General features: G+C 40.3%; 3 protein-coding genes and 1 pseudogene across 7 annotated transcripts in view; 2 read left to right on the top strand and 2 right to left on the bottom strand.

Annotated features, from left to right (window-relative positions):
- Nucleotides 1-3,869: 3,869 nt before the first annotated feature.
- Clec4e (C-type lectin domain family 4 member E) lies at nucleotides 3,870-10,835 on the top strand. 2 transcript variants are annotated; one of them, XM_087904260.1, is made up of 6 exons: nucleotides 3,870-4,080; nucleotides 4,954-5,049; nucleotides 6,785-6,874; nucleotides 7,766-7,917; nucleotides 8,557-8,672; nucleotides 9,958-10,835. In XM_087904260.1, the coding sequence occupies exons 1-6, from the start codon at nucleotides 4,044-4,046 to the stop codon at nucleotides 10,112-10,114; spliced, it is 648 nt and encodes a 215-aa protein (XP_087760386.1). In that variant the 5' UTR covers nucleotides 3,870-4,043; the 3' UTR covers nucleotides 10,115-10,835. The 2 variants fall into 2 exon arrangements, with proteins under 2 accessions (XP_087760386.1, XP_087760387.1); XM_087904261.1 differs by lacking the exon at nucleotides 6,785-6,874.
- A 15,314-nt stretch (nucleotides 10,836-26,149) lies between these two features.
- On the bottom strand, nucleotides 26,150-41,671 carry Clec4d (C-type lectin domain family 4 member D). Its single transcript, XM_048444256.3, has 6 exons — nucleotides 41,477-41,671; nucleotides 39,188-39,280; nucleotides 37,248-37,358; nucleotides 36,211-36,362; nucleotides 31,040-31,155; nucleotides 26,150-26,735 (listed from the first exon to the last, which is right to left on the bottom strand). Exons 1-6 carry the CDS (start codon nucleotides 41,502-41,504, stop codon nucleotides 26,564-26,566), a joined length of 672 nt encoding a protein of 223 aa, XP_048300213.3. The 5' UTR covers nucleotides 41,505-41,671; the 3' UTR covers nucleotides 26,150-26,563.
- Nucleotides 41,672-49,783: 8,112 nt separating this feature from the next.
- Nucleotides 49,784-50,748, top strand: LOC148122621 (ADP-ribosylation factor 5 pseudogene; annotated as a pseudogene).
- An 11,310-nt stretch (nucleotides 50,749-62,058) lies between these two features.
- Clec6a (C-type lectin domain containing 6A) overlaps nucleotides 62,059-72,089 on the bottom strand; it is a 13,119-nt gene continuing 3,088 nt past the window's right edge. For all 4 annotated transcript variants that reach the window (XM_048444260.3, XM_048444258.3, XM_048444259.3 and 1 more), the window contains 3 exons: nucleotides 68,783-68,934; nucleotides 64,703-64,818; nucleotides 62,059-62,673 (listed from right to left, as the gene is read on the bottom strand). In XM_048444260.3, coding sequence (XP_048300217.2) covers nucleotides 62,529-62,673; nucleotides 64,703-64,818; nucleotides 68,783-68,934 — 413 coding nt within the window. In that variant the 3' untranslated portion in view covers nucleotides 62,059-62,528. The remainder of the gene's footprint in view (nucleotides 62,674-64,702; nucleotides 64,819-68,782; nucleotides 68,935-72,089) is intronic.

The following is a 72,089-nucleotide window of genomic DNA, read 5'->3' on the forward strand; positions in this document are numbered from 1 at the left end:
CTTTCATCAAGTGGTAGGCACACAAGAATTGGGAGTCTTTCTACTTATCAAGGACAAATACTGATAATGAAATCATGGTGTCGTGCCAGCACAACAACTGTCCTTCTTCTGAGCGAGGGACGTCAGGATTAACATGCAACACAACTTCAGGTTCTGCAGACAAGCCTTTATTCCACATTCTCACACAGTATATATAGCCCTCAGCAGGGGAGGCTAAGACAGCAAAAGCAGGAAGCTCATCACTATAACTCAATGACTTCGGGGTGAACATCCTTAGAAACATTGCTGAAAACAACAGGTTGTTCCTGTTTTTGTTCCTGTTTTCAACCAAGTGCAAGAGTGCAAAACAGATCAAGTGGGGGTGCGAAGGCCTGTCCTCTAGGGATCCAACACATGGAAATAATCACATTCCAATAAACACACAAAGAGAGTAAGAGTCAGAGATAGAGAGAAAAAACAACCCCACAAAACCTGGAAATAAACCTAAGGAAACAAGTAAAAAAAAAAAAAACCTTTATAATGCAAACTTTTAGATTCTGAAGACAAAAATGAGGAAAAAAACCACTAGAGAATAGGAAAATCTGCCAAGTTTATAGATTGCAAAAATTCGTCTAGTCGAAGCAGTCATGTGGTGCAGGAGAATTGTCTGTATTCTGTCAATCATGTTTTAAATAAACGCTGATTGGCCAGGCAGGAGGTGTAGGCGGGGAAACCAGACAGGAAGTAGAAATGATGCAAAGAGAGCAGGAGAATTCTGGGGAGAAGGAAGTTGATTCTTCCCACTCCTGCCCAGATCACTGAAGCAGCAGGATGTGAGCTACCCCAGCTGAAAAAGGTACTGAGCCACATGGCTAACATAGATCAGAAAAATGGGTTAATCAAGATGTGAGAGTTAGCCAATAAGAAGCCTGACCTAACAGGCCAATCAGCATTATAACTTACAGAGATCTCTTGTGTGATTTTACTTTGGGACTAAACAGCTGGGGGAACAGGGCAGAACAAAAACCCAAACAAGCAAGGCCCCTCATTCTACAGTCATGCTACTAAAAACAATCTGGTGGCACAAAAGACCAGCGATAGCAGAAGCAACCCTGTACAAGAAGTCCTTGGTATCATCCTAACTGAATCTAAATGATACTACATCCCATAGTAATGAAACGACATGGTGCTGACACAAAGACACGCAGACCAGGGGAAGAGAATAATGACCCAGACACAAGTCCACACAGCCTAGGCTGAGTTTTTCACAAAGATGCCAAAGCTACACATTGGAGAAAAGATAGCCTCTTCAGCAAATGGTGCTGGGAAACTTGAATACGCACGTGTAGAAGATTGCAGCTAGATCTCTACCTCTCACCTTGCACAAAGCCCAACTTCAAATGGACTTAAAATCTCCACCTAAGCCCTGATGTTTTAAAACTATTGGGATGAAAAATTAAGGAGGATGCGTTGATGTCTAGGCACTGGTGAAGGCTCACTGCATAGGACTCCTGCAGCACAGCAGACAACAGACTCCACTGCACAGCAAAGGGATACACCAGGTGAGTGAAGAGGCAATCCACAAAATGGGAACAAACTTTTACTACCTATGCTTTTGACAAAGGACTGGTATCTAGACTAATCAAAGAATCAAAAATATAAACACCAAGGAAACAAAGAACTCAATTTTAAAATGAGCTAGATAATGGAATAGAGAGTTCCCAAATGATAACTATACCTATAAATCAGAGACACTCCCGTTTACAGTGGGCAGTGGTAACTGCAGAAACTCACTGCTGATCAAAACAATGAGAATAAGAGACTGCCGAATACTCAGCCACAGTAGGGCATAGCACACACACACACACACACACACACACACACACACACATGCACACACACACACACTCACACATACACACACACACACACTCCACAAGGCTCAGGGAACAATGTAGAAGAGGGGAGAAAAAACTGTGTAAGAGAATGGAAGGAGTGGAATTAAGTGATCATTGTCTTCAGAGCAGGGCATGACTTTTGCACTCTTATCTCACAGCAGTTATGTTTATCAGCACACAAACTATACAAGCTCAGGCCTGTCAATATCAAGCTGGTGGGAGGGTCCTGTTAAGCCACACCTCTCCCTGAGGACTTAAAGACAGATAAGACCATGGGTTCCACCCCTCTCTGTATCTAGTAGTGGTTTCTGGGGCAGGGAGAGCCTTTTCTTAGGAGGAGTACACATTTATAAATAATCTCTCACCCAGCACCCTGCAAGAAAGCCTAGTAAAATGCAGTGGGTTACAGGAAGAAAATTATAAATGTAAGAAGACCAGCTCATAAGAGGACCAGCATCAGTGAGAAAGAGAAAACAAGAGAGGGTAGCAGGGAGACTCTGATAACAGTGCATTATACACATGCAAGAAAATGTCATAATGAAGTTCATTGTAGTACAAAACCAAAGGTGCAAAAGAAAAAATGTAATAATATAAATGTATATTCTGGTTAGTAGAATACTTATTAATATCTAGTCAGTTGCATATTTATAATCAATAATATAACATTAACATAACTATCTATCAATATGGGTCATTACTGATGCATCAAGATTAATAAAAAAGTTAACATAATTTCAATTCTTAATTTAACAGCTTTTACTAACAATATGTATATTGATCGTATGTATGGTGTATACTGTGCATGAACGCTATGTGCCTTCCCGTCACTACAATGAAATGCCTGACATGGGTCATTTGTGAGGGAAACAGAGTTTTCCTTTGCCACGCTTGTTTGGAGCATCAGGTCAAAGATTGGACAGCCCATGATTTGGGTCTTCATAAAGGTGGTACACCATAACAGAAGCCAAAGAACCATAGAAGACAGAAATACGTCACACTCCTTCAGAAGTGTGGAAGCTAAGGCCCTTCCACAAGGGCTCAGCTCTTAAAGCCCACAAAACTTTCTCCCTTGGGACAATAATTTTACAGATGGAATTTTAGTGACAATGCAGCTAAATCATATCAATTAAAAATATGATTTAAAATACTTGAAAAAAATCTGGGTGTCTGAAAATGAAAATTACTGAGGAAAATTTCCAATCTATTGAAATAATAGAAAGTTTCCATGAGACCAAAAATAATGTGCAGCATATAGGAAGCCCGGCTCATCAAGCACGGGGATTGCTAAGTCATGTGTTTAGCAATTCTGCCTCCTGACAGAATTCTGCCTTAGACAACGGATACTGTGTGACTCATGGTGTCTTTCAGAAAGATTCCAGAGAAGCATTGCATTCTACCATCTAGCCGAAATTGCTACTTCTGACACTCAAATCTGTTCCTCCCCTAAAATTTCCAAATAATTAAACACAGAATTAAAGCATCCAGTGAGTCTGCAGAGGTTGTGTGTCAGCGAAAGAAACTGAACTGGCTGGCAAAATAGCATGCGGCTCGTCTAGGAAACAATCCAGCAGTTAACATCATGATAAAGGGGATCAGAGTCCACACAGTGAGTGTTCCAACGCTGGTAAGGAAAGAGGAACAAAAAAGATGAAAAGAGACTCTCGCTGCTAACCTATAAATATGCACACAGTGTGCCCAGCTGTGTGCTGTGTGCAGGGAGAATTCAGAGTCTCAGCCTCCTGTGAACAAATATGTCCTTGGTACAGTTAGAAAAAAAAACCAACAAAACAGAATTTAGGATGTAGGGCTGGGTCCCATAGTGCCAGAGTTAGACTCTGAAGAAAGTAAAGCGTTTACCCACCAAAATAAAACAAGGTTTTTTTCAGGCCCCTCAGCCATTTCCCTTGGTGTTTGCCACCTACCCCATCATTTCCTCTTCTGTGGTCTGGAGAGAGAAGTGACATGTTGTCCAATGAATTCCCTGTCCTTGTGCAAGAAGGGAAACTCTGACTTCACTGTACAAAGCACATGAACACACTGTTATATCAAATCTGTCAGGGTTGTACTGTTCAAAACAGGGGAAGAATTCACCTGTCAAGACTCACTTTCCACGGGCTCTTATTAAACTGAGAAGAGAAAGGAAGGGAAGAAAGAGAAGAAAGAGAAATGTATTCACCAAAATCGTCTGCCTCCCACCACACAGGTACCGTCTGCCAGTCTTCCTTGGCTTGCACAGCTCTCTTCTTAGAACAGGCAAGGAGTTTGCTAAGGGCTCTGGCAAGGGAAAAGTACAGAGTGAGGTGGAAAGAAAAAGAAAGAGAAAAAAGATCAGAATTAGCAGAAAGCTGGCTGAGGTGTCCAGGAAAGGCTGCCAGATCGCTGTTCCTACCTTCTGCGATACTCTATCTTTGAACAAGTCTTTTGCTTCTGTGGAATTCACTTTACCTGCTCGTAAAGTGCATATTGGGGGAAAAGAAGTACCCACTGCAAGACTGTTATGTTTTATTTAATTTACAATGATCTTGAATATGAGATGCTGAGGAGATGACACTAGGAGAGAGACTAGAAAAGCTAAGGGGGGGAATTAAGTAAAAAGAGAAGAAAAGAAGGGAACGAAATAGAAAAGGAAGGTCCTAGAGTACAGAAGCATTTTAAATGGGGCGGTTAGAAATAAAAGCTCATACATATAAGTCTGAGCCTTAAAATCAGCAATGGATTACAGCAGGAGTTCTTAAGGTGTGGTTTCCAGGACAGCAGTTCCTGGAAGTAGATTGTTGTCACACAACTCTCCTGAGTTAACTCTGGGGTGGGATGGGCAAGGCTCAGCAATCTCCATACATACAACCCAGATACATGGGCAGACATCTCCATACAACACAGATACATGGGCAGACATCTCCATACAACACAGATACATGGGCAGACATCTCCATACAACACGGATGCATGGACGAGCCTGGGCATTACTAGATACAGGCAATTGTGAATAGGACGTAGTAAGGAGAGAATTGACTCAACTCTCTTTTGAGTATTGCTTTGGGAAGATTTACAGTGCATTATGTCTTTCTTCCTATAGAAAGAGGATACTTCAGAAATTCCCAAGTGCTCCCGTGGACCGTGGCTGGGGCCTCCATCCTGTTTCTCAGTGTCTGTTTCATCACCAGATGTGTTGGTGGGTTCTCAAAGTCAAATTCACTCTATTTCTCCACAGCTAATATAGCAGTAGATTCTTGCTTGGTGCACCACTTGTCCTATAAAGAGTCTTTTTTACAAAGTTTTATATATGCTGTACTTTATGATTTTGGGCTGGTTTTGGTTTTTAATAGTTTCTTGCTTGTGTATAATGTATTCTGATTGCTCCTTCTCACACAGCCTCTCATGACCCTCTCCTCACTGTCAGTCCCCACGTAGTCCCTTTCCTAGCTTCATGACTTTTGGTTTGGTTTGGTGACCCGTTTAGTTTAACATGGGCCATCTATGTGATCATTAGATGGGGTCACATTGGGGATGTTGGGAGACATCTGTGGGTACACAGTTGAAGAGAACAATCTCCCTTCTCCCTGAATCTAACAATAGGAAAGAGCCCAACAGAGAACAGGGTTTTCTGAGGTCCCCCTCCGACAAATGTCTGGGTGTAACATGAGGGGGCCTGCTTGTTGGGGTTCCTGTCCCGCCCAGTACCCCACAGCCTGCAAGCCCCAAAGAAAATCTTATAGAGATTAGCCTAGGCTTTATATTAGCTCTTATAACTTATATTACCCCATTATCCTTACCTACATTAGCCACAAGGTTTGGTACCTTTCTCAGCGGGGCAGCTTATATCTTGCCTCTCCGGTGGTCTGGACAGAACTGGGAGGAATCAGCTTCCTCCTTCCCAGAATTTTCCTGTTCTCATTGTATCATTTTTACTTTTTGTCTGGTTTTCCCGCCTATGCTTCCTGCCTGGCCAATCAGCATTTATTTAAAACATGATTGACAGAGTACAGACAATTCTCCCACACCACCTGGGAGCGAATGGGCCCCCTCTATGGCAAACCCAGTGCAGTCACCTGCAGCCGCTGCTGGCTATGACTGTCAGAGCTGTGTCGGGTCCCGAAGATGACATTTCGCAGCTCTTCGCCTTATCTTCTGGCTCTTTCATCCTTTCCCTCTTCTGCAATGTTCCCTGGGCCATCAAGTGGGCGACACTTGTCTCGTTTAGAGCCAAGCACTCATCCGTCACTCTCTCTCAGCACGGTGTGTGGCCGTGCGTTTCTGCATTCTCTGCCGTTCATCAGAAGGAGAGGCTACTCTGACGAAGAGCTAAACACGGATGCATAGACAGCAGTATTCATAGGCTCAGTTAGGCCTATGATGTCCCCTGCAACGGGTTTCTGACTAGACTGATAGGGCCGTTTTCTTTCACTTTCCTTCCTATTCACCCTCAAGCTCCAGGCTATTTCCTAAGCCAGAAACTCAACTAGCCTAAAACCGAGGCAGAATCTCAGTCAGTTCTACATGTTTTTGTGAGATATAGTTTCCACCCCCTTCGTACCCTTGGCGTTTTCCTCTCAGACCCCTATCATTCGGCCAGTCTTCTCTATGAAATGCTAACCTGCAGCGCAGGGGACTGGTCAAGGTCAAAGGCACAAAACTTTGCTTTGTGGACGGAAGCTCTAAATGGTCGCACTCGGCGCTGCAGGGACTGCAAACGTATTTTTGAGCTGAAGTAGTTTATTCTTTATAAGTAAGGAAAGCCATGAACTGTGAATTACTCGTTCTCTGAGGAAGGGCGTGGAGGGGGAAAAAGGTGGTGTGGAAACTTCCCGATCACTCTTGGCCGTTTTGTGACGAGCAGAGAACTGAGGACAAGGGGTTCATTACTGAAAAGGATTCGATGCATTGACCGGGGCCCTTTCCTCTTGCAGTAACGTATCGCAGCAGTCAAATTGACGATCAGAAAAAGCTGCTGTCCCATAAAACTGTCAAGGAGCTCTCCTGTTACCGTGTCACGTCAGGTACAAGCGTCTGCAAAGCTGAACACTAAAGCATATATGACGACTCGCTTTTAGGCTCTAGACTGTCTTTAGAATAAGGAAGCTCTACCGGGATTATTTTCTGTTTTTCCAAACAAGAGGCTAAATCCTGCCTGCGCAGAAGTGGGGGAAGGATGCTGAGAACAGAGGGACAAACCACTGGAAATGCAGGTGTCCTTGGGTCAGAGATCTCAGGGACATTACAGTAAACCCTGGGAATAAATTTCAAGTATACCTCTAAATGCGAACTCAGAAAAGGTTTAATGCCAGGAACGGAAGTTTTTCTTTATTAACTCGCTTCCAAAATGAAGTGGAGGAGAAAAACATGTACAGAGAATTTTAAAATACCTAAGGAAAAATACTCAAATATTCTCATGTATCAGGGTAGTCCAAAACATAACAAAATGCTCCTGGACGCTGCCCAAGGAAGTTACTTCCTTGAACCACAATTTTCTTGTCATTAAATTAAGAGAGATTTAGTTCAATAAAATTCAATGACTGAAATTCTGTAGTTCGAAAACATTTATCCGGAGAATTGCTTGGCTGCCAAGGGGGTTTGTCCGGGAGCCAGCCACAGAAAATTCAGGAGTGACCTTGCTAGCCCAAGTGCAGACACTTGAGTTCTGTGGTGACTGCACGGCCCAGGGAAACTGCACATATCGCTGTCCTTACTGGTCCTGCCAGCTAGAAAATAGAGATTATGCTCCAAAGACAAAATTGCTGCTTGGTTTATTGACACTGGAATTACCTAAGAGTCCTAAAGAGCAAGGTGCAGGGTTCAAGGGAGATTCTAAGCTCAGGGCTCAGGGTGTTGGACTCCACCAGATCCCAAGCAGAATTCCCAGGCACTCCCTGAAACTTCTCTCTTTCCAGGGTCTGTCAGGAACTGCTGTCCTTTGAACTGGAAACATTTTCAGTCCAGTTGTTACTTTTTCTCTAAGACCACCCTGACCTGGCCCTCAAGTTTAAAGAATTGCTCAGAAATGGGCGCTCACCTGGTGGTTATCAACACGTGGGAAGAGCAGGTAATTGGCAAACAGGCTCCTCTGTGTCGATGGGATGTCTTGCCGATATTTCTTCCCCCACCTGTGCACAAGGGTTGAGCCACAGGTGTCTGCCAAAGGAGTGGGATGAGATGGGTGCTGCTGCCACTGTTTTGCCACGTGGTGTACTTTAGGCTCCGCATTATGAGAACCTTTAAAAGGCTGATTTACAAGAAGAGATTTGATATTAACCACAATGGGGCGAGAAGGAGCTGACTTTAAAATAATATTTTGTTGATGAATGCCTTGTGTGAATGAGGGCAAACAACTACTACCCATTGTCTCCCGGCTATGATTAATTTCTCATGATAAATAGATACCTCGGATGTGACCGCCGTTAGCTATAGACCACCTTTGAACGAATTTCTTAGAAACTCCTTTTAGAGGTTAGAGGGGTTTTTATCTTCTGAATTATGTTATTTGAAGTTTCTCACAATAAAAAATTAGTAGATAGCCTTCAGTAAACTTACAGTGTTAAGAATGCTTCTTTAGTGTGTGATCTCAATTCTGCTTCTTCTCTTCTGAAAACTGATTACTTTCAGTGTCTCTTCAGAACCAAGATACCTGACCATGTCTTTTAGCGTTGTTGCTGTTACTGCCATTGTTATGTCTCTTCCTTAGGAATTCCTTTTTCAGACAAAGCCCAAGGGGAAAGAATTTTATATTGGACTGACAGACCAAGTGGTTGAGGGGCAGTGGCAATGGGTGGATGACACGCCTTTCACAGAGTCCCTGAGGCAAGTATGTCTTGTGGGGAAACTGTCACAGGTAATCATAGTGAGACCACGCTGAGGAAATTCTCAGACTGGCGTTTGTTATGACGACACAGGTTCAGGTCCATCCCTGGTGATATTAGATGCAGGAAGAGGAGAATTGGAGGTACAGGCTTCTAAGCCTTTTATTCCCTAGGAATGCCAAAAGGATGGAAAAGAAATAATAGATGAAAATGATAGGAAAATTAGAACTGAAGATCACTGACTGCACTGTAGATTTTAAAAAGAATAAGATTTAATCTTATGCCCTAAAATAGAAATAAGTGAAATATAGTAACTTAGAAAGGACAGAATATTCCTATGATCTTATTGCCTTTCCCCTTAATAATGACCTTATGTCATTATTACATCGCATTTTAGAGTTTGCAGTTTGTTTTTATGATTTCTCTTTATTGAAATTACACATTTCTGAGACATGTCAACATCATTCATCTTTACCAAGCATTTGAGGAAACTAGGCATCAAAGGGACTAAGTGACTGACTCAGCTAACAAGCAGCAGTTATGAATCCAGGGCTTGGCTGCCCTGAATCCAGAGAAGACATGCTTCACTGCACAGTGAAGGATGCCCTCGGAGAACAAAGAGAGCAAGAGTAGCAGGAGGTAGGAGGGCAGAGCGGTGCAGCTGCTGGTCCAGGTCACCAGTCCGTATCACGACATCTCTTTCTGGGTCCAAATCTACGGCACTGCAGGACAGTATAGAAATCCAGGAAGATCCCACCAGCTTAGGACATAGGCAAGTGGGTTTTTCTTCATTGATAAAATGAAGATTATAATTTTATAATTGATAGTTAAATAATGTGTTGTCTTGCTGTGAAACAATGGTTTTACTCTGTAAATATTTGTTACTTGTACTTGTTTAATAAAATGCTGATTGGCCAGTAGTCAGGCAGGAAGTATAGGTGGGGTGACTAGGCAGGAAGTAGAGGCAGGGCAATGAGAACAGGAGAATTCTGGGAAGAGGAAAGATTCAGTCTGCAGTCATCACCAAGATGCAGAGGAAGGAAGATGAGAATGTCTCACTGAAAAAGGTACCAAGCCACGTGGCTAACACAGACAAAAATTATGGGCTAACATAGGTTATAAGAGTTAATAAGAAGCCTGAGCTAATATCAACCAGTTTATGATTAATGTAGACCTCTGTGTGTTTATTTGAGACTAAACAGCTATGAGACCTGGTGGGACAGAAACCTCTGCCAACATTGTCTCCTTTTACTGAGATTTAAAATCTCCTATGTTTCCATTCACAGCTTCTGGGATGCTGGGGAGCCTAACAATATAGTTTACGTGGAGGACTGTGTCACCATAAGGGACTCTGGAAATCCCAGGAAGAATTGGAATGATATACCGTGTTTTTACAGTATGCGTTGGATTTGTGAAATGCCAGAAATAAATCCTTTGGACTAAATGCAAATGAACACAGAAGACATGATTTGAATGCATAAGGAGGAACAGGAGTGTAGCAACACCCAAAATCCAAAATCCAGCATGAGAAAACATCTATTACAGATTATAAGGACCATATATGTATGTGTAACTCTAATATAAGTAAAAGTGAGGCTTTTTTGTTCCCATTGTTAAAATCCGTGGTACTGACTGATGTTTTCAACATAACCTGCAAATAGAGTTTTCAGAATATGCGGAGTAATCCACTAATAAATGCAGCAAAAGGAAATGGACGTTCCTGTTGACATCTGTTTTATTTTTGAGAATTGAAATGAAATACAGGCACAGAGAGAGTGCACAGTCCAGTGAATAAGAGGCTTATAGAATGAGACTTTGGATGACCACCAGATCGTCCTCTTCTTTCTACTCCCTAGGATCTAGTTTATCTCCTATGCTGTTTAATGCACAGATCACATCCATGTTCTCCAACAAGAAAGACACATCTTTAAGTCTTGAAACTTAACATGTACTGCTGCTCAGGAGAATACCACGGCTGTCAGCACATCTCTGGACAGAGAGGCCCAACCAGTTCCAAACAGACTGTGGTCTAGTCTACTCCTCCCCAGACCCCCTCTGTGTTCTCTTCTATCAACTGGATCTCTCCTGTATTTGTATCTACTGCCCAAGTAGAACCAGAGTTTAAAGTGAAACTGTCCTTCAAAAATTTACTTTCACACCTTCATGTCTCCAGACTTTCATTTATTGCATTATTTTCTGTCAATATGGACCATGTTTCTTCCAGACAGAGTCACAAAGGGACCTTCAGCAGCATTCCCACATTGGGATAATGTGTACCCTTGAGTAGGGAAATTAGATTAAACAAATCAACTTGATATACTAGCATTCTTTTAAATTAAAATTAAAATTAAAATTCTTTACCAGCGTTTCTATTAGGCATTTTAAGAATCTGATTTTGAAATTGATACCCTTCATTTAAAGACTAAGTCATATAAATGTGGTGTGGGAAGTCCTTCTGTATATGTGTTGACTTTGTTGGTTAATAAAGAAGCTTCTTTGGCCTGCGGAAGGGCAGAATAGAGCTAGGTAGGCAATCTAAACTGAATGCTGGGAGAAAGAAGATGGAGTCAGTTAGATGCCATGTAGCCACAGCCAAAGGAGACAGATGCCCGAGAACCTTACCAGTAAACCAAGAGCCTCAGGGTAAAATATAAAATAATAGAAATGGGTTAATTTAAGATAAAAGAACTAGCTAGAAATACACTTAAGCTATTGGCCAAACAGTATTGCAATTAATATAGTTTCTGAGTGATTATTTCAGGTCTGAACGGCCGGGAAACAAACAAGCAGTCTCTGACTACATAAATGGAAAGAAAGCTTACAACCATACATTTGACTTTCTAATTCATTTTTTGAAATGAATTTATTTTTGTTTCAAGATTTGATTCATGAGTAGAATTCACATTTAACAAACCCACCCTTATTCATTCCACTACAACCTGCCCTTTATCCACCTCACTTCTTTTCCCTCCAAGTTTTATGTCTGTTTTTCTTTTTAAGCCTACTGTGTCTGCTCAGTATGTACTTGGGCGTAAGACCTATGGAGCATGGGTAGCCTCACAAGAACCACACTCCACACTCCACCTCCCCCAGCAGCCAACCCTGCCAATAGCTCCTGCTCTGGGGTTGAAACTTCATGAACTCCATGCCATTCATGCTGGGATTTTGGATGGTTTATATTGTCTTTATTGTGTTGAGATATGTCCCTTGTGTCCTTAAAATCTCCAGGAGCTTTATCATGAAGAGATTCTGGATTTTGTCAAAGTGGTAATGCTGTAGGATATTTTGATTGTGTTCTGACACTCCCAAGACTGTCAGATGGCTGGAGAGATGGCTCAGTGGTTAAGAGCACTGGCTGCTCTTCCAGAGGTCCTGAGTTCAATTCCCAGCAACCACATGGTGGCTCACAACCATCTGCAATGAGATCTGGTGCCCTCTTCTGGTGTGTAGGAACACGTGCAGGCAAACACTGCATGCATAATAAATAAATAAATAAATAAATAAATCTTTTAAAAAAAGACTGACAATACATAAAGTTTACCTTGAATCAGCCTGAACTATCTATTAGCTGACAAATTAGCCATAGAGGTTTTGGAGGGCCCTGGACATATAGAGAGACTTAGGAAGTAGTACGGAGGGTCTTAGAGAGATGCTTGGCCCTTTAGAATCGAGAAAGGAGAGGGAGAGGAGATCACTTTTTGCTTCTCCACTGCTGCTTCTCTGATCAGTCAGGTTTTACCCTGCTATCTGACTTACAAGTTTTTGATAAAAGAATAACTAGATATATGCTTCATCTTGTGTCCAAATTAGGACATGAGATCATGAGGTAGCCACTTGCCCCCAGTTTTGCAGCTCTGGAGTCACTGTCATGGCTGGTTTTCCTTTCCTTCCCTCTGGCCCTCCGTGTGAGTCTGGGGTTTTCCCATTGAAGTCTTTCTACACAAGCTTCCAGATGCTGCCCTTCCCCAGCCCCAAAAGCTACAGGTAGTTGGGTCCCAAAAGCTAACAAAAGTAGCTGCTCACTGTCGGCCAGTGCCGTCATTCAGGATTATGTCTATGTTATCCTGTGTCTACTTTTCAAGCAGCTCACTTCCTAACCCTGAGGGTTGAGGACTTTCCCTGGACCCCGTTCTGGCTGCTGCCATGCCAGGTTGGCCACCTCGACTCCTGCTCAGGCTTTTACCACTACTGCCACCACCATACACTCTCAAGCCCCAGCTCCCTGAGAACAGCTGCAGCTGTCTGTCCTCAGCCAGTCTGTGAACTGCCCACACTCTCTGCCCAGCCACACAGTGCAGCAACATCCAGCCTCACACTTCGCTGCCTTTGTTATCAGATCTGGTCAGATACCTGGGAATTCTTAAATGGAGCAATTAGCTTTTAAAAAAGAATTTTTCGGTGCTGAGGAGTTCCATCCAGACGGAACCTTCATCTGGCGATGGATGGAGATAGAGACAGAGACCCATATTGGAGCACTGGACTGAGCTCCCAAGGCCCAGATGAAGAGCAGAAAGAGGGAGAACATGAGCAAGGAAGTCAGAACTGTGAGGGGTGCGTCCACCCACAGAGACGGTGGGACTGATCTAATGGGCGCTCACCAAGGCCAGCTGGACTGGGACTGAATGAGCATGTGATCAAACCGGACTCTCTGAATGTGGCTGACAATGAGGGTGGACTGAGAGGCCAATGATAATGACACCGGGTTTTGATTCTACTGCATGTACAGGCGTTTTGGGAGCCTGGTCTGTTTGGATGCACACCTTCCTAGACCTGGATGGAGGAGGGAGGGCCTTGGACTTCCCACAGGGCAGGGAACCCTGACTTCTCTAAGTACAGGAGAGGGAGGAGGAGTGGGGGCAGTGGGAAGGAGTTGGGGGATGGGACGAGGCACTAATTTTTAATTAAAAAATAAATTAAAAAAATTTTAAAAAAGATTTTTTTTTCACATTAAAAGTGGGAACCAATATTACAATGCAGGGAGTTAGGTCCCTTTATGGTTCCACAATGGATGGTTTGAAAATTGAAAATATAAGTTAAGGGATAATCAAACTGAAGCAGACCAGCCAAAGGTTATTAGAAAACCAACCTTAATATATCCAATGACCATTCAAGAACAACCACCAGATGATAGGCATCCCCGAGGCTATGCAGTTAACTGAGATCCTGTGGAATTGTTATATTTGAAGAGATTTAGGAAGCAGTAGCTTCATATGGTATACACTCACCATTTGTGAAGCAGATGTTAAATTTATGGGCAACTCGGAACAGAATTTTTCAACAAGACTGGAAATATTTAATAACAACAATATTGAAAGCTGACCCTCAGTTGCAATGGAAAATATGGTGACAAAAGCAAGCTAAGGTCATAAAACAATAAGGTAGGGTTAGAGGTATGGAAATTTCCCAAGACATAGTTCCTCAGTGAGGGTCAGCATGCTGCTTTGCAAAGACAGTTTAGATTTGATGATCATGCCTTGGTTCTGCACCATATAGCACCTTTGAATGCTTTGAACAGGGTTGAAGAATCAGAAAAGAGGACTGAAGCATTTACTAAAATTATACAAGGCCCAAAAGAAGTCTTCACTAATTTTTTTTACAAAAATTGACTTCAGTTGTAAGTAGAATAATATCAGATTCAGAAGTTAGACAAATATCATTTGAATTTTTTTGCTTTAAAAATGCTGATTAAGAATGCAAAAAGGTTACTGAGCTTCAAAAGGCAAAATCAACACCCTTAGATGAATGTATTAAAAACACAGCAGATACTGGATCTCACACTTATGATGATACTCAGGAGAAGTGGTTTTTAAAATTTTTAAGGAATTCCAAAAGGTTAGATGTTTTAATTGTGGTAAACCAGGTCTTCTTAAAAGGGATTAAAGGCAAGGCATTCTTTTAAAAAAAATTTTAAAATTTAAATTTTAAAATTTTAAAAATTTAAAAAAAAGAGACTTTTTTTTTTAAAAAAAGAGATAATCCAAGCAGAAGGTTCTAGACTTCTGGAGTATGTAGAAGATGTGTCAAAGGCCAGCATTGATTAATGAATACAGATCAGCAAAGGACAGACAAGGTAACCTTTGCCATTGGAAAATGTCTTAGGGGACCTCTTTCAGGTCCCAATGTCAAATTTGATTCAATCATCCCCTGTCATCATTAGAGAAACCCCTCCACAGAGAAATTAAGAGATTTAATGCCTATTGTTACAAACAACACTTCCCTGATGACAGAACAGCTTCAGTAGATAAAACATGATTTTCAGAAGAGAACATAAAACAAGTATTTTGGCAAACTGCTATGAACGATCAGAGACCATAGCTAAAAATACAAATAAATGGCATTGAAATTGAAGATCTGGTAGATACTGTATCTTTACAAGACCACAATAAAGAAAAATTTGCTTTCACAGTACCTACTTACGATAACTCTTAGCATGTCGAAAAATGTCAGCGGGAAGTTCTTCTACAAGGGCTTTTAAGCAGCCTCAATTTGTATCAATATATTATATAATAGCCATTTAAAATAATAAATAAACTGTTTCCTCAATCTATAATTTACCATTATATGAATGATATCTTACTAGCTGATTCAGATGCAGATGCCTTAGAAAAATATTTGAAGAGGTAAAGAAGATTTTGCCTTGTTGGGGTTTACAAATTGCTCCTGAAAAAATACAAAAAGGAGATGATAGATTTACAAAAAATTCAACCACAGAAAGTACAAATCAGGAAAGATTAGTGAACAACTATTAATGGTTTTCAAAAGTTTCTGGGAGATATTGACTGGCTATGGAACACACATGGATTGACAACTCAACAACTGCATAATTTATTTGAAACTTTACAAGATAAGGATGTAAATAGTCCAAGAAAATTATCAGTTGAGGCTGAGAGAGTATTGATTTTGGAAGAAAGGAAATTACAGAAAGCATATGTAGATCATTTGGATTCAGAGCTTAATTTTATTCTGCTTATTTTACCTTATATACATCCTCCCATGGAAATTTTTATACAGATGGTGCGGGAGAATTGTCTATATTCTGTCAATCTGCCACGTGGATAATTGCATCCACATCCACAGAAAGCCTGAGAAAGCTTGGAAAAGAATAGAATAAAGCATGTTCTCTTGGTAGCAGCAATTTCTCAGGTCTGCTCTGCTTGTTAGAGGCAAGTAAGCGCTCTCATCTAAGAGAGGCTTCCTGACTCAGCTTTAGCTGCAAAACCCTGCAGCTCTTTTAAGAGGTCCTGCCACTAAACACTTAAACTGTGTTGAGGAAAAGCTGAACGCATGCTTTTTGGTTTTCAGCCGTAGCAGGAAAATAGCTGCGCTGTTTTAAAATGCCGGCCGTCCTGCCAGGGCAAACTCTGACTCTTTCAGGCAGGCAGTTCGACTGAATGTGGTCTGTGAGCAGAATGCTGCAACTTGCTTGCTGGCAAGGACCTTGAAACACCATAGAGTTGTGGCAAGAAAAATGACTGCAGCCGATACCTAGCCACGAGGCTGGAAAGCTAAGGAATGGGCTGGATCTAGCTGTCAAAGTCACGGCTTTAGTCCTACCGATATTGCTTAGTAAATTAAAGGCTCATGTGATCAGAAAAAGAGAGATATACAGTAAAGAAAGATTCAAAGAGGAAGAAAACCTCTAAATGGTTTACAGTGTGTTAAAAATATATGCGGGATAAAAGTTAAAGTTCTTAAAGTAAAAAGAAAGAAAGAAAGTAGTTGGGTGTGGTGGTACACACCTTTAATCCCAACACTTGGGAGGCAGAGGTACATTGACCTCTGTGACTTCAAGGGGCAGAGGTAGATTGACCTCTGTGAGTTCAAGGTGTGTTAGCACACACCTTTAATCCTAGCACTGGGGAGGCAGAGGCAGCCGACTCTGTGAGTTCAAGGACAGTCTGGTCTACCGAGTGATTCCAGGACAAAGATATACAGAGAACCTGTCTTGAAAAGTAAAAGTAAAAATAAAAGAAATAGAGGTTAAAAGAAAGCCACACAAAGATGGAAGGAAAATACACAGAGAATCTTCATACTGTATGCTATTATGCTGTCTTTAAATTGTTTGAATGTTGAGGAAGGAACAACAGCTGCTAAAAGATATTTGCTTATAAATGCTGTTGAACTAATCCAAGATAGGTATTTTGAAAATACCTTGGCTTCAAAACTGAAGTCAAAAGGTATGTTACTTTGGAGAAGAGATTTTGCTTTTGTTTCCACAGAAAATGAGAGACTGTGGATTCATTTTGAGTTAAGAAAAATCCAGTTTGACAAATGACGACCACCCAAGAAATCCCCGGTAGGAACAGATGGCCTGGATGCCTGAGTTCTATATCCAGAACTGATTCAAGACTGCTGCCTGAGATGATTGAGACTCACGGGATACTCCAGTAAGGACTTGATTATAACTCTAAATTTTCTTTAGGTCCCCATAAGATTATCAGTGCCCCCAATAAGCAGAAAGTAGCCTGGAATACTACTCCCACATTCCCCAAAAAATGGACTATGATTATTTTCTTTTTTTTTTTTTTAAAAAAGAGGGAAATGGTGCAGGAGAATTGTCTATATTCTGTCAATCATGTATTTTAATAAAACGCTGATTGGCCAGGCAGGAAGTATAGGTGGGTCAACCAGACAGGAAGTAGAGGCGGGGCGATGAGAACAGGAATATTCTGGGGAGCAGGAAGCTCCCTCTGACATTCCTGCCCAGACCACCAAAAAAGCAACATGTGAGCTGACAGATGAAAAAGGTACCAAGCCATATGGCTAACATAGATCAGAATAATGGGTTAATATAAGTCATAATAGCTAATAAGAAGCCTGAGCTAATGGGCCAATCAGTTTATAATCTTATGGAGTCTTGTGATTGATTTTCTTTGGGGTTTGCCGACTTGTTGAGTTGCTGGGCAGGACAGAAATCCCAACAAGCCAGCCCCTCATGTTACATACAGACAGAAGGTAATATTTTAGAATGGATATTTTTGCCAGACAAACAGAGTAAAAAAAATTAAAGCCCTATGTATAAAAGTTTTCTGAATTGATTCTGAAAGAAAAATTAAGATATTAGCAATTAGCAGGAATAGTCCCAGCAGAAATTGTGGTGCTCTTTACTAATGCTGAAATTATCTCATTATAGATAGAAAATGAATACTGGCAAAGAGCTTGCAGCAATTTTTTGGGAGAGATTAGCAACAAATGTCCTCAAAGCAAGAGACTTCAGTTTATAAGGAGAACTAATTGGACTCTTCCTCACATTGTATGGGAAAAACCAATTTCTGGAACCCCTACATTCTATACTGATGTAAATAAATCAGGAAAGGTAGGTTATAAGTCAAAAAAAATTAGTGGCTCACAGCCATTATGATTCTGTTCAAAAGTCAGAATTATATGCTATTCTTGGGATATTGTTAGATTTTCTAGAACCTCTTAATGTAGTTACTGACTTTCAATATGCATATTGAAACCACTGAACTTATTCCAAATGATCCAGAATTAACTTTGTTATTTACTCAATTAAAAGAAATAATAAGAAATAGAAATCATCCCTTGTATATAACACATATCAGATTTCATCCAGCTCTACCAGGTTCTTTAACACAAGGTAATGATGAAATTGATCCGCTATTGGTAGAAAATGTTCTCAAAGCCTCAGAATTTCATAAGAAACATAATATTAATAACAAAGGTTTAAAGAAAGAGTTTTCTCTATCACTTGGCAACAAGCCAAGAAAATTAGAAGAAACTTTCCTATTTATTCTTTGTGTAACCAAGCCTGTAGGAAGTAACCCTAAAGGTGCTCAAATTTAGTTTTGCAAATAGTTGTGTTTTATTTTGCTGAGTTTGGAAAATTAAAGTATCTATATTATACCATAGATACATATGCAGGATTTCAGTGGACAACTGCTTTGTGTACTTAAAAGGCTGATTCTTTAACTACACATTTATTGGGAGTTATGACCATTGTGGAAATACCTGTACAAATCAAGACTGATAATGCTTTAGCATGTCTCTAGTAAAATGCAAAACTGTAAAACACAGTAGTTTTTGTACATTACAACAGGTATACCACACAATCATATAGGACGAGCAGTTATAAAAAGATCTAATCGTACTTCCAAAGATATGCTTAACAAACAGAAAGGTGTAATAAAGGCCCCCAAAGATATTTTACACAGTGCTTTAGTAACTTTAAATTTTTAAATGATAATCAAAAAAGAATAATAGTTGTGGAGAAACACTGAATATTTTAAAGATGTGTTGATTTCAAAATGGAAACAAGAATATGTGTTACATTGGGGAAGAAGTTTTGCTTTTGTTTCCACAAGGGAAGAAAAGCTATGGATACCACAAAGTTTGATAAGATTAATTCAAACAGGAGAGACCTCATGATTAGCAGAGGCAATAGTTCCTCAAACAGCTTGATTACTCAATCTAAACTAATTCATAAGACTAATAAATGGTTTTTATTTTATCAGTATTAAAAATATTTTTTGTTGTTAAAAGAAAAAACTTTTCTGTTTCCAAAAGCCATTTTGTCATAGCAAAGACATAACCTGCCAAAAAAGGAAGTATGCAAAGGTAGTTGTAAAGCAGGGCTTAGTTTTTTTCTTTCCAGGAGAATCAAACCATCTAACTGAGGAATCTGGAGACCACTGAACAAATGAGATATCTGAAGAAGAAGAATCAATCACCCAGAAAAAATGTCCCAAGGAAAAGGGTAAATTAACCTAATGGTTTAACATATTTCCAACAGGATAAAATTTCATAAATCTTCTTAAATGTTTATTTCTGCTCCTCTTTATGCACATATATGGCAAATGGTCTTTTTGCAGACCCAATTCAGTTAAAATTTAAAGCTTGCTTTGGAGTTGGAGCATGGTTCTCTAAACCCAAGCATGATTGGTCAAGGAAAATCCAAAATCTTTGTCTTATGTTAGAACAGCCTCCTGGTATGGGACAGAAGAAAAACAAAAATTAAGAAACTATTCTATTGTATAATCTTGTTGTCCTTTGGTTCTTTTTTGACTCTTTAAAACTTTTCTTAATGTACTAATATTATTATCTCAAAATTTGTAAGATTTATATATACAAATATGAACATTTAACTTCTCTGTTGTGATATTAATGGTCATATAGAGTATTAAGTCTAGAAATAGGCTTCATCTAGCTTCCTGTACATTATTTCAGACTTGAATCTGAAGCAGGTAACTAAATTAAACTTGTGTACCCTGGATATATTTAATAGACTGTGGTCCTTTAACTTCTTTGAGATCTGCTGCATATGACCTTTAAAATGCTTAAGTTTTCTTTAATGACCTGTGACTATTTCTAGCAGTGACCTTTGAAGTCTCCAAGAAGATGATGTGGGCCCATAGTGATGAATCCACATGAATTGTGGTAATGTTACTAATCTGAAAATCACCACCTAAAGGTCAGCTTTGGACTATACATTTCTCAAGACATTGTGGAGGGTTAGCTGAGATGGTTCAGCCTTACACACTACTTCAGACTGGACCTCAGATAATCTCTACACTTTCCAATCACATAGGGAGTAAGCAAAAATAATACAGCTATCTTTTCTAAAACTTGACCATTATCTCAATGTTCTTAGAGTCCCTTAAAGATGCTGTCACCTCAGACAAAAGGAAATAGTCTAGAAAGCATGATATCCACATTCTCAAGAGGTGGGGTGGGTGATTTTTGGTCATTCAGTAGATTATAGATTCATGTCATTGTTTGGGGGGTTGGCTCCAAGGTGTTAATGGTCAAAGTCAGGGAAATAACTAAGCAAAAAAGGTTAGATTAAGGGATCTCTCTCTGAAAAGAAAATAGGGGGATAAAGGAATGATAGGATAAAAAAGATAGATTATTGATCTACTTTTATACTAAAAAGCAACGACTAGACGTAGGTAATTTACATAGGTATGGCTTTTGTGTATTGATACAAATTTAAGGTTATTTTGTTAAGAGCATACTGCATATTGTTTGTACTCTTGTTTAAGGTATTTTTGTATATTGATAAAATTTAAGGTTATTTTCGCTATACTGTATATATGCTTCTACTATTTCTTAAGGTAGTGTATCTATGCAGCTCATTTAACAAATTAATATAAATTTCTAGTTCTTGAAAGTTATTATTACAAACTATTTAGAATAATTAAGAAATAGGAGTAGGCCAGAGCAGGCCTGAGGCAGTGAATTCAATAGGGGCAAGACTGAACCAGCGACCTAGACCAGAGCACGTCTCAGACAGCAATTTTCAAAACAGCAGGACTGAGCCAGCAATCTGGGCTGGAGCAGGCATCAGAAAGTGAACTCCATGAGAGCAGGAGCAGATCCAGACCAGGGTCATTTGTAGAAGCAGGACTGGGCCAGGGACCTAGGCCAGAGCAGGCCTTAGGTAGTGAGCTCCATGTGAGTGCATGCTCCACGGAAGTGAGAGCAGCGCCAGACCAGGGATATCTGCAGACGCAGAACTGAGCCAGCAACCTGGACCAGAACAGACCTGAGACAGAAAAATCCACAGGAGCAGGTACAGGGGAGCAACCGCTGAATGAGAAACCAGAAAACATCACTCTTAACAACAGCCACAATAATATAAAATCTCTTGAGGTAACACGAATCAAAGAAGTGAAAGACCTGTTCAAAAAGAACTTAAAGTCTTATAGAAAAAAACTGAAGTAGATACCAGAAAATGGGAAAAATCTCCCATATTCTTGAATAGGTAGGATCAACATAATAAAAATGGCAATCCTACAAAAAGAAATCTATAGATTCAATGCAAATCCCAAAAAAATCCCAACACAATTCTTCACAGACCTCAAAAGAACAATACTCAACTTCATATGAAAAGAATAAGAAAGCCAGGATAGTCAAAATAATCCTGTACAATAAAGGAACTTCCAGAGGCATCACCATCCCTGACATCAAGCTCTATTATAGAGCTGCAGTAATAAAAATGACTTGGTATTGGTTTAAAAACAGAGAGGTTGACCAATGGAATCAAATTGAAAACCCGAATATTAATCCACACACATATGAACACCTGATTTTTGACAAAGAAGCCAAAATTGTACAGTGGAATAAAGAAAGCACCTTCAAAAGAAATGTTACATGCCAGCACAGCCTGGACTTGCTGAGACTGGGGGTGGGGGTGATGGTGGTGGTGCTGGGATTGAGACGGAGGCTACTTTTCAGATGGAAGAGCAGCAACCTTTATTTTGTCCCAACCGAAAGCCTTTTATACCTCTACTACTTCTGTGGAAACCACGGGCCAGAAAGAACACAAACATCCTTGTCAATTACAGACCACAAGGAAGTTCAACTGTCAGTCAGAGGGAGTGAGGGCAGCTAGATCACAACAACTCCCCCTGTTTTATTTTATAATGCCTTGCCTGCCGTGGGGAATAGCCCTCTAATATTCCCTGTCTTAGGCGGCATTCTGCCCCAAAGTATTGCCCTCTGTGGCTACCCAGACACACAGCCCTAAACCAAGTATCCCGAGGACTGACAGCACCAACAAGCCAGACCAACACTGCAACCATCTAGCATGTACTAACTGGGTGGTAAAATTAACAAAAGCAGTATTTCAAACTCCTCTCATATGACAGCTGAGTTCCATAACAGTACCAGAAGCATGCAATACAATGTCATGAGTAAGATACATAACATGATACTCTGACTTGGCTTGTTAACATTTAAACCCCCTCCCATAATAAACCAGGGGCTAACTTGAGTTATTGTTTGTACAAAATCTCCAGCTGTCTTCCTTGTTACTTCCATACCTTGTTGCTTTAAGAGTTTCAGTTACTTTTTGAGGCCTTCAATTCACCCTCCTGCCTCTTCTTTATACTTGCTAGTCTTTTGGAGGATGTCCCTCAGAGTATGTATGGGGATTAAAAAAAAAAACATACATTACCTTCCCCAATATGCTCCTCGATTTAGCCCACAGATGCAGCGACCCCATTCACGAATTCCCACTTTCCAAATCTTGGTGGAACCTCCACTTGCCATGCCAGCACAGTCTGGATCCTGAGACTGATGGGGGGTTCCGGGATTGAGACTCAGAGGCTTCTTTTCATGTGGAAGAACAGCAACCTTTATTTTGCCCCAACCCGAAGTGTTTTATACCTCTAGTGCTTCTGTGGAATCAATTACAGATCACAAGGAAGTTCAGCTGTCGGTCAGGGTAAGTGAGGGCAGCTAGATCACAACAGAAATGGTGTTGGCATAACTGGATATCAACATGTATAAGAATGAAAATAGATCCATATCTATCCCCATGCATAAAACAAAGTCCATATGTATTAAAGACCTCAATATAAATCTAACCACACTGAACCTGATAGAAGAGAAAGTGGGAAGTGGCTTTTAATGCATGAACACAAGAGACTACTTCCTAAATATAATACCAGTAGCACAGACACTGAGATCAACAATAAATAAATGGACCTCCTGAAACTGAGAAGCTTCTGTAAAGCAAAGAACACAGTCTATAAGACAAAATGATAGCCTACTAAATGGGAAAAGATCTTAACCAACCCCACATCAGACAGAGGTCTAATCTACAAAATATATAAAGAACAAGAAATTAGGCATCAAAATTGGAAATAAACCAATTTTAAAATGGGGTACAGAACTAAACAGAGAATTCTCAACAGAAGAATCTCAAATGGCCAAAGAAACTTAAAGAAATATTTAACATCCTTAGCCATCAGGGAAATACAAATCAAAACAACCCTCAGATACCATCTTATACCAGTCAGAATGGCTAAGATAAAAAACACCAATGATAGCGTATGCTGGAGAGGATGTGGAGTAAGGGGGACACTCCCCCATTGCTAGTAGGAATGTAAACTTTTATAACTGCTCTGGAAATCAGTATGGCAGTTTCTTAGAAAACTGGGGAAAAAAACCTACATCAGGACCCAGCAATACCCCTCTTGGGCATATACCCAAATGTCATCTGGTGGTGCTTCTGAGCTCAGCCTAGATATGGGGGTAGGGCCTTGGTCTTACCTCAAGTGGTGTGACAGATATTGTTGACTCGCCACGGGAGGTCTTACCCTCTCTAAGGAGTGGATAAGAGGTGGAGAGGGAAGGTGGGGAAAGTGGGATTGGTGCGTAAAATAAAAAAAGATTGTTTTAAAAAAAGAAAAGAAAAATCAGGCAATGGTGGCGCATGCCTTTAATCCCAGCACTTGGGAGGTAGAAGCAGGTGGATCTCTGTGATTTTGAGGCCAGCTTGGTCTACAGAGCTGGACAAGACCAGGACAAGCTCCAAAGCTACACAGAGAAACCCTGTCTCGAAAAACCAAAATAAATAAATAAATATTGGGATGATTGGTCCTTTCTTTGTAACTGCAAAATGCAGTCTGCCAGTAAAAGAACTGCTGAGAAAAACAGCTTGCTTGCTTACACTCTGTTAATCTATAGCGAGTTGTTTGGGTATGAGTGTACGTGGATTCCTGGGGATTTGTTTTTCACCTATAATACGTAAAAGGTTAAATCATGTAATAGAAATGAAAAACATGTTTTTTTTTTAAAACTTGTATTCATTGTAATCACTCACTCGAAAAGTAGAATGTAATCACATTATAATTTCTATATTGCTAAAATATTTTGTTGGTAGTATAAGCTGTAGAGGAAAAATAAAGAGAGGGAATAAAGAAGAATAATGATAGAGTTAGAAGGAGAACATCAAGAATGACAGAAGAAAATCACTAAGAAAATAAAGAATAGAGAACACAGAAGAAGAATAAGAAAACTATCAAGAGAGCGTATGAGTGTCACAGATGGTTCACATTTTATTGACAACTGGATTTCTACATAGACAGGCTTCTGGTTTGTACATTAAAATGGATAAAATTAAGTATACAAATCCCTTTAATATATAAAATTATTTTGACTCATTTTGTGCTATATGATTTAATTAATATTCCCGACACATGTAAAGTTACTCAGTCCCACGTCATTCAGAAGCAGCAACATTAACATGGACACACATAAAACACATGCTCTCCACTGCCACACTTAACCAAACGTCAATATTTGACACTTAACCTAGAAAATCATTAACAAACTTGCAAATTAGCTGCTGCCTTTAAGAATGGTAGAGAAGCCGGGTAGTAGTGGTGCAGGCCTTTAATCCCCAGCACTCAGGAGGCAGAGGCAGGCGAATCTCTGTGAGTTCAAGGCCAGCCTGCTCTACAAGAGCTAGTTTCTAGGACTGGTTCCAAAGCTATGGAGAAATCCTGTCTTGAAAAAGCAAACAAACAAAATAAACAAAAACAAAATAAACAAACAGTATGATGGAGGAGAAGACATGCTAAAAAATTGTTGGCTGAAAATCTCAGCTCAGATGCAGGAAAATTATCAAATCAAATCTCAAACAGGACTAAAACAGTATTCTTCTTTTTAAAAATGTGTGTGTGAGTTGTGTTGTGGATGTAGAAGGAAGAAAAGGTTGCCCTGGAGTTGGTGTGGATACGGGGAATCAGTCTGTGGTCCTCTGGAAGAGGAACAAGCAATCTTAACCCCTGATCCACCTCCCCAACCCCCAGAAGGCTTTGCTCTGGTCAGTTGTCTGAACCACAGCAGTACAAACAGTAATTGGAGCTTGTCAACTCAGTGAGTTTTCTTGCCAATAGCACAGCTCTTAAATGAGACAATTTATACAAACAAATTAAAAGGTGATATTCATATGATTCAAAATGGAAACACCAATGGAGGGAACTTCAAATAATTGAGAAAATTGGGTCCATAGCCAAGTGAAAAGGTCAGCGTATCTCTATTAACATGACTGAAAGCACAAAAGAGACGCGGTTCATCTCCAGAAACAGGCGGATGTGAGTCACAGCCCACATGGCTGTGAACAAACCATGAGAATGGGAGCTCTTCAGCGGTCCCAGATCTTGTTTCCTCATCTACAAGGGAGTTGGAAGAGCCCATTAAAATAAAGTTAGGTCAGCAAGAGAGTGCTTGTTTTGGCCTGATAGCTAGAATGAAGAAAGTGTTAAAAGGTTTATGGCCCTCCTTTCTACATGGGCAATAAATCACTGAAACCTGTTTTACACTCTTTTCCTGGGAGATTTTTAGTAACTATTTAAATGTAGAAGTAAAATATCAAACGGTAAAAATGTTAAAATTTCAGACTGATATTTGGGTTTAAATGGAACCCTTTCCTCCCACTGGATAGCATTGTCTGGCTTAATATGAGGGCTTGTGCCCAGTCGTATTGCATCTTGTTAGACCGTGTTCATTTGATATCCCTGGGAGACCTGCTCTTTTCTGAAGGAAAATGGAGGCTCAGTAGATCTGGGGGAGATGGGGAGTAAGGGTGCACTTGGAGGAGTGGAGGGTGGAGAAAATGTAGTCAGGACGTAATGTATGAGAAAAGAATTAAAAACAAAAAAAAATTATCACTATCAGTTTGTCTACTTTAAGTTTGAATTTTAAGAGGTAATAATTTGAGTAACAGAAAAATGGCAAAGAAGATTTTATTATTCAATACTTCTATAAATACATAACTAATACATACCGACTGAAAAGTGAATATCTTAAAATACTGTCTAGGAAGCAAAGATAAAAACTGATTTCCATGTAGCGATGATCATTCAACCAAAACACCACACAAAACCTATCTTAAACATATGTAGACATACACACACACACACACACACACACACACAGAGAGAGAGAGAGAGAGAGAGAGAGAGAGAGAGAGAGAGAGAGAGAGCGCACAAACCACACTATATATGTTGAGTTAAATTGAAGCACAAATAATGACGAACATCCTCATGTTGGCAGTGCCCTATGACAGTGCAGAGTGCTCTCTATTTCTGTGATGCATAGACACTTTCCCGTGGTCTGATAGGTTCATCTTTGCCATCTCCATCATAAGGACCGCTTTGTGGGCTTCCAGCTGAGTGTTGCTCCGGGTAACTTACAAATGCTATTTGCCTGGAAGTGACAGGGGAAGTCATTCCAGGCCCATTTATCTTGGACATAAATGAGGACAACACAGTCTTCTTCCTTAAAGTCATTGGGTTCACCCTTATGCCAGAATCTGAAAGAGAAGAACAGTGAAATAGAGAGATAGAGGTTATACCACAGGACAATCTAGAGAGAGAGAGAGAGAGAGAACAATAGAGCAAGTGATGAAACAGAGCTGAACCTGCGTGACAAGAGGCACTGGCCAGATGTAGCTATTGAACATTTGAAATGTTTTTTTCACCCCCAGCAGTGGTGGCACATGTCTTTAATCCCAACACTCCAGAGGCAGAGGCAGGTAGTAGATCTCTGAGTTTGAGGCCAGCATGGTCTGCAGAGTGAGTTCCAGGACAGCCAGGGATACACAGGAATGACACTGGTGTTAAAACAGACTCACAGACCAATGGAATGGAACTGAGGAGCCATAAGTAAGTCCGCATTCCTTCATCTACCTGACTTTTCACAGTGAAGCTGACAATGGAGATGGGAGAAAAGAGCGTCTTCAACAAACGGTGCTGGCAGAACTGGATAGCTAACTGTAAAACAACGAAATTGGATCCTTTCCTCTCACCTCACAAAACTCAATTCTAGATGAATCAAGGCTCTCAGATAAAACCTTATTCCCTGAATCTGATAAAGGTAAAAGTAGGGATGCTCTTGAAGTCATGGACACGGGATTTGCTGAACAGGACCCCAGTGGGAAATGGATTAAGACCAATACTAATAAATGGGACTTGATAGTTCTGTAAACCAAAGGACACCACAGTTCAAGTAGAGAGGCAGCCTAAGAAGGGGAGAGGATATTTATCAGCTACACATCTGACAGAGAGTTAGTATCTAGAATATAAAAAGAACTGAAAGGGAAATAGGTAAACACCAGGAAAACAAACGAGGTTTGAAACTAAATGGAGCGCTCTCAAAAGATAAAATACAAATGGCAGAGAAATATCTTTAAAATGCCCAACATTCTTTGCCATTGGGTCAATGCATATTAAACTGCTTTGAGATTTTTATCTTGCTCCAGTCAGAATTCCTAAGATCCAAATAAACAAATAAAGGCAAATGCTGGCATACATGTGGAGAAAGGCAATTACTCATTCATTGTTGGTGGGGTGCAAACTGGTGGAGCCACTAGGGAAATCCATGTGAAGCTTCCTCAAAAAGCTAGAAATCTATCTAATATATGACCCAGCTATGCCATTCTTGGGCATATAGCCAAATGACTCTATATCCTGTAAATGTAGATATGTGCTCATACATTTTCATTAATGTTCTTTTCACAATAGTCAGGAAATGGAAACAGTCTAAAAATCCATCAGTTGAGAGATAGATAATGAAAATATGGTATATTTATGTAACATGAGGGCTGGCTTGTTGGGGTATCTGTTCCCTCCCAGTAACCCACAGCCGGCAAGTCCCAGAGAAAATCAATCACACAGAGATCTCTATAAGTTATAAAGCTGATTGGCCCATTAGCTAAGGCTTCTTGTTAACTCTTATAGCTTATATTAACCCATTATTCTCATCTATGTTAGCCATATGGCTTGGTATCTTTTTCAGCTGGGCAAGTTACATGCTGCCTCTTCGGTGGTCTGCGCAGGAGTGCGGAGGGAGCTTCCTGCTTTCCAGAATATTCCTGTTCTCATCACCCCCCGCCTCTACTTCCTGTCTGGTTGACCCACCTATACTTCCTGCCTGGCCAATCAGCATTTTATTAAAATACATGATTGACAGGATACAGACAATTCTCCCACACCATATTTACACCATGAAATATTTATCTGTTAACAAAAATTAAGAAATGTATAGGATGCAGCTGGAAACAATCATCCTGAGTGACAGACAGATAGACAGCCTCAGGCTGACAAATTAAAGCCTAGCGCTAGGAATGGTTTACCTCCTTTGGACTTGTTAGCAAGTGAGGTCCAATAGACCCCTAAATATTACAGCTTATTACCAGTGTTAGTGGTCACCCTCCAGAAATTGACAGTGTGACCCCACTGCTAAAGATAACACAGACTTGAGTCAGAGAAAGGACGCTGATGCTACCTGGAAGCTTCATCGCTGTGGACTAGCTTTCACAGGGCTGACCATGCTGGGAATGTTACCAGGAGGAAAAGGGACTCATCATTCTTGACCCAGCTGTGCACTCGGCAAGCGGAAATGACTGGCAAGACACAACCACTGTTGTCATAGTGACGCAAACATTACAGGGGTAACCAACATTTTCATTGGATTTAAGTCCAGCACCACAGGATGGAGCCCATATCTGGCACCACTGTCAGCCCAAGAACTTGTGGTATAGGTCTTAGGGGAGAGCCTGCACCTTTAGTCTGTTAAAGGAGATAGTACTAGACTAAGTCCTAATGACTTACTATACCCATAGATTAGTGTATCTCTCTGTCTTCATCAGAGATGCTTCTGTTTATCGTAGATGAAGATTAACAGAGACCCACAGCTGGCCAAGGCTCTAAATACTCAGCTCTAACTGGGACATGTTACCACACCTGCTCCTCCTAAGGTTCAGAGATCTTGGTGGATAAAGTGATAGAGTTGGAGGAGATGGGTGACTGCAAGGAAATAGTGTCCTCCAGACACAGCGTGACTGCTGCTGCACATATGAGCTCACAGGGATTATGGCAGCAAGCTCAAGGTGTCTCAGACCCCAGCATGGAGAATGGAGATGGGCACAAAGTCCCCTTGCCACTCTTGGGAACTGATATCGGCTGGGAGAGGGAGAGTCAATTTGAAGAGAGTCTCAAATAAAAAAGAAAACTAATTTTAAAAGAGAAAGAAAGGAATGGGGCTTCTCCATACTGAGATGTCCTTTAAGTGTTAAGTGTATGTGGCTGAACTATGTTAAATACATTATTAATAGCTGATAATATATTACTAAACTAGGAGGTAGTGGCACATGCCTTTAATCCCAGCACTAGGGAGGCAGAAGCAGGCAGATCTCTGAGTTTCAAGTCAATCTTGTCTACAAAGTGAGTTCCAGGACAGTCAGAGTTGTTACACAGAGAAACCCTGTCTTGAAAAGCCTATCTATCTATCTATCTATCTATCTATCTATCTATCTATCTATCTCTCTATCTATCATCTATCTATCTATCTGTCTAACTATCTATAGATATTATTACCATAAATTTTACCAATTTTTCATTTTTTGATGTGTGTGTTGATTTGTTGTTTTTCTATTTGAATCATGATCTTGCTATGTAGCTATGGGTTCCCTAGAACTTTCTCTCTCTCTCTCTCTCTCTCTCTCTCTCTCTCTCTCTCGATTTGTCTTGTTGTTTTTCCTGTTTGAAACATGGTCTCACTGTGCAGCTCCAGCCTCCCTAGAACTCCCCATGTAGCCCAGGGTTGCCTCAAACTATCAGCCCTTCTATTCCATCTCATGACTAGGAGAATTATTTGTGTGTGTGTCACTATTTCTAACATCTTCTTACTTTCTTAGCAGTACTGCTAGGGAAGCTTAAGTTATACTTTTGGTTTTCTATTATATTTATACTATACAATACTGATTTCAAGAAGGAAAATAACCAGGTTAAAATTCTTTCAAAAGTAATTTTAGCTCCTATAGTATTGTTTACCAAAACGATAATCTTCAACCCATCTTCACATTGCTCTCATGGTATCTGTTCTTTCAACACTGAACAATCAGTGTACAAACACTGTACTGCAGATTTTGCTGAAGTCAGGGCTACTGTGAGGTGGGAACAGAGCATGCAGGGACTGCTCAACTGCTGATGCTCTACTGAGAAAGTACTTACATAGGTGTTGCCTATGTGGCACAGATTCTAATTGGTCTTAATAATAAAAACGCAGAGTCAGCTATCAAAGGGTGAAAACTGAAGGATCAGAGAAGCAGAGCTGCAGTCACTAGGGTTCTTATCTCTACCAATGCTCAGACCAAAGGGACGATTCTGTCCCTATGAATCCTCAGACTACATGTTCAGATTGCATCTCCAGACTGCTGTGAGCTCCTGTCTCCTCCTCTCTCCACCCAGCCATATCGCTCCTGTCTCCACCTCCCTAATGCTGGGATTAAAGGTGTGGGATCCGAAGTACTGGGATCACCTTTGTGTGAGCTCTGTTTCTCTTTTAGACAGATTCAATTTTGTGTAGCCCAGGGAGGCCTTGAACTCACAGAGATCCATCTACTTCTGTCTCCCCAGTGCTGGGATTAAAGGTGTGTGCCATCACTGCCTCTATGACTAACTAGTGACTTAGCTCTGCACTCTGATCTTCAGGCAAGCTTTATTTGTTATAGCATAAACAAAGTATCACCACAACCCTGCTTTAAAATGAGTTCTCCTTGACAACTCTTCTCACCTTTGCCTATAAATACTGTTTAGCCCCAACCAAAATACTCACGCCATGTGCGGATTAAATGGTGTCTGGTCCACCCACTGCCACAGGCCTTCTGTGTTCTCATCATTAAGTCCCAGGAAATAGGGAAACCGTCTGTCCAAAAACTGAGTCACAAAGTTCTGCATACAAAATGTACATGTTTTGGTAAGTGCTCTTGGGTGATGTCATCAGGCTGATAAGAAGCAAAAAGGTCAGTGAGATCATGGGTTAGGCATAACCATCACAGTATCAGATAAGTCTGTTCTCAAACCTGCTTAAAGTAGCAGAGGGATCTTACTCGCCGAACCCTGCATCTTTTGACAAGTCCACTGTGTTGAGGGACAATGGTTTTATCCTGTAAAGATCTGTTTCTTGTACTTGTTTAATAAACACTGATTGGCCAGTAGCCAGGCAGAAAGCATAGGTGGGGTGACCAGGCAGGAAGTAGGTGACCAGGCAGGAAGTTGAGGCAGGGCAATGAGAATTATGGGAAGAGGAAAGTTTCAGTCTGCAGTCGTGACCCCACTGCAGAGGAAGCAAGATGTGACTGCCTTGCCGAAAAAGGTACCAAGCCACATTGCTAACACAGACAAGAATTATGAGCTAACATAAGTTCTAAGAGTTAATAAGAAGTCTGAGCTACTAGGTCAATCAGTTTATAATTAATGTAGACTTCTGTGTGCTTCTTTGGGATTGAATGACTGCAGGACTGGGTGAGACAAAAACTTAGGTCAACACCACTGCTTCATAGAGTCACCATGAAAATCAAATGTGACTGTGTCAGCAACCCCCATAGCACATGCTGAATAGGCTTGGATTTTTTTAGAGACTTAACAAAACAAAAATGGTTTCCCCAGACCCACTCCCACAGTTCCATCCTCAGCTCTGCAGCAGAATACCCTTCCCTGCCCTCCTGCTCCCATCTCCTGAGGGTCCCACAGATCTCCTTCTAACCTTCCTCGCTCCCTGTTGCCTTGTCCCAGACCCCAGCTATCACAGGCACCTCCTGATGACCCAAGGGCCACTCCTCCCATGGCAACAAGAAGGCTGCAGGCAGATCCACATCTCTGCTACTGCTCCTGAGATCCAGTCCCCAATCTCATCCTCAGCTCTGTAGTAGGAAACCTGCTCTGGTCTCCCCTTCCTCTCTGACCCCTTTTCCAGATGATCACAAAGAACTTCTCCTCCAACCTTCTTTCCCCCAGCTCATCCCAGTATCTCAGCCCCCAACACCAGCAGGCCTTCCCTGTAAACACACCAGCCATGCAAACCAGGAAAACAGGCAACACACAGCCATGAAATTCTCTGAAAGTACAGAGAGGAACCAGAAACCAAAGAACAAAACACCCACCCAACAAAGACAAATCCAGAAACCAGAACCTAGAAATATAATTACCCCAAACCCAGATGCCTACGCAGCAGGCAGCATAAAATACAATCAATAACAGTCAGGGCACTATGTCTCTCTAGAGCCCAGCTATCCTGCCCTGAAAGAAATTCAGAAAAACACAAACAAAAAAATTGGAGGAAATTAACAAATCTCTTAAAGAAATTAAAGCAAACACAAGCAAACAGTTGAAGGAAATGAATAAAATTGTTCAAGACCTGAAAATGGAAATTGAATCAAAAAAGAAAACACAAAGTGAGGGAATTTTGGAAATAAAAAATTTAGCAGTCCAATCAGGAACTACAGTGGCAAGCTTTACCAGCAGAATATGGGAGATGAAAGAGAGACTCTCAGGTGCTGAAGATAGAAGAAAAAGATTCATCAGTCAAAATGTTCAATCCAAAAACTCCTGACACAAAACATCCAGGAAATGTGGTTTATTTACACAATGGAGTATTACTGTTGTTAAAAACTTACATCATGAAATTTGGAGGCAAATGGTTGGAATTAGAAAAGAAATCATCCTGAGTGAAGTAACCCAGACCCAGAAAGACAAATATGATATGTATTTACTTTTAAATGGATATGAACCATTAAGTAAATAATACTCAAGCTACAATCCATAGACCCAAAGATATCATTTAGTATATTAATAGGGTTTTGTGGGGTTCATGGATCTCCCTAGGAAGAGGACATGGAATAGATTTTATGGATGACCTGGGGGTCAGTGGGGATAGGAGAAGGAGGAATCAGATGTTGGGGAAATGGAATGAAAGGAGAGAATGTAGGAATAGACAGCTAGAATTGGGAGGCATTTTGTGGGTGGTGTGGAAATCTAGTGCAGTGGAAACTTCCTGAAGTCTTGAAGGTGATCCTAATGGGGACTCCTAGTAATGAGAAATGCAGTCTCGACTGACTGTCTCTTGTAGTCAGGCATGGCTTCCAGTGGTAGGACTGGGTTGCATTTAATTAAGCTGTTGACCAACAAGGTCTCATGGAAATCTCCAAACAACCCAAGATGATGTTAAGACAATGGGTTGTTTTATGTAAACTGACATGGGTGTCCCATTGCCAAAAACAACATCCACACAATTCATTGAACAAAGAGAAATCAAACTGGTGCCGACATGGAACCTTCACCCTTACTTTCTAGTCTTTTGGTGTGGGCTACCAAAACAGAAATGCGGTAGACACCAACCTAGCCATAAAACATTTGACCTACAATCTGTCCTGCCTGAAAAGTCATGCTAGGACAATGGTGACACAGAACTCATGGGAGTAGTCAACCAATGTCTGATTTGGTTAAAGGCTCACTTCTTGAGAAGGAATCCAGACTCAACACTGCTTGGGTAACTAAGAGCCAGAGACTAGATAGCCAAGAGTCCTAAGGTAAAATCAAACACTACAGGTCTTTTTTAAAAAAATCAATAAAATGATTCTTAATGATACTGTGCTATAATCATAGACCAGTGTTTTATCCAGTCATCATCAGAGAGGTTTCCTCTAGCAGCAGATGGAAACAAATGCAGAAACCCACAGCCAGACATTATGCAGAGAGAGAGAGAATCTAAATTGGAGGTCTCCATCAAACCCCCTCTGTCAGAGCTCAGGGTATCCCACAGAAAAGAGGTGGAAAGGTTGTAAGAGCCAGAGGAAGATACCAGGAGAACAAGGTCCTCTGAATCAACTAGACAAGATGCACATGAGCTCATAGGAGCTGAAGTAGCAAGTATAGGGCCTACATGGGTCTACATCAGATCCTCCACACACATATAGTAGCCATTAGCTTAATATTTTCATGGGACTCTAGACTAAAGGAAGAAGTCAGTCTCTGACTCTTTTGCCTGCTCTTGGGACTCTTTTACTACTGTTGGGTTGCTGTGTCAGATTTCAATATGATAGTTTTTGCTACATCTATTATATTTTGTTTTATCTTGTTGAGTTGTTATTTCTTAGAAACCTGTTCTTTTCTAATAAGAGACAGAAACAGAGTGTATCTGGAGGGGAGGTGGGAAGGAACTGGTAGGAGCAATGGGAGTGGAAATTGTAAGACTATATTGTATGAGTAAATAATCTATTTTCAATAAAAGGGAAAATTTTTAATAGTTTGGCTATTTCATCCTATTCTATTTCATTTGAAGAGTTAGAAAACCTACACATGGCAAAGTCAAGGAGACAGAATCACTAAGGAAATCCTGTTGACCAAGGAAAAGCAAAAACTGGGTTAGAACACATATTCAAAAATGTATCACAGGAAGAAAACAATTTCATCTCTTTATAAACTGAATTTACCTTCAACTGCATTTACTTAGAATTAGTACCACACATTAGAACTATTTTCCATATATAAGAAGCCACTTCAGTCCTGATTAGCCACTCATGTAGTTATATTCTCATGTGCCCTACTGTATGTCCTACTGTGTTCTCATGAGTCCCACTGTATGCCTGGCTTTGCGCAGGATATTGGGAATATAAAAGCAAGGAAAGTGTGCCCTGAGCCTTCCATCGAGTGGGAGTCATTGGAAGAACTGCAGTCACTGGAGTAAATCTGACATCCCTATGTGCTCAAAGAGCCTTAGCAGGGCCTATGTTATAGACGAGAGAGAGCAGAGTAGGAAAGGGTGGGTTTCTGGGAGAAATGACTCATCATTCAAGTCTGGAAAGACCAGAGGTTGGCCACATAGAGGAAACTGACTAACTTTCTAACATATAAAGTCCATACACTTCTACAGGGCCTACACCAGGTCTGTGTATGTGCCATGCCTATTAGCTTGATGTTCTTGTGAGACTCCTGTCAGTGAGAGTGGGTGGATTTCTGACTCTTGCCTGATCTTGAGACTCTTTCCTTCCTATTGGGTTACCTGTCCAGCTTTGATGATATGAGGACTTTTGGTTTGTCTTATTGTATCTTTTCATTGTGCCCTGTTTGGTAATCATCTCTTGGAGACCTGTTCTTTTTCTGAAGAGAAAATGGAGAGGAAATAGATTTGTGGTCATAAAAAGTTGTTTTTTTTTGGGGGGGGGGGGTTGGCTTAGGAGCATTGAGGGGGGATAAAAACTGTGATTGGGATGTTTTGCATGAGAAGAGAACCTATTTTAAATTAAAAAAGAAGAGAGATATGCATTGTACTATATAATTCCTTGGGTGTATGTTTTTTATTATCAAAAAAGAGTAAATTATGCTATAATGTATGTTGGACTTTGTTATTATAAAAAGCACAGTTGAAAATCAAAGAGGTGAGAAAGGAAGGGAGTGGGAAAAGGAAAGGGAAGGATTGGCAAAGGAAGAAAGAGATTTCCAGGCTGATGAAGACCATGAAGGAATGATACATAGGGAGCCAAAAAAAAAAAATCTTCTCAACAAAGTAACTTAAGGCAACAGAATAACTGGTGGTCCTAGTTAGCTTTTACTGTCTACTTGACACAGCCTAGAATTACTTGAGAAGGGAATCTGGGGTGAGGGATATTCAAATCAGACTGGCTTGTGGGCATGGTTATGGGGATTGTGTGCATTGTTAATTGACATAGGAGGGCCCCAGCCTACTGGGGGCAGAGCATTTCCTGGGTAGGTGGTTCTGAGCTGAAAAGAAACTAGCTAAGTATGAGCCTTGAGTGGGCCAGAAAGCAGTGTTCCTCCTTGGTTTCTATTTCAAGTTCCTGCATGAATTTCTGCCCTGAAATCTCCCCATGATGGACGGTAAACTACAAGACAAAATAAACCCTTTCCTCTTTGAAGTTACTCTTGGTTGTGTTCGCCACCGCGACAGAATGAAACCGGAGCAACAGTGTGAGCTGAAGTAATACAGACCTGCTCAGCTTCGGTGTTGATGGTTGCCAGGTGACCGCCCATCACTGAGCAGTTCCTCTCACTCTTGTGCCACGTCCGGTTGTCATTAAGAGGAAGATAGCAGTTGGACTGGAAGGCTATCCAGCTAGCAGGGCAACAGTTCCAGGTATCTCCTTGGGTGAGAATTGGAGTAAGCATTAATTACAAAGGAACATTTCGTCTGCGGCAGGGGAATGCTTGTCTTACTACAATTATTACCTCAGAAGACATTAATGCTGTTCAGTGTCCTTACATGTATTTGCTTTCATATTTAAAATATTTCCAGAGATAGCAGTGTTGCTCAATGGTAAAGGACTTTCCTAGAATGTGAGCAGTCCTGAGTTTGATACTTTATAAAGAAAGGAAGGAAAGAATTGACAAGAGGAAGGGAGGAAGGAGGGAGAGAAAGTGTTTAGTTTAAAATTAAGCTACATGTTCCTATAACAAAGCCTTCTTCAGGATATTTTACTGGAAAGAAAAGCAAAGAATATGCAGACCTCAAGTATTTCTTAATTCTCCATGATTTCATAAATTCCAGAATATAAATAAAAAATAGACATCTCAGCAAAGTTATTTTAATTGGGAAGAAACTGTCCTTATGATATATCTGAACCAAGGAAAAATTAAAGTTCTTGTTATAATTCAGGTGACAAAAAAAACAATCTAGGGTAATGATGCAGACCTGTAATCTAAACTCTTAGGGGATAGAGCCAAGAAAGTACCTAGTTCCAGGCCATCCTTGACTACATAGTGAGACTATGTCTCAAAAACCAAACATACAAAATCAAGGTCTGTTGGGGAGCAATTGCCAAGCATGCACAAGGCCCTACATTTGATCCCCAGAACCATAAACACAAACTCAATAATGTATTGTGCTGTTTGGCTACAGTCTTGAGAAGTTATTCTGTCCCAATTGACTGATACTTATTCTTGTATCCAGTTCTCATGTGTCCTTTCTGATTTACTACGTATGCACTTTAAAGGCTGCATAGAAGGAAATTAGAAGTTTCCTCTGCTACCTGTAGCTCCAGGCTCCAGCTCCCCTCGTGCACACGTTAATGTTGTGTGGTAGTCTGAGAATTTCACTGTCCCTGCTCCTCTCTTCCAGCGTGAAAAGTAATGGTGAGTCACTGTCGGGAGGACAAACAGTTATTCCCTGTGTGGCTACCTATTAGAAAAGTGGGCTGATCTCCCCACCATTCTCCTTCCCTCATAGTTAAGGTCCCCACACTTTTTCTTTCCTATGCCCCATTCCGTGACCCCAGGTAAATTTACTAAAAGCAACTGCAGAAAGCTAGTATTTTATAATAATTTTATTCACTTTGTGATTTACACTAGAGGTTTTGGAATCTTTTTGGTGCCTGCCATTTTCGGTTTATTCTATTGTAATATGCATAAGAGTGAGGATTTTGGTAAACAGTGGGCTAGTTCTACAAAGCTTTATCAACTTCACGAGTTTAGTGATATTTTTACTGTATGTCAAACATTTGAAACATAATCAAATATTAATATTAAAAAGTTAAAAAAAATAAATGTATAGGTTCGTAAATTAGTGAACACTTTGGGCAAAGGCTGCCAAGTTCAAGAAATGGAACATTGCCAACACCCCACACAGCCATCATCCCCCAAACACAGCCCACTATTCCATTGCAGTTAACCATCTCATGGCTTTTAAAATCTTCACCCTGTGTTTTGTTTTCATTTTAGCCTGGTGCTATCAGATCAGAATGACTTTCTTTGGGATTCTCTATGAGTGGACTCAGGTGGCATGCATCCATTGGTGCTGACTTCTGCTCGGCATTGTTTCTGAAACAGTATTGCTGCCCATAGTTGCAGTTCATCCATTTTCATAGCTGGAAAGTCGTCTACTGTCTTCACACAGTGCAATGCCTCGGTCTCTCTGGCTTCTTGCATATCTACTGCATCCAGCCTTGGGCTGATGCGAACTGTGCTGCCCTGAGCAGTGTTGACCTTGCATCCCAAAGAGAGTAAGTCCTCCTGTTTCCGTTGCTGGTGGCAGTCACAGGCATGGTAAGTGGGGGTATGTGAGAAAGCTTTCTGAACAGGCTCATGCATTGTGCTGTCTCCTGAGGGTAAGCACCCTGGGCTCGGTTTTCTACGTCTTCGTCATCAGATGGTGTGTGCATTTCGTCATTGCATCCCTGGAGTTTTGCAGTGTTGACTCATCGTGAGTGGCAGTCGTACTTCCCTAGCAACCAAGGCAGTTGCCAGTGCATGTATTTGTAATCTTTTCATTTTCTCTTCTCTAGAATACCATCTTAAGACTCTGTCCATTTTTATTATATTGCTGGCATGTTTCCAATTGTTTTGACAGATTACATTCCACACATTAATGCAGTACAAAAATTCTGTTTTATAGAGGTCTGTTTTTACTATACGAGCTGTTGTTTGTACATGATATGATGCAAGAACCCAATTTCACTTGATAAATATAATCAATGATGTCTAAAACATTAGTTTAACAAAGTTCTCCTTTCCCCATAACTGTGAAACATCCGCCTTTATTTTAGATAAGGAAATACCTATGAGAATTTGTACCACAATTAATGCTTTCCTGCAGCCTGTTTGTCTTAGACCAACACCATACTAATTCAGTCATAGCAACCTTATCTTCAGGATTGATATTAGAGAGAATCAGATTTCTGCAAGGTCAGTGGTGCTGATGGCTTCAAGGATACGTATTTGTCCCCAGTCTTGAGGTGGACACATCTGAAGCGTTGAGTTTTATATATCAATCGTGCCTCAGCAAAGTGCTGTTTTGGAAGCAAACAGAGCAGTCTCATCTACATTAGAAAATCAAGTGCACAGCTCTGACCATCGCCCGAGACAGCGAAGGCACTGTGTGTGGACACACTGAGGAAAAGGGAGGCTTCTGGCGCACTTTGTAAATTCTTGGGGCAAATAATTCAAGATGAGCTTCGTTTGCCTAGTAACTTACCCAAACAGTTTGCGATAAAGCAAGCACTGAGAAGTGTGATGAAAACAACAGTGAGGACCCAAGGGATCAGCTGGGGGTGTCGAGCACCTTTGGCTAGAACAAAAAGAAAAACAGATTAGTTTCCTCTCTGTCACTAGGGAAGCCGATTATCAAGCAGCAGGCTCGATGCGAGAGTGCAGAAGGTAATTTAGGAGCACGGGAGACTTAAATACTTCCTATGAATAAACCAATCTTAGGGTCTACTAGTAAATAACAAAGAAAAATACAAACTTGTTTTTATAAAGAAAGAATTTTATGAGCAGAACATAAAAACAATTACCATAAAAATTAAAGCTTCTATATAAAATAAATAACATAAAACATACACTCATGCACATGTGTACACACACACATGAATACACATAGAAGAGAAAGCCCTTGTAGTATCACTACTGAGCACATATAAAGAATTCTAAAATCAATTCAAAAACTGAGCAAAATTATGAGCAGTATATTTACTCTGCTCAAATTAGAAGTGATCATTAAATGAATGAAAGCATGTTCCACTGGAGAACTATAAACTCAAATATTGTTTTTCATGTTGATCCAAAGAGCATATTGAGAGCATGCACTGAAGAGAGGAGATGGCTGTGTTGCTGAGGCTAGGCCCTGAGGCTAGCCCCCGAGAAGCACCAATGAGCAGCATTTGCACATCCTTAGCTTTTGATTTCATTTATTTATTTATTTATTTATTTATTTATTTATTTATTTATTTATTTATTATGTGTGTTTGCACATGCCATGGTGCATTCATGAAAATCAGAAGACAACTTATCGGAGCCAGTTCTCTCCCTCTACCATGTGGATCCTCAGGCTTGACAGCAAGGGCCTATATCTACCGAGCCACCTTGATGGCCCAGCATTTACCCAGCCTTAAATGCATTGCATTTGTTGCACCAACTTCAATCTAGAACTCTATGCCACACAAAGGACTGCATTTATTTGTACAGAAGGGTATTCCCAGCAGGGTTATTTTTCTGCCAGGTCTGGTATAACAGGCATGTAGTCCCAACTATTCAGGAGGTGAGGGAAGAACTAGATTAAATTTAAGGCCTGCCTGGGGTATGGAGGGAGTTCAAGGCAAGCCCACAACACCCAGTGAGATTCTGTGTAGAAATTAAAAGTGAAGAAAGGGCTGGGGTGTACCTCAGGGGTAGAGTACTTACTTCCCCAGCATGCAGGGGACAGCACTCCCAGTCCCCAGTACAAAACAAAACCAAACATAAGCAAGCAAAAAAACAGTGTTTTTCAGGACTGCAGTACAATGTGGTCCTGCTGAAGCCAGCTGTAACGAACTGATGAGATTTTAAGCAAGATTTAAAGTTTAAACATTTTAATGATTTGTTGTACATTTCTTTCTATGACTAGAATATCTTTTATTTATTCTTTGATACTTTCGCACATCTAAGCAATGTATTGTGATCATACCCATCCTGAGTCCCCTCTCGCCATTACACTCCCATCCCCAGGCATCCCCGGCACGTTCTCGCTTCCCCATTCATGGTCTCTGCTTTTTTGTTCCTGGTGTTCTTTCTGTTTGTGTAATCCACTGCGTCCACTGAGTGCTGTCCCTGGAATACTGACTGGTCCTTGTGCAGGAACCACAGCTACTGTGAGTTCATGGCTGCGATGGCCATACCATATCCAGAAGATGCTTCTATATCTTGCTTATTATATAGTATAATATAATTAACATAATAAAGTATTATTTAACAATCTCACTGTGCAAATCCGGGAATATCCCTTAACTTAGACAGGAAACCAGATAAAGCCTCTGGCAGATCATGAGCCTGTGTCTAAATGTTTTCTATAGCTCTCCCTTCCCTTCAAAGTAATCTTCCAAAGTATTTAATTAATTCTCCTTTTCTTTTTATCCCATTTCTTTTTTATACGCTCTCTCTCTTCCCTTGGTTTGATCGGATTTTGGTATCTGTTACCCAACTTATCAGGATTTACTAGGTCCTCCCTCTTTGCCAAGGCTGTCCTTGTTTTGCTCCCATTCCCATCATCCTTCTGCGACATTAGTTCACATTTTAAAGTCATAATCATAAATAATCTGCCTAGTTCATGTGGAAGGGGCTGGGCTCAATAGCACATCACCTATAGCCTCAGCCTTCAGAAGCTGGAAACAAGAAGATCCAGCTGGAGACCAACCCGGGCTACACAGAAGGCTAGCCAGTAGAATAAAGCAAGACTTTGTCTTGAAGGAGAAGGAGGAGAGGAGGAGGTCGAGGAAAGAGAGAGACTCACGTTGCTTTTGAGGTTCCTCTAGCCACATTGTGTGTGTCGGAAGATTCAGGATCCTCTTCTACGGCTTCACCTTCTGAAACATTTACAACTTGACATCTGACCTAGTCCGGTAAGATCAATAAGTGTCCGGTGTAAGAGAGCTAACTGAGAAGAAGAAATCTTCAAAAACGGGGTTTCCTCTAAGGTACTCCAGCGGATGGGGCAAAGAGAAAAAGGAAATTGAGAAAGCACTTCCAAAACAGTCAGCAGAAACTTCCAGAAGTGTGTCATGTAAGATTTCTCAATCTGTTTTTTTAGTCAAGTATCACATTTTCAAAGGTAGTAGATATTTGAGGTAAAACACGACTTAGGAAGTTCTGTGCCTTCAATGAGTTGTGTCCAGCATGGCAATGAGAAATGCTTTTCAGGAACACTTTGGGCACATAGAGCATGTGAGGACATGAAAACCTCTGCTTTAGTGCCACTGACCACCCCAGCAGGGTACGGGGTTTCCTGGGATGTGCTTCCTCGAAGACCAGATGGGTAAGTGACAAACAGAAACAAACACAGAGGCAGTGTGAATCTGAGTGTATTTTGCAGCTCTCAAGCAGGGGTTTTTTATACAAGAAAAGCAGGTATTACAATTCTAATAGATGTATCCAGTGAAGCAATCACAAAGAATGATTATTATAATCATCTGGCACAAGAAGGCACAAAATCAATCAGGTGTGATATTTCCTAGATGGTGGGTTCAAAGAATCAATTACGAACGGAACAGATAAAATCATAATCACTAAACAGAACAAAATACAAAAATCATTTATAGTTAATGACAAACTTTCAAGAGTGAGTTCAAAAAGTCTTTAAGGGTGCTTAGTTATGACCCTAGGTCCTGATCAAGTTAATAAATTTCCATGAGTAATCCTTATCTAACATCTAGCAGAAGCTAGATATCTTAGTAAAAAGTTCTCAAAGTTCAATTTCAAACTATACTTAAACAATGCTTTCTATACCACAATGTCAGAGCCAACCTCATCTACACACACACAGTCATACAAATTCATATATTGTTGGGAAGATATTCTATCAAAGTGTTATTTTGCAATTATATAAATGATTATGAAGTAAAGCATTGAATTTCTCAGAGAAGAGGTCATGGCCAATGACCCCATTTAAGGGGTGGCTTCTTATCCAATTTTCTCACTGAGAATCTCGGCCCAGGCTATCAAGAACATCTGATAAATACAGAAAAGGAATAGAAGAAGAGAAAGCAGACAAACTGCCACGAGAACTTCAGCTCAGTATTTTCTCTCTGGCTAGAGAGTTCCACAACCGGTTCCAGGAGACCTCCTCCCTTTGGAGTCTGATGCCTCAGTCTGTGGAACTTGTCACACAGAATCTACTGGGGTTAGTGTGGCACTTTAGTGCTGAGGAAGAGGCCAGCGATGCTGCTGACTAGATCTCAAGATCTTCCAGGTTAAGGCAAAGGTCAAAAGGTTGCTTGATAAAGGTTCCATTGGAATCTCTGGCTCCACCTAGAGGATTATAAGAGAATAGGTATTTGTGTTCCCCCAAAATTTATTTGCTGAAACCATAAGCACTTTTGTTGGTGTTTAAGGGTGGAAGTAGGGAATCTCAGAGAGAGGAGCATGGGGGAAACCATATGCGGCTTCTCTGTGGTGTGGGATATACTTGGTGCATATCTGTTAAGTAAAGAGAAAAGTAAGTCTGTATGTTCTTGGAAGAGCTATTTCAAGATTATTTCATTCATGAATTAAAATTAATCACATGATAGCAACACTCATAACATCTTTAAATGTGTTATCCACCTTTTGTAATCATTGAATTTGGGTCGGCGGTTTATGTTGGCATCTGGGAAGTTGTTATTTCAATTTGGTTTGATTGATCAGGATTGGGAGTTTGGTTTTTGGCACAGGGTCTCTCTATGCCCAGAATGAAGCCCAAGCTGGTTTAAATTCAATACTCCTGTCTCTACCTCATGAATGCTAGGATTATAGGTGTGCCCCATCATGCCCAGAACTTAGGCTATATACATTTTTAGTAAGCTAAAAACAACACTACATATGCACGGTTTCACAGTAGAAATGTAAGGTAAGAAGACCACCCTTTCTGACACAAAGTGCTTACACACAAGCCTCACAGGTGTCCTAGGCAACACCTCAGGTACCAAGAACAGGTCACTGGTTCTCCCCACCAGGAAATCCAGGGTTACATATAAAAATATTTGTGGAAAAATTGGGAGATGGCTCACAAGGTCTTGAGTTCAGATCCTCAGCAGGACCTGTAATGCCATGGCAGTGGACACCTGAACCTCAGTGGTGGAGACAGGAGGATCCCACTAGGGCTTGCTATCCGCCATCATAGTTAAGAAGATCCCAACTTCTGGATTCAATGAGCTATGTTGATAAGAGAATATGGCAGGGAGCCATATAGGAAGGCACTATGCATACATAAACACCAAAACAAGAAAACAAATGCTTTTATGGATTAAATAAAATAACAGTTTTGTGAAAACTGAAGTTCAATGGTGTAATGTCCCTTTAAGAGACAAGTCCCGCCCACTCCCCCTTCCACCTAGGAAAGTGGATCTTCCTTCCACTTCCAGCCTGCAGTCTCTCTCTGCCCTGTTTCTCTTTGGAAGAAATGACTGTGGCCTCTCCTTCTCTCCCTCCCTTCTTCTCTCTCTCCCTTTCCCTCGCCCCCCTCCCTTTTCCCCTTCGTTTCTGTAACCTACTAAATAAACTATACCCACTTTCTCTGCATGGTGTCTATCCTCTCTCACCCTGCAGGCTGCCCTCTCACCTGGGACCCATAGAGGTCCTCCCTTGGCTCCCTGCCTGGGAGCCTACTGGCTCTCGTGGTCCGCTGCCAGCTGCCGCCCCGCAGGGAACAGCGCTGTTTTATCTAAACCATTACGCTGTGAGCAGAAACCTGCTTTAGTGCTCCTGTGACAACACGCTGTTTTAAATGCACTAAACACAGCCCAAGGAACCAGAGACAAACAACCAACCTGGAGCTCCTTCCCCTCCAGCAAAATGTCCTCATCTGTAGAACAGTGCTGGCCTTGTGGTTTCCCAGAGTGGCCAAGAAGAGGCAAGTTTACTTGGCAAAAAGAAGATAGTGCTAAGGAAGCTTCTTGGACTTCTCTCTTGTGCTATCTTTTTGGTAACAGCAGTGAGAAGGGATCCCGAGCCCCTTACAATCATGCCTTCTACCTTAGGTAAGTGCTCGCCACTACAGCTGTTGCTTGCTTTTTCTCCAGTGGAAAGCGTTCTTTCCTTCACTACAGGCCATCATTGTCACTTCTTCATTTGAGAAAGAGCCACATTCCTATCTTGAAATCAGCAGGTGCTCCATACCTCCACTGCAGTGGTTCTAAAATGGTCTCCAGTAAGCTACTTGAATAAAGGCTACTGATTCATTGTCCTTCCACCCAAAATATGTGATGACACTTGCAATTTGCATGTATTCCATAAACTCTTGAAGACTACCACTCTACACAGTTCTTGAAGAATTTAACGAGAAAATGCTCATCTTAATCTTATTAGTTTATTTTTTACTTTTTTTTAATTTATTTTGCTTTAGAATGACTCAAAGAAAATGGCGGTTATGCCCAGATCACAGAGTCCCCCTAAAACCAAGTAGGAGAGCAAGTCCTGTGTGGAAAAGCAAAGAGTCTTTATTCTTACCCAAGTTTGCAAACACAAGCTCTCCGTGTGTTCAATGTATTGGAGTGATCAGAGAGTTCAGTTGGAGTTGGGTTTTTATAGTAGCAAAGGTGGGGGGGTGAGAGATTTCTAAGGTTCAGAACCCCCATTGGCTGACATTTGTCTAGGGGTGACAGGTGATCCTATCTACAGTAGTTGGAATGTTAGGAATTTTCTTTGAATGGTTTGTTCCTGGGTAGTCTCAGTTTGTGGTCTTTCTTGGAACCAGGTATTGCCTAGGGTAAATTACTGAGACTCAGGCCTCTATTGAGCTTGTAATGACTTGGTCCTACAATGGCAAGATAAATGAAATGCAGGGACTGGAAAGCTAGATCAGCAGTTAAGAGGGTGGACTGCCTTTTTAGAGGACCCAGGTTCCATGCCTGGTGCCAACATGGTAACTAACCCTAACCCTAACTCCAGTTTCAGGAGATCTGCTGCCCTCTTCTGACCACTGAAGGCACTGCACATACATAATGCACAAGACATGCATGCAAGCAAAACACCCACAAGTACTTAAATGAATATAACTGAATCTCAAGAAGAAGCTTATAGAGAAGTGACAAACTGATGTACTTTCATGGAAGAAAGAGAGAAATCACCTTTCTTTGGGAGTTACATGTAAAACCTACCCAGAATCCGTTTTGAACTGCCCATTTTATAAGATGGTGTTTTCTTCTGTTTCGTCTGGCTGTGAAGGCTGTAAAGAATGCTTGCCCTGTTCAGTATGGGCCTTCCCAATGACTGGGGTCCATACAAATTCATTCCTATTTTCGAATTTGATTTTTTTTCACAATGAGCTGGGAATGTCTAAAGAAATTATTGGCTTTATTGTACACACACACACACACACACACACACACACACACACACATACACACACACCACTTTCCCCTATCAACCCTTCTCACTTTAATTTAATAACTCATGAATCCATTTAGTGCTGCCTGTGTGTGCATGGGTGTGATACCATCTACTGGAATGTGGGCAGCCTCTCAGTTCCACATCACTGAAGGAAAGTGACTCTCCCTCTCCCAGTAATCCTTAACTGTCAATATCAAGGGATAGGACTTCATGCTGGGATTTTGGTAGGTAGGTCTGGTCTTATGAACATCTTGTGCATGCAGTCCCAGCTGTTGAGTTCTTGTGAACAACAGCACTGTCATGTCTAGAAAATATTGTTTAACTACAGACCTCATTCCCTCTGTCTGCCTCTTGCCATCTTTCTGCCTCCTCTTCTGTGATGATCCATGGGCCTTGGGGAAAGGTGATATGAGATGTAGATGTCCCAGTTTCCTATTCTCAGCATGCTGACCACTTGAGGGTCTCTAACATCACCACCAACTGTAAAAAGACGTGCCTCTGAGGAGAGGTGAAAGATGCACTAATCTATAGATATAAAGGTAAGATCTAGGAGGTCATTAATTACTCTGTCTTTTTAGTAGAATACCAGTGCCAGGATTTCCCCCCAGGGTCTATGACTTAACCAACCATGGACTTGGGACCCTGTTAATACTACCAGTAATATGTTCTATCTTGTGGAATAGGCTTGAAATCCAATCAGAAAGTGGTTGGTTACTCCCATAGCATCATGGTACTATTGAACCACTGGGCATATCTTCCCAGGGTTCACATCTGGATAAGACTGGAGGTGACTCCTCACCCACAATACTGTGCACAGAACCTTCCATTTGTGTGAGAGATCAGAATCTAATTACTAAGATAACTTTTCATAACACTACTATATAACCAGACATGGCGTCACATACCCTTTATACCAGTACTCAGAAGACTGAGACTAGGGGATAACAAGTTTGAGGCCCTTAAGACTAGATAATGTCATTCAGCTTCAAAAACAAAACAAAACAGTCATACATAAGGAAGCAGAATGGCAAACCAGAGCTCACAGACTCAGAATGTTTTAACAAATTAAACATCAAGAAGAAACTCTGACTTCAGAAGGGGAAATGCAGACAGAAATGGGATATCTGATTTGTAGACATAGCTAGTACTGGAAGCTCATAAACTATAACTTCATAGATCACTATAGATAATCGTGTTCCTTCAGCTTGAGAAAGATTTGTTTTGTAGGGACCAGGCAAAAATATTTCTAACAAATTTCCCTGTCTCCCCTCTGCTTCCCGTAGAACTGGGGCACTTGAAGAGGATGGAAGGGAAACACTTATCCTCAGCTCTCACCTCTCGCAAAACAGGTTCTCTTGCAGAAGACAGAGATCATGAGACTATTATAAAACACAGCTGGTAAAAACAGAAAGAACTTGTGGGGTGTCCATACTTCATGACTATCTACAACATAGCTCCTGCACTTGAGGCTCAGAGAAAATCATAGAAGAAGTGGTGTTTTTTTTTTTTTATAACAAAAATCCCAGTCATTTGATTTTACCAAGAAAGCCTCATGAGTCAGATGCTGGGGTGAAAAGCAGCTAGCTCAGAAAGGTAGAGAAAGCACCCAGTTGACCTTCTTCCTCAGCCAATGTCCCCCCAAAGCCTTTCTCCTATGCCATCTCAAACAAAACACCTCAAATAGACTGTCCCTCCCTTCTACTTCCTGTGTGTCTCTCTACCCATCCTCCTGATTCCCTGTTATTCTTTATGTTCTTTTCCTGTCAACTGGTTGCTTGCTTGCTCCTGACCCATGGTTGATTTTATTTGATCCTGTTTACAATATTCAAGCAGAAAACTCTTAGATTAAAGGTGTGTGTTGGGCTAAGCCACGCCACAAGTAGAAATAAGTTTTCCAGTAAATAAGGTAATCTCGGGGTTCACAGGTTTTACAGTTTATATAACCTGCAACAATGTGGGAGATTGTCAGAGATGGAAAACAAGGAAGTTTGCTGTGAGGTATTCTACTCTAGAATCGACAGGGAGGTTGCACCCTTGAGACATCAACAATATGACTGCCTAAACAGGACCAAAACAGCAACAACACCAATGGACATTCTATCACAGAGGGGGCTAATCTCACTGGGCCCCACTCTTAGACAAAGACAACAGTCAACTAACAACTGCTGTAAGGAGAATTAGTCTCTTCCAGGGATGAGCCACCAAATCAATTATCCAATTCAAAGTAATCATTCCTGAAATCACATACCTAAAAACAATAGTAAGCATATACAACAGACTGTACTTATTTGTGTGTGTGTGTGTGTGTATCAATGAAAAAAACGAAGCCATGAATTTGAGAGGGTGTGAGGAAGGAATACATGAAATGGGCAGAATGGAGGGAAAGGAGGGGAAGAAATTATGTGATTCTACTTTAAAATTAAATATATGTATTTAAATACTAAAACCATGAAGTTTTTCTAATGATTTTTAGATTTATACTATGAATTTCTTACTTTCATGGGGGATGATAGAAAAGTCAAAGTTTTGTTGATAAAATCTAGAACACCACCTGAACACATTCACTTTGAAATGCTTGAGATTTCTGAGTGAAACAGCGGGATTTACATCTGAGGAATTCAGAACGGAGCTCAAGATGAACAGGCAGTCAGACACTAGAACAGGAAGTTTGGTTGCTCATGGTGAGATGGTACTTTTTCAACAAGATTGCATTTTAGGGAAGATTATGAAACACATTGCTAATTTTCCAGTATGACTTTGGTTAGTCACTTGGAAAGAGGAAGGTGTCTGGGGAGCTAGAGATATAATCAGGCCAGAGAATCTAATGGTTCTCAAATCTCTAGACAAAATCTTCTCACAGCTCAGCTCAGCTCTGTCATCCCACACGTATTCTCCTTATTGCCTGAAGGTTAAAGTCTGCTATCATGATGCTGACCCATTCAATGCCAACTTTCCCCAGTTCCGCTGTAGATTTGTTTTCTCTGTATGTATACTCTGTATGTATGCATGAAAACCTTGCTATCTCAGAGCTTGCTTGTGTTTGCTTATGATATTTTTTGTTTACATATATTTTAATATCTATCACATTAAAATGTGGAAGCTGCAGTCAGAGCAGGGACTCTGCAAGGTGGATCACTGGAGAGCACCTGGAAAACCACCACTCACCTAATATGATTTAGGCTGACACAGGATTTAGGCTGACACAGGCCGTCTGTATTCCTTTCCCCATTGCCTTCTCTTGTTCTCATCTATCCTCCCACTGTTCACTGCCCTCTTCCCAAATAGTCCCTTTTAAAACAAGCCTGAAGTATTTATCTACCTGCAAGTAACATAAGTTCATTCTTAGTAATTGAGTTCCATTGCACATGGCAGCTGTTTTTATCTTTTTGATGGAACTCTATACTGGCCTCTATAGTGACTGAACTAATTCATGTTCCCACTGGCAGAGACTAAGGACTCCTCTTCTGTTCCCAGCTTGTTGTTGTCGAGTTTCTCGGTGTGTTTCACTATGACTATGATAGGATTTTAACATAGGTTTGATTTGCATTTCCATGATGGCTAAAGATGTCAATGGCCACCTGTAGTTCTTCTTTTGAGAAGTGTCTAAACTTCTCAAAACATTTTATATTTCGTTCCTTCTGCTGTTGTGCCCCATCTCCCTTCCACCCCCCCCCCACCGCAGTCGACCGGTTCCAGCCCTCACCTCGCGTCTCTGCCCGCGCCCCCACCACCCCGGGCCCCACAATGGGCCTTACGGTGTCCGTGCTCTTTTCGCGGATCTTCGGGAAGAAGCAGATGCGGATCCTCATGGCTGGCTTGAATGCGGCTGGCAAGACTACCATCCTGTACAAACTGAAGTGGGGGGAGATTGTCACCACTATCCCCACCATAGGCTTCAATGTGGAAACAGTGGAATATAAGAACATCTGTTTCACAGTCTGGGATGTTGGAGGCCAGGACAAGATTCGGCCTCTGTGGCGGCACTACTTCCAGAACACTCAGGGCCTCATCTTCGTGGTAGACAGTAATGACCGAGAGCGGGTCCAGGAGTCAGCTGATGAACTCCAGAAGATGCTGCAGGAGGATGAGCTTCGGGATGCGGTGCTGCTGGTGTTTGCCAACAAGCAGGACATGCCCAATGCCATGCCTGTGAGCGAGCTGACTGACAAGCTGGGGCTCCAGCACTTGCGTAGCCGCACGTGGTACGTCCAGGCCACCTGCGCTACCCAAGGCACAGGCCTGTATGATGGGCTGGACTGGCTGTCCCATGAGCTGTCAAAGTGTTAACCGGCCAGGGGCAGGCCCCTGCTGCCCGGAAGCTCCCGCGTGCATCCCGGGATGACCTGACTCCAGGACTCCTCAGGCAGTGCCCTCCCTTTCCACTCTTCCTCCCCACAGGCAGGTCTCTGCTCCTGCTCCTGCCTGCATGTTCTCTCTTGTCGCTGTAGCTGGAGCCTTGCTCTCTGGGTGCAGAGGACTCTGCTCTCCTGCCTGCTGGGATCTGTGGAAGGGCTTTCTGGCCAAGGCCCCTTCCAACAGGGGAGGAGCAGGGATCTGGATTTAATTTCTTTTTTTTTTTTTCTGTTTCGGGTGTACCCTTGGGGCCAGGTTTGGGGGGAGGAGAGTGAGGGCTCCGGGTGGTGCTATAATGTGGAACTGGATATTGAGGAATAAATTTGATGTGGTTTGTAAAAAAAAAAAATTATATTTCGAGATATAATAAATGTCTTACACTAAAGCCATCTCTATGTTCTTTGGCAAGCACATGAATGATCTCTTAGCTCTTCATTTTATTTCTTTGTGCCTTTAGTTTACATCTGATTTGTGGAATCTTGATTCAATTGATTCCTACATATTTCTTTTTGTTTAAATATGAGGTTTTAGGATTTTATTTATTTGTTGATTTGTTTTATATCTCAGCTGCAATTTTCTCTTCTTTCTCTCTTTTTAGTCCCTACCCTCAACCCCCTCTGTTTTCACCCCACCAATCCATTCCTCCTCCATTTCTGTTTGGGAAAAGGCAGGTCTCCCATAAGTATCAACAAAACATGACATATCAAGTTACAGTAAGACTAAGTACCTCCCTATGAAGGTACAAGAAGCTTACAGAACAACAAATAGACTGGATCACAAAAAGAAAAGCATTCTCACCATATAATAATCAAAACACAAAACATACAGAATAGAGAAAGACTATTAAGAGTGGCAAAGGAAAAAGACCAAGTAACATATAAAGGCAGACCCATCAGAATTACACCGACTTCTCAATGGAAACCATGAAGTCAGAAGTTCCTGGACAAATGTGCTGCAGACACTAGGAGACCATGGATGCAAGCCCAGACTACTATACCCAGCAGACCTTTCAATCACCATTGATGGAGAAAACAAAATATTCCATGACAAACCAGATTTAAACAATACCTATCCACAAATCCAGCCTTATATAAAGTACTAAAAGGAAAACCCCCAAACAAGGAAGCTAACTACACCCACAAAAACACAGGCCACAGATAACCTCACACCAACAAAACCCAAAGAAGGGAAACACACACACTACCACTGAAAAATAACAGGAATTAACAATCACTGGTCATTAATATCTCTTAAATCAGTGGACTAAATTCACCTATAAAAAGACATAGGCTAAGAGAATAGATATAAAAACAGGATCCAGCCTTCTGCTGTATACAAGAAACATACCTCAACCTCAAAGACAGATATTACCTCAGAGTAAATGGCTGGGAAAAGATTTTCTAATCAAATGGACCTAAGAAATAAGTGGGTGTAGTTATTCTAATATCAAACAAAATAGACTTTAAACTAAAAGCATCATAAGAGATGGAGAAAGACACTTTATACTCATCACAGGAACAATCCTTCAAGATGACGTCTCAATCTTGAACATCTATGTCCCAAATACAAGAACACCCACATATGTGAAAGAAACATTACTAAAGCTTAAATCATGCATCAAAACCCACACAATAAGAGTAGGAGACTTTAACACCCCACTCACCCCAATGAATAGGTCAACCAGACAGAAAACTAACAGAGAAATAAGGGAACTAACAGATATCATGACTCAAATGTAATTAACAGACATTTATAGAACATTCCACCCAAACACAAAAGAATATATCTTCTTTTCAGCACCTCATAGAACCTCCTCTAAAATTGACCATATACTTGGTAACAAAGCAAACCTGTACAGATACAAAAAAAGGAGTAACTCCCTGTATTCTATTGAATAACCATTGTTTAAAGTTAGAATTCAACAGCAACACTAATTGCAGAAAGCCTACAAATTCAAGAAAATTGAACAGTGAAAAACTGAACAACCCCTGGATCAAGGAAGAAGTAAAGAAAGAAATTACAAACTTCCTAGATTTCAGTGAAAATGAAGACACAATGTATCCAAACCTACTGGGCACTATGAAAGCAATGCTAAGAAGAAAGTTCATAAGTATAAGTGCCTACATAAATAAAGTGGAGAAAACTTACACTGGTGACTTAAGAGCACACCTGAAAGCTCTAGAACAAAAAGAAACAGACGTATCCAGGAGGAGTAGAAGGCAGGAAATAATCAAATTGAGGACTAAAATCAATAAAATAGTAACAAAGAAAACAATACAAAGAATCAATGAAACTACGAGCTGGTTCTTTAAGAAAATCAACAAGATAGACAAACCCTTATCCAAACTGATCAAAAGGCAGAAAGAGAACATCCAACTTAACAAAATCAGAAATGAAAATGGGGACACAACAACAGACACTGAGGAAATCCAGAGAATCATTCGGTCATACTACAAAAACCTGTACTCCACAAAATTGGAACACGTAAAAGACATAAGAAAAATTTCTGGATAGGTAACACATACCAAAATTAATTCAAGACCAGGTGGACAGTTTAAATAGACCTATTACCTGCAAGGAAATAGAAGCTGTCATCAAAAGCCTCCCAACACAAAACATCCCAGGGCCAGAAAGTTTCAGTGCAGAATTCTACCATAGCTTCAAAGAAAAGCTAATACCTATACTCCTCAAAGTTTTCCACATAATAGAAACAGAAGAAACATTACCAAATACTTTCTATGAGGCTACAGTTGCCCTGATACTGAAATCATACAAAGACTCAAACAAGAAAGAGAATTAAGGACCAATCTCACTCACGAACATAGATACAAAAATACTAAATAAAATACTGGCAAACTGAATCCAAGAACACATCAAAAAATCATCCATCATGATCAAGTCAGCTTCATTCCAGAGATACAGGGATGGTTCAACATATGAAAATCTATCAATGTAATCCACCATATAAATAAACTGAAGAAAAAAAGATATGATCATCTCATTAGATGCCGAAAAAGCATTCGAAAACATTTAGCACCCCTTCATGATAAAGGTCTTGGAGAGATTAGGGATATAAGGACCATATCTAAACATAGTAAAAGCAAGATATAGGAAGCAAACAGCCAACATCAAATTAAATGGAGAAAAACTCAAAATGATTCCACTAAAATCAGGAACACAGGCTGTACACTCTCTCCATATCTATTCAACATAGTCCTTGAAGTTCTGGCTAGAGGAATAGGACAACAAAAGGAGATCAAGGGGATTCAAATTGGAAAGGAAGAAGTCAAACTTTTGCTATTTGCCTTTAATACGATAGTATACATAAGTTACCCCAAAAACTTTGCTAGAAAACTTCTACAGCTGATAAATACCTTCAATAATGTAACAGGATACAAGATCAACTCAAAAAAAGTAGCCCTCTTATCTACAAATGATAAAGAAGCTCAGAAAAAAATCAGAAAACATCATCCTTGACAATAGCCACAAATACCATAAAATATTATTGGATAAAACTAATCAAAGAAGTGAAAGACCTGCTTGTCAGGAACTATAAGTCTTGAAGAAAGAAATTGAAGAAGACACCAGAAAATAAGAAAATCTCCCATGCTCTTGGATAGGTACGATCAACATAAAAATTGCAATCCTATAAAAAGCAATCTATAGATTCAATGCAATCCCCATCAAAATTCCAACAAAATTCTTTACAGACATTGAAAGAATAATACTCAACTTTATATGAGAAAAACAAGAAAACCAAGATAGCCAAAACAATACTGTACAATAAAGGAACTTCCAGAGGCATCACCATCCCTGACATCAAACTCTATTATAGAGATGCAGTAATAAAAACAGCTTGGTATTGGCATAAAAACAGAGTGGTTGACCAATGTAATTGAATCAAAGATTTGGATATTAATCCACACACCTATGAACACTCGATTTTTGTTAATGAAGCTAAAATTATACAATGAGAAAAAGAAAGTATCTTCAACAAATGGTGCTGGCATAACTGGATGTCAACACATATAAGAATGAAAATAGATCCATATCTATCCCCATGCACAAAACAAAGTCCAAATGGATTAAAGACCTCAATATAAATCTGACCAAATTGAACCTGATAGAAGAGAAAGTGGGAAGCAGCCATCAATGCATAGGCACAGGAGATTACTTACTAAATCTAACACCAGTAGCACAGACACTGGGATCAACAACAAATAAATGGGACCTCCTAAAACTGAGAAGCTTCTTTAGAGCAAAGGACACATAAAACTGAGAAGCTTCTGTAGAGCAAAGGACACCGTCCATAAGATAAAAAGGCAGCATACAGAATGGGAAAAGATCTTAACCAACCCCACATCAGAGGACTGATCTACAAAATATATAAAGAACTCAAGAAATTAGACATCAAAATTCTAAATAACTGAATTTAAAAATAAAATACAGAACTAAACAGAGAATTCTCAACAGAAGAATCTCAAATGGACAAAGAAACTTAAGGAAATATTTAACATCCTTAGCCATCAGGGAAATACAAATCAAAACAACTCTGAGATACCATCTTACACCAGTTAGAATGACTAATATCAAAAACACCAATGATAGCGTATGCTGGAGAGGATGTGGAGTAAGGGAAACACTCCTCCATTGCTGATAGGAAAGCAAACTTATACAACCACTCTGGAAATCAGTATGGCAGTTTCTCAGAAAATTGGGAATAAACTTACCTCAGGACCCAGCAATACCTCTCTTGGGCATATACCCAAAAGATGCTCAATCATACTACAAGGACATTTGTATGTTCATAGCAGTATCATTTTTAATAGCCAGAATCTTGAAACAACCTAGATCCCCTCAACCAAAGAATGGATACAGAAAATGTGGCACATTTACACATTAGAGTACAACTAAGCAGTAAAAAAATAACATCTTGAAATTTGTATGCAAAAGGATGGAACTAGGAAAAAAGTATCCTGAGTGAGGAAACCTTCAATAAAATACAACATACCTTCATGATGAAGTTCTTGGAGAGAACAGGGATACAAGAAACATACCTAAACACAATAAAGGCAATATATAGCAATCCAACCACCAACATCAAGCTAAATTGAGAGAAACTCACAATGAGTCCACTGAAATCAGGAACAAGACAAAGTTGTCCATTTTCTCCATATCTATTCAATGTAGTTCTTGAGGTCCTAGCTAGAGTAGTAAGACAACAAAAGAAGACCAACGGGATACACATCAGAAAAGAAGAAGTCAAACTTTCACTATTTGGTGATGATATGATAGTTTACATAAGCAACTCCAAACATTCTACCAAGGAACTTCTACAACTCATAAACACTTTCAGTAATGTAGCCAGATGCAAGATTAACTAATAAAAAAAATCAGTAGCCCTCCTTTTCACAGACAATAAATGGGTTGAGAAAGAAATCAGAGAAACATCACCCTTCACAATAGCCACAGATAGCATAAAACATCTCAGAGTAACCCTGACCAAACAAGAGGATGACCTATATGACAAGAACATTAAATCTTTGAAGAAAGAAATTGAGGGAGACACCAGAAAATGGAAAGGTCTCCCATGCTCTTGGGTAGGTAGAATTAACAGTAAAAATAGCAATCATACCAAAAGCAATCTACAGATTTAATGCAATGCCCATCAAAATCCCAGCAAAATTCTTCACCAACCTTGAAAGAACTGTACTCAACTTTATGTGGAAAAGCAAAAATCCCAGAATAGCCCAAATAACCCTGTACAATAAAGGAACTCTAGATGTATCACAATCCCTGACTTCAAACTCAACTACAGAGCTACAGTACTAAAAATAGCCTGGTGTTGGCATAAAAACAGATAGGAGGACCAATGGAACCAAATAGAAGACCCAGATATTTATCCATACTCCTACAAACACCTGATTTTTGACAAAGTAACAAAAAACATCAACTGGAATGAAGAAAACATATTTAACGAGTGGTGCTGGCATAACTGGATATCAACATGTAGAAGAATGAAAATAGACCCATATCTATCACCATGCACAAAACTCAAGTCCAAATGAACCAAAGACTTCAACATAAAGTCAGTTACACTGAACCTCATAGAAGAGAAAGTGGGCAGTACACTTGAACACATTGGCACAGGAGACCACTTCCTAAATATAACCCCAGCAGCACAGACACTGAGAGAAACAATTAATAAATGGGACTTTCTGAAACTGAAAAGCTTCTGTAAAGCAAAGAACATGGTCAACAAGACAAAACGACAGCCTACAGAATGGGAAAAGATCTTCACCAACCCCACATCAGACAGAGGGCTGAGCTTCAAAATATACAAAGAACTCGAGAAATTAGTCATCAAAAGAAAAAATAATCCAATAAAAAATGGGGTACAGACCTAAACAGAGAACTCTCAAAAGGAATCTAAAATTGCTGAAAGACACTTAAGGAAATGCTCAACATCCTTAGCCATCAGAGAAATACAAATCAAAACAACTCTGAGATTCCATCTTACATCTGTAAGAATGGCCAAGATAAAAAAAACCCTGATGAAAACTTATGCTAGAGAGGTTGTGGGGAAAAGAGAACATTTCTGCATTGCTGGTGGGAGTGCAAATTGGTCCAGTCCCTTTGGATATCAGTATGACAATTTCTCAGAAAATAAGGAAACAACCTTTCTCAAGATCCAGCAATACCACTTTTGGGCATATACCCAAAGGATACTCAATCATACCACAAAAGCATGTGCTCACCTATGTTCACAGAAGCCTTCTTTTTCATAACCAGAACCTGGAAACAACCTAAATGCCCCTTGTCCAAAGACTGGATAAGGAAAATGTGGTACATTTACACAATGGAGTACTACACAGCAGAAAAAAATGACACCTTGAAATTTGCAGGCAAATAGATGGATCTGAAAAACATCATATTGAGTGAGGTAACCCAGATCTAGAAAAACAATTAGCACATGTACTCATTCATAAATGAATTTTAGACAGAAAGCAAAGAAAACCAGTCTACATTTCACAATCCCAGAGAATCTAGACAACAACAAAGACCCTAAAAGAGATATGCATTGATCTATCTAATCTAAATGGAAAGTAGAAAAAAATTAAGATCTTCTGAGTAAATTGGTAGCACAGGGACCATGGGAGAGGGTTGGGGGTGACAGAGAATAATGCATAGCTCAATAATATCAATTAAAAAAGAAAGTTAAAAAGACAATAAAAAGAGAACAAGGGGATTCAAATTGGAAAGGAAGGAGTCAAACTTTTGTTATTTGCTGATGATATGATAGTATACACAAGTGACCCCAAAAACTGTACTAGGGAATTTCTACCACTGATAAATACCTTCAGTAATGTGGCAGGACACAAGATCAACTCAAAAAATCAGTAGCCCTTCTATATACAAATGATAAAGTAGCTGAGAAAGAAATCAAAGAAACATCACCCTTGACAATAGTCACAAATAACATAAAATATTATTGAGTAAAACTAATCAAAGACCTGCTTGTCAGGAACTTTAAGTCTTTCAAGAAAGAAATTGAAGAAGGTATCAGAAAATGGGAAGATCTCCCATGCTCTTGGATGCGCATGATCAACATGATAAAGATGTCAATCCTATAAAAAGCAATTTATAGATTCAATGCAATCTCCATCAAAATCCCAACACAATTCTTCACAGACCTGAAAAGAACAATACTCATCTTCTTATGGAAAAACCGAAAACCCAGGATAGCCAAAACAATACTGTACAATAAAGGAACTTCCAGAAGCATCACCATCCCTGACATCAAGCTCTATTATAGAGATGCAGTAATAAAAACAGCTTGGTATTGGCACAAAAACAGAGTGGTTGACCAATATAATAGAATCAAAGATTTGGATATTAATCCACACACCTATGAACACTTGATTTTTGTTAATGAAGCTAAAATTGTACAATGAGAAAAAGAAAGTATCTTCAACAAATGGTGCTGGCATAACTGGATGTCAACACATATAAGAATGAAAATAGATCCATATCTATCCTCATGCACAAAACTTAAGTCCAAACAAATTAAAGACCTCAATATAAATCTGTTCAGCCAGACTAGTCAAATCAGTGAGCTCAAGACTTACCTTATCTCAAAAGACAAGGTGGAAAGAAATTAAAGAAACACCCAACATCTACTTCTGGCCTCTATATATGCATGTACACACACATGAACATTACATGTACATATTCACACCAACAAAGAAGCATAGACAATATGTATGGTGTATTCTAATCTTGATCTGCAGCACCCAGATTACAAGTGAAACTGAACATTTCTACAAAATAATATTTGCTAAATTACTGTTGCCATTAAGACCAGCCTCCAGTATCACAAGGCTCTGTGAAGATCCACTGAGTCAGCAAACTAAAACATTTTTATCTGAGGGAGTATGGAAAAGATTCACACACTCTCTTGATCATTTCCTTCTAACTTTTTCTTTATTTTTCCTCTACATCTTTTCTGGTGCTTTCCTTTTCTCATTCACAATTTCCTTCTAATAACTTTACTTTTCTCCCTTGCAGCTTATATACCCCAGTAGAATCTTTTAAACAATATAAAAATTACAATGTGGTTACATTCTGTTTTTCAAGTGAATGATTATAATGAATACAAGTTAAAATACATGTTTTCCATTTCCTTTATATGATTAAACAAAGTCATCCCAAGAGCCCACATGCATTCACATCTAAGTAGCTAGTTATAAATTAACAGAGTGTGAGCAAGTAGGTGATGTGGAATTCCCTTCTGTGTATGTGTTGCTTTTATTGGTTAATGAATAACAAAGCTGCCTTGGTCTGTGATAGGACAAAGTAGAGCTAGGTGGGGTAAACTAAACTGAATGCTGGAAGAAAGAAGGTGGAGTCTTGAGACACCATGTAGCTGCCAGAGGGAAAAGATGTGAGCTGCCAGCTGGAACCTTGTCGGTAGGTCATGAACCTTGTGGTAAAATATAAAATAATGAAAATGGGTCAATTTTAGATGTAAGAGCTAGCTAGCAATATGCTTGAGCTATTGACAAAACAGTATTGCAAATAATATAGTTTCTGTGTGATTATTTTGGGGCTGATCAGCTGGGAATGAACCAACAACCTTCCTACTACAAGCAGGATATTTTTCTCAGCCAGTTCTTTTATTATCAGGCTGCATATTGTGGTTACAAAGAAAGCACTGATCACTTTATTATTTATCTTAAAAGGTAATCTTATAAGGAATCTTAGAAGAATCACAAACCTAAACTTTTGTATATGAAAAACAACCACTCAGTTCTACTTTTAATATTTAGGATGCATAACCACTCATCAACAGTTTTTTATATCAGGAAATTGAGGGCAGAAATGGATACAAAGAATTAATCATCAGCTTTGATCACCAATCCTAGAAAGAAATATACATCAGCTAATAATAATTGGGCTGCTTTGTTTTTGATCCCTAACCTTAATGAATGTGTCCTGGTGAACTTTAGTTGTTTTCTTGGATTTTTCACCTCAAAGCTATTTGACAAATACATCTTAGTCTAACCTTAAGTTATTTTCAAAGCTTTCAGCTGTGATGCACTCTGAAACCTGTGAACACATCTCTCAGCATTAAGATTAGAAGAATTTAAGCAAGCTGGGCTACTGGAATTCAATTGTTTTTCTTAATCATTAACCTAAGCCACTGTCTCTACAGCTCCTCAATAGAAACTCATGTGTTCTTACTGTGTGGTACTTCTTTGTCTTATTTCTTATCCTCTGCAGCCTCTGCTTTATCAGAGACAGTGCCAACATTTAATCCTATCTTTACCTATGTTAATTTTTCCACTAAACTAACCTCTATCATAATTTCTTACTATATTTATTAAAAACTATCAATCATCAAAATCCTACTTAAGCTAACACTAGTATTGTATAAAAATCATTGTTTCAATTAAACAGTACAGCTTAAGTGGAAATCATCTTCATAATAAGCCAAGGTAAAAATGACCAGTAAGTGGGATAATTCCCAGATATGATCATACTGCATTCAGGACAGTGGCGATCTCCCAGTGGCCATCATCCTGCCAGATACCTGAGAAGAACCGCAGCAGCAAACATGCGAAGACACAGCAGTGGTAAGGAACATTCTGGGGCCAAGGATCTCGGGGCCTTGCCTATCTGAGATTCACCCATCAGAACTTCACTTCCTGGTAAGCTGGTCCCCTGTAGTAATTGCCATCTGCTGCTCCTCTGACATGGCCATTGACACTGAATGTTTGCTTTTATCCCTCTATGGCATGTTTGTTCAAATATTTTATTCATTCTGTCTTTTTCTAATTTATTGTGATAGTTGTTTATGCATTCTTTGTTCTAATATTGTGTCACTGACAAGTGTTTGAGACATTTTCTCCTTGTATTTTGATAAACCGAAGTTCATAGTTGTAGCAAAGAACGTTTAATTCAGTTCCTTCTTGTTAAATCCATTTTGTTTCTTAAAGAGGGTGGTGGGATAACCAGGCCCCATGAGGGTCCCCAACAGACTCTCACTTCCCATTATTCACGCCTTGGATATTGTCTCCTTCGGTTGTGTGAAGCAGAAGATGCTGCCCCATGAAACACTGGAGATTTTGATTCTTGGATCACTTTTTCAAGGGGAAGGCAACTCTGAGCACACACAAGTCACCTTGCAGAGATCTCCATATGTGAAGGGCTGACTGGCAATAATCAGTACCGAGGAGTCAGCCACAAGACCAAATTACCAAGAAAGCAGATTTGAGCTCTTGTCAGATCCCCAGATGGTTGTGGTTCTAGCCAGAGCCACAACCTTCACCAGGGAATTTTTCTACGGCATTTTGAGAATGAAGTAGTTTTCAAACAACAGTGTGTTATAAATCTTCTCATAACCCAAAGAGTACAGTCTGGCAAGAGGAATGTTTGTAGAAGTATGAAGATACTGTGGGGAGGGGTGTAACAAAAGGAGTGGTGGGCCGCTTTCTGCTGCCCAGCTCCCAGGCTAGTTTACACCCGAAATAATTACACGGAAACTGTATTCATTTAAACACTGCCTGGCCCATTATTTCCAGCCTCTTCTTGGCTAACTCTCACATCTTGCTTTAACCCGTATCTAGTAATCTGTGTATCACCATGGGGTTGTGGCTTACCTGGAAGATTCTAACCCACATCCATCTCTGGCCGGAGCTTCATGGCGTTTGCCTGACTCTGCTTTCTTTCTCCCAGCATTCTCTTCAGTCTACTCCGCCTATCTAAGCTGCTGTCCTATCAAAGGCCCAAGGCAGTTTCTTTATTTGACCAATGAAAATAACATATAGACAGAAGACCCTACTACATCAGAGGGGCTTGATCCTGCCTCAAAGTCATGCGCTAGACTTTCTTGACTCCCCATAGGAAGCCCTACCCTCTCTGAGGAGTAGATGAGGGGGGAGAGTAGGAGAAAAACAGGGAGGGGGAACTGGGATTGGTATGTAAAATGAGAAAAGATTGTTTTCCTAAAAAAATAATTAAATAAATGAAATTTTAAAGAAAAATGTATGAAGAAAAGAGAAAAACCATGAGTCATAAATGAAAGATGAGAACAAAGGCAGTGCCCTACTTTGCTTCTCTGTCACTGTGGGGGACAAAACACTGACCAGAAACAACTTGGAAGAAATGATTTATTTCATTTTATACTTTCAAGTAACAACAGTTCATCATAGAAAGAAGCCAGAGCAAGAACCTGGGGCAGGAACCCAATACAGGAACCTGGGGCAGCAACCTGGGACAGAGATAAAGGGACGATACCCACTGGCTTGCTAGCCATGCCTTTCTCAGCTTACTTTCTTACACCACCCATGACCACCCACCCAGGACCCACTGGACCCTCTTACAACAATCATCAATCAAGAAAATGCTCCCACAGACGTGCTGACAAGTCAGCCTGATGGGGCAATTCCTTAGCTGGGAGTCCCTCTTCCTAGGTGATTCTAGTTTGTGTCCAGTTGGCAAAACCCTAACCATCACAGAGAGGAAGGACCCATCTGCCTTCAGTGAAAAGAACCATCTAGAAAAAGAAAAAAAAGTCACGTGTTCGTGCCCAGGGACTCTAAAGGTATAAATGAACAAAATGCCGCTCAGAGGTAAGTCTTCTTCATTTCACATATTGAGTTATATTTATGCTTGCAGAAAACGTTGTTCCAGCCCCACCCAGTAGGATCCCAGTGAACTACTGAAGCACATCTCTCATCAGGAAGGTTGGGCTCATTTAGGTGCCAGAACCTGCAGGAAACCAAACAGAAGTAACTTCTCCATGAGTGCCTAGCATTTGCCTGAACAGTGAAGTTCGAGGTTCAGACTGTGGGTGAGAGAAGACCCCAGCATTTTCTCCTCTTTCTCACACAACCCATTTCTAAAAGGCCCAAAGCAGGTAGCTTTACATTTTTTTTTTTTGGATGTGCTATACTTTGACCTGCAACCCAATATTTACTTTCCCTTCTTCACAAATCCTTCATCATGATATAACTTAGCAAAAGTACTTTTCTTTTTGGCATACATAGAGGCTGCCTTTTTACATCAGTTCCCTGACTCTGAATGTGAGTTAACTGCCTCCTTTGAAGACTATAGTGCGGATAGAGGCAGGGAATGGGCCTTACTTTTGGAATTAAAATTATTTTGTAACTAAGGTAAAACCAAATACTAGTGCTCTTAAAAAAATATATGTAACAATAAAATGACTACTAGCAATATTCTGTTGTACTCGTAGATCAGGGCTTTATTCAGCCATCATCAGAGATACTTCAGATGGGAGCAAACACACAAACCCACTGCAAGACATTACCCAGAGAGAGACCTTGAACCACACAGCTCTAAATGTCTCCATCAGATTCCTCCACTCTGAGCTCAGGGAACCCAGTGTGGGAGACAGAGGGGTTGGAGGACACCAGGAGAACAAAGGCCTCTAAATCAACATGATCAAAATGCATATGAAGTCATGGAGTTCTGAAGCAGCACGCACAGGGCCTGCAGGGGCTGCACTAAGTCCTCTCCATATGTACAATGGATTTCATTTTAGTACTTGTATGGGATTTGTTTATGAATGTGTATAAGAGTAGGTCTCTGATTCTTGTGTCTTCTCTTGAGGCTCCTATTTTTCTGTTGGCTTGAATTGTCCAACTTTGATCAATGGTTTAATTTTATAATATCTTACTTTGTTGTGTTCTAATGTGTCCTAGAAACTTGTTCTTTTTTAGTGGATACAGATGGGAGAGGAGGTGTAGAGGAATGTGAAGGAGTAGAGGGATGGGAAACTCTATTCAAATTATACTGTATGAGAAAAAAAATCTATGTTTAATAAAAGACAAAAAAGAAAATAAATTAAATACTTCTTTAACTTCTAATTTACTTTGACCCTTGATGTGGGATTCCCCTCTGTATGCTGTAAATATGATTGGTTAATTAATAAAGAAACTGGCTTGGCCTGATAGGGCAGAGTAGAGCTAGGCAGAGAAAACTAAACTGAATGCTGGGAGAAAGGCGACAGAGTCAGAGAGAAGCCATGGAACTGTTGCTGGAGACAGATGTGCTGAAACCTTGCTGGTAGGCCACGACCTCATGTTAAAATATAAAGTAATGGAGATGGGTTAATTCTAGATGTAATTCTAGATGTAAGAGCTAGCTAGCGATACGCTTAAGTAATTGGCCAAGCAGTGATTTAATTAATACAGTTTCTATTAGTCAGTTATTTTGGGAGTCTGAGCAGTCTGGAAACAACCAGCAGCCTCCTTACCACTGACCCTGACCAAGAAATTTAATGTCTTTTGATTTTAAATAATTCATATATAAAAATGAAAATCATAGAAAATAGAAATAAATTTAGTAAGGGCTTCAAAGTAACTCACAAGATTACATGAGAATAAAATAAGGTAATGTATCAAAAGTATTATTGTGTAATTATTCTTATATGTTTGCCATAATTCTAATTCAGTTATTTTAAATTTTATTTGTTAAAGATCATTAAGTTAATTTAAGTCTCTGTACTTAAAGGCAGAAAAAAATATAATGGCTGAGAATACCATCTTTAAAGTAATATGGACATTGAATTAAATGCAGTTTCTCATTTTATTGATCTGTTGATATTGAAGAAGTTAGTATTCAATATTTCATATGTAAAGTGAGTTCCTAAAAGAGGTTTCATGAAACTTTGGATTATTTAGTGAACTTAATCTGTTATAATTATCAGCTAACAAAATTTTCCTCAGTTTTCAGTGTAAATAATTCCAATAGTTCATTAAGCTAGGACTGCACTCACCTGATGTTTTGACTGCAAGGAGTATTATCGATCCATTGCCATTCGCCGTTACCTTGTGGATCAGAAAGCCCCAGGAAGTAAGCAATCGACTTATTCAGTTGTTGGATGATGAAATTCTGTATGGGCAAACAAGAGTTAATGATTGGGAAGGCCCATGCTGAACAGGGCAAGCATTCTTTACAGCCTTCACAGCCAGACGAAACAGAAGAAAACACCAGTGAAATGATGGCCATCTGAACCAATAGCACAGGAACCAAGACAACCAACACTGTTGCAAGGCCGGGAGGCCCTAGCCTAGGAACCCTCGCCATTCATTCTTCACCAGTTAAAAGGATCATCTCAAATTCCATGATGCTAATTTATATTTTAATCTCTTTTAAAATGTTATGTGCTTAAATGTTATGCTTCTAGATTCTGTGTCTCTGCCTGGCAAGGCTAAGGGATGCCCAGATTAAAATATCATTTCTGGGTACATCTTCAATGTGTTTCCACTAACAGTTGGCTACAGCATCTGTGAGCTCAGTAAGCTAGCTTGCCCTCCAACAGGGGTAGGGATCATCTAAACATTTGACAGCCTAAACAGAATGAAAGTCAAAGCAAACAGGAGTTCCTCTTAGTTCTCTTCCTGCCTGTCTGCTCGGGTAGAGAGAGTCTTCTAACCCCCCGAGTTCTCAGGCCTTTGAACATCAATGGGTCTTTATCAAATTCAGCAAGGTTGCAGGATACAAAATCAACACCATTGCTTTGCACCAACAATAGCAGTAACAACAGCAAAATCAGTCTGAAAAGCAGGCAAGAGAATGACTCTTTCCAGTAGCATCAAAAAGAACAAAATACCTAAGAATAAGCTTAACTGTGAGCTTATTCTTAACTGTAAGACATTGGCTAAGGAAATCAAAGAGCACACAAGTGGAGAGACTCCTTTTTCCTGGAGTGCCTAAGTAAACTCATACATACGGTCTCTGACTAAAGGACAGAGGCTTGAACAACTATGCTGGGAATAAAGGCTGTGAGAAAAGAATGACTCTCGTCCCGTCCCTCACACTCCATGCAGAAGTCAACTCAAGGTGCTTCAAAGACCTAAATGAACAGTGCAAATCTGTAAACTCTTAAAAGAAAACCCAAGGTGAGGGCTTCATTGCATTGGAGTTAGCAAGGCATTCTGGGACATGATGCCAAAAGAACAAGCAACAAAATAAAAATAGACAAAGGAATGCATCAAACCAAAACGTTTTTTCACAACAAAGAAAAAAATCAGCAAGGATAAAAGCAGCCAGTGATACTGGAGAAGACATTTGCAAGTCATATCTCTGGAAAGGGACTAATATTCAAAATAAATAGAGGATACCTACACACTAGCAAAAGTAAAAGAAATAACACAATTAAAAATGGGGGGTATTGAACTGACATTGTTCCAAAGAAAATATACAAATGGCCAACAGAAATATTAAAAGATGTTCAACAGAAGGACTCAGGAACAGGTAATAATGGAAAGGCTACAATACAGTGTACTCCTGTACAAAATTATCAGATTCCAAGAGTGCATCATTAATCACCAGGGAAATGCAAATTAGAACTAGTTTGGGATTTAGAATTGTCTCAATTAGAGTAGTCGCAATCAAGAAAACAAATGACAACAAAGACAAGGATATGGGGAAAGAGAAATATTTATTTTTGGTAGTGTGAGTGCAAAGTGATGTAACCACTATAGAAATGAGTATGGAGGTTTCTCGAGGTACTAAAACTAGAAGCGCCACGTGACTCAAGTACATCACTGCTGGGCACATACCTGGAGGGCTCCATTACAGAGGTTCTTACTCGCCCATGTTCATTGCTGCTCTATGCAGAGTAGTGAGAAATGGGACTGGAAGAGATGTCCATCAACTGAAAATGGGTAATGAGAATGAGGTGCGTGGACACTACGGAACTGTAAAGGAAATGCAATTGTGAGATTTGTGGGTGAATTAATGGAGTGGGAAAACTACTGAGGTGACCTAGGCCCGGGAAGATAAACACCAAATGTTCTATCTCTACGAAGATCCCATCTGGGAACTTTTAGATTTGTGTATTTAGAGTATCTGTAGAGTTCAGGAAACTAGAAAGGGGACATTGGTGGGGAAGGGAGGGAATGCCTTAAAGGAGGAAGGAGAGCAGGACCGAGGTGCTATGAAAGTAGATGGAGTTAATACTGGGAATGCAAAGGTTTGAGTGAGCGTGTGGTGGATGATGAGGCAGATGCATGAATGGGAGAGGGTTAATGAAAACTAAGGATGAAAAAGTCACGTGGAAACCTGCTTCTGTGTAAGTCCAATAAAAATACACTTTTAAAATAGAGTTTGAAGAGAGTTAACCTCCAGGGGCATAGCAGCTCTATAAGTTATTAAACAAAAATCCCAGTGTTTTGTAGGAGATACTTCCTTATAAGATGTGATCAGGAAGGCCACAGGGGCTTCAGAGAAGCTTCTCTTTACAGTGGTGATGATCTCTGCAGAGACTCGAAACTGGTCAGTGCTCTTTAATAGGACATCTACACCACACCTCAAGTCAGTGAACATGAGAGAGAAAAAAGAACATGAAAGCTCAAACTCACAGCAGTAATGTCTACCTGTGAAAGACACATACAAGACTGGGCCCACCATAGGTGTGGAAGAGGCTAAGACGACCCCTTCCTGAGAAACTATGGGCATTTAACAGTTGCCAGTATAAAAAGAGTCATGTTTCTCAGAGGTAGCTGAGAAACCATGCTGCACACCCATGCTCATGCAGGCAACCCTACTGAAATATGAGTCTCTCTCTCTCTCTCTCTCTCTCTCTCTCTCTCTCTCTCTCTCTCTCTCTCTCTCACACACACACACACACACACACACACACACACAAGATAGAGGGGAAATTTGTAAAGAAGAGGGATACAGTAGGAGAGGAAGGGGATCAGAGAAAATGATGAGGGGCATTTTGATCAAAGAACATTATATATGAATGAAATTGTGAAACAATAAATACTTTCTTAAGCAATCAGGATCTAAAGAGATATTCACACAACTGTATTCACTGAGCCCTTCATAACCACCATGGAATGAGAGCAATCTACATGAAAACCACTCTGGGAATGGAGGGAAAGTACCTTTTTTATTTTTTAGGTACTCTCACCACACACGTATATAATGGGTTTGAGCATTCAATTCACAATGCACACATAAAGCAAATAATCGCACTGCACATTGGAAATACATGCATTTTTTTTTTTGGTCAGTCACACCTTAAGATACCTAGGGAAAATCATATAAAACAAAAAAGGAAATATACATATAATGGAATATTCAAGCTTAAGAAAATTTTGTCATGTCTTATGACATGGATGAACCTTGAGGACACCATGTCAAATTAAATAAACTTCTCTCTCTCTCTCTCTCTCTCTCTCTCTCTCTCTCTCTCTCTCACACACACACACACACACACACACACACACGCAGGAACACACAATAATAATACATGAATTCAATTACATGAAGAATCTAAAGTAATCAAACTCATAAAAAGCAGGACGCAGAGGAGTGATTGCCATAGCCTTTATGGATGGGAAGTGGAGAGTCTTTGTTCAAGGACTTCCAATACTGCAAGGCAACAAGTTCTAGGGGATTTTCTATAATGAAGTGACCATACTAATAACTATTAGTCATTCCTTCAGCATGTGTGTTACAGTTATAGCTTGGTCTTCTTGTGCAACTCCTATCAGTGGGAGCAGGGCTGTCTCTGACTCTTACCTGCTTTTGGGACCCTTTGTTGGATTGTCTTGTGTAGCCTTAATAGGAGAGAAAGTGTCTAATCTTATAGCAACTTGATACGCCATGTATGTGGGAGACCCGCCCTTTTCTGAAGAGAAAAGAGGCATGGATGGTGGTGGGTGAAGAGGGAAGGTTGTGGGGAGGGACTAGAAAGAGAGGAGGAAGGGAAGGGAAGGGAAGCAATGATTGGGTTGGGAAAAATTAATTAAGTAATGATAAATCTAAGAATGATCAAGTTTAGCATATTTGGCTATATTTCCCTACAGTTAAAAAGCTAAGACAAATGAGAAAGAGCTACCTGCTCAGCTTCAGTGTTGATCACCACCAAATGAGACCCCATCTTAATGCATTTCTGCTCGCTGATGTTCCAGTTGTTCTTATCGGTAGAAATGTGGTAACAGCTGGAGCCAAATGACTTCCAGTGACTTGGGCAACAACCCCAAACTTTTTCTGTGACCACAAGGCAAGACGAATAAGATTAAGGAGACGCGTTCTACACAACCCCAAGGATCTGAGGCTGCTCGCCAGTGTTGCTTTCTCATTATAATTACAGCATTGACGATTCTCTGAATTTATCCTTCGGGGCCATGGAATTGATGCTGAGACCAGAGTATTTAATCACATAGTACCTCCAAAGCATTTTGAACAGTACTTCACTCAGAATAATTGCTCCTTATTGCTACTTCTTACTAATTTTTATCCAATATCAAATATTTGAGAGCTTAACCACCACTTATTGGTTGTTAAGATGCAGAGCAGGGGCTCATGCTCTAACTCGGGCATCCAAAGGTTTGCCTCAGTACTCTCAGGGCAGGAGGGACCTGGAGGAGGCAAAGTATGTTTCCCAACTCGTCTTTAACTGTGGCCAAAGTGGGCATTTTTGTGATCTTTATGAGATAATTTTAGTTTTTGCTTTTATCTTTTTAATTGAAAATAAATAATTTTGCACACAATATATTCCCAACATGGTTTCTTCTCCCTTCTCCTCCCAGATTCTCCCTACTCATCCAGCTCCAAACCATCGCTATCTCTTTCTTTAGAAATAGGCAATTTTTCTTAAAGGACAGAATTTAAAATAGAAGAAAAGCACAAGAAACACACACACATGGAGACACACAGACTCAACAGATGCAGAGGGAAACCCATAAAAACCTCACAAAATTGGCTGGTTGGAGGTGGCATACACCTTTAATCCCAGCACTCGGGAGGCAAAGACAGGTAGATCTCTGTGAGTTCAAGGCCATCCTGGTCTACAGAGCGAGTTTCAGAACAGGCACCAAATCTCTATAGAGAAACCCTGTCTTGAAAAAAGAAATTTAAGAAAAACAAGCAAAAAAAGTTGGAAACCGTAATACAAACAAAAGACCAGTAAGATTTTTTAAAAATACCTAAATAAAGCAATATGAGACAAAAAAAATTACCATTGAGTTTGAAGTCTGTAAAAACACACATGGTGAATAAAATAACAAAAACAACCCACAACATAAAAGTAAAATAGAATCACTAAGTAAAACCCAGAGAAAAAACTGGAAACGTGTACCTCAGGAAGTCAAACAAAACCTCAGAAATAAGCCTGTCCAACAGAGCACAAGTCATAGAAGAGAAACTCTCGGGCACTGGAGACAAGGTAGAAGAGGTAAGCAGATACCTCAGTATAAATCAAAACAAAACAAAACAAAACTCAGGCACAAAACATTTAGGAAACGTGGGATCCTGTGGAAAAGACCAAGTCTATGAGTAATAGGACGAGAAGAAGGAAAAGAAATCCAGGTCAAAGGCACAGAAAACATTTTCAGCAAAATCACAGAAGAAAATGTCTCCAACCTGAAGAAGGATGTGCCTGTCAAGGTACAAGAGACAACAAACTGGATCAGAGATGGTAGTCCCCATGATACATAGCAATCAAAATGCCAAACGTACAGAACAAAGAAAGAATATTAAAAGCTACAAGGGTAAAAGACCAAGTAACATATAAAGGCAGACCCATTAGAATAACACTCAGCTTCTCATTGAAGACTCTAAAAGCCAGAAGGGCCTGAATGGATGTTCTGCAGACTCTAATAGACCGTAATTCTCAGCTCAGGCTGATACAGCCAGTTAATTTTTTTCTTTGAGACAGAATCTCACTATGTAGCTCTGGAGCTCTCTGGGTAGACCAGACTGGATTCAGAGCTACAGGGAGTTCTCTACCCCTGTCTCTCAAGTGCTAGAATTACAGGCATGCATCACCATGAATGACAAAATAAAAACATTTTTGCTTCGAGTTTTGTTTTTATTATATCAGTTCCAAAGAGCATTGTCAAAATGTCTGTTATTCTTATTTCTTGATCCTTTTATTATATAAAATAATTTCATCACATAAATTTATCTACAAACAGAATGAACTATACCAAAGAGCCTGATTGACCATAATTTTAAACTAGATATGCTTAGGGGATCTGTTTATGAATGGACACAAAGTTTATCATTAAAATCCACTTCTGTCTCATTTCATAGCCCTCTAAAGGTGAAGTGCCTGCTTCCCCTTTCAAGGAAGTCATGCTTTAAAACCGCAGTTGTAGCCTGGTGTGCTTCTGTACATCTGCAATCCCTGCACACAGGAGGCTGAACCACGAGGGTGGTGAGGACGAGCCAGTTTGGGCTGTCTAAAGAGTCCAACCCTGTGGTGAGATTTTGTTTGTGATCTAACAAATAAGGCTCGTCTGAAGACCAGAGTGCAAAGCTAAGCCACTAGTTAGCCATAGAGGCCAGGCAGTGGTGGCTCACACCTTTAACCCCAGCACTCTGGAGACAGAGGAAGATGGATCTCTGTGAGTTCAAAGCCATGCAAGACTGATCTAGTCTGAAAGAGAAACAGAGACAAGCAGTGATGGCTCAGACCTTTAATTCCAGCACCTGGGAGTCACATGCCTTTAATACCAGCAGTAGGAAGGTGGAGACAGGAAAGGATGTGCCCAGGCAGAGGGAAGAATAAAGGGCAGGAGGAGACAAGAGTTCAACATGCTCTGAGGATTCCTAGAGCCAGGATCACCCCCTTTGGTCTGAGGATTCGGTAGAGGTAAGAACTAGTGGCTGGCTGTTCTGCTTCTTCGATCTTTCAGCATTTACCCCTTTATCTGACTCAGGGTTTTTGTTATTAAAACCAATTAGAATTCAAACTACACAACCCTTCCTGGGATATATGTGAAGGGCTGTCTCAAATCAGATATATGAGCTATTATTGTGTAAGTGTCTCCAAAAAATAGGAGACAGACTATGCTCACTAGAGTTGTTTTCCTCAGGAATGAATCAGCTCTGTAGCTATTTGACCCCCCCCCCCCAAAAAAAACCCTCCAATATGCTAAGAAAAGCAACCAGGAGAATCTGGCAACTTTTGCTTTGCCATGCAACATATTCTGACCAATAACTAAAAGGGAGAATCCCAGTGCCTCCTAGAGCTTTTGCTCTGTTTTTACTTCTCACAGATTTCTCCACAGTGGTGGCATGGTGAGTAAATCGGTTTTAGAGACAGGACCCTGTCACCTGTCTAGATGGTATTTCTTTTATGTGTAAAGATTGAGTTCCTAGGGAACACTACAGACGAGCACATTACTGTCTTTGCATTC

Source organism: Myodes glareolus, chromosome 3, assembly GCF_982192425.1.
Source record: "Myodes glareolus chromosome 3, mMyoGla1.1, whole genome shotgun sequence".
NCBI classification, from domain to species: Eukaryota; Metazoa; Chordata; class Mammalia; order Rodentia; family Cricetidae; genus Myodes; species Myodes glareolus.

Bases quoted from the DNA above. Each gene is read 5' to 3' on its own strand.
- Clec4e (XM_087904260.1), top strand. From the start codon at position 4,044: ATGTATTCACCAAAATCGTCTGCCTCCCACCACACAG. The intron at 5,050-6,784 runs GTGGGTTCTCAA...TTCCTCTTGCAG, and splicing joins TTTCATCACCAGATGTGTTG to TAACGTATCGCAGCAGTCAA. The intron at 7,918-8,556 runs GTAATTGGCAAA...TCTCTTCCTTAG, and splicing joins TCAACACGTGGGAAGAGCAG to GAATTCCTTTTTCAGACAAA.
- Clec4d (XM_048444256.3), bottom strand. From the start codon at position 41,504: ATGTGGCTAGAGGAACCTCAAAAGCAAC. The intron at 39,281-41,476 runs GTGAGTCTCTCT...TTTTTGTTCTAG, and splicing joins AGAGGAACCTCAAAAGCAAC to CCAAAGGTGCTCGACACCCC. The intron at 36,363-37,247 runs GTAGCAGAGGAA...TTCTCACCCAAG, and splicing joins GCTGGAGCCTGGAGCTACAG to GAGATACCTGGAACTGTTGC.